Source organism: Schistocerca gregaria, chromosome X, assembly GCF_023897955.1.
Source record: "Schistocerca gregaria isolate iqSchGreg1 chromosome X, iqSchGreg1.2, whole genome shotgun sequence".
NCBI classification, from domain to species: Eukaryota; Metazoa; Arthropoda; class Insecta; order Orthoptera; family Acrididae; genus Schistocerca; species Schistocerca gregaria.
This window is the reverse complement of record NC_064931.1, coordinates 172648686-172720774: the sequence shown is the minus strand read 5'-3', so window position 1 is coordinate 172720774 and position 72089 is coordinate 172648686.

Genomic DNA, 72089 nt, shown 5'->3' with positions numbered 1-72089 from the left:
CGATGGGGGATGGGAGAGTGCTAGATGCGTGTGGCATAGATGCAGGTAGCAATAAGGAGACAGGAGCCCCCAGCATATGCCCTGAGCGCACCCAGGAACACCAGCCGAAAACTGGGCAGTGGTGGCCCAGCCACATAGAGAGATGGACCAAGAGGGACGAAGAGGGAGGCATCTCGACAAATGGAGAGGGACCCCAGAAAGCACGAGGGACGGCGGCCAGGAAGAGGGGACTATCCCATCCTCATCGTCAGGTATGTCGTGTATGGCCGGCCGCGGTGGTCTAGCGGTTAAGGTGCTCAGTCCGGAGCCGCGCGACTGCTACGGTCGCAGGTTCGAATCCTGCCTCGGGCATGGATGTGTGTGATGTCCTTAGGTTAGTTAGGTTTAATTAGTTCTAAGTTCTAGGGGACTGATGACCACAGATGTTAAGTCCCATAGTGCTCAGAGCCATTTGAACCATTTATGTCGTGTATGAAGTCGTGCAAAATGGTACAGAGAGGTTGGCTACACAGTGGTACTTCAGCTACCGTCGTAGCAGAAATGCTTAGCGAACAAATTAAGGGGGTCAGGACGTCAAACGGGCCAACTTGGAGCAGGAAAGGCATCACAGGACATTTTAATTTCCACTGTCTATACTTCTAAAAATAAATTCATAAAACTTTATCAGCATGACAAGGAAGGATTCAGAATTTATACTCACAGCAGTTGAAGTTCGAAAACATAACAAAATAATTTTTTTTACATGTTAAATTTCATAATTTTTTTCACTTACTAATGGTAGCATTGGTGATGCTGGCAAAGTTTTATGAATTTATTTGTAAAAGTATAGACAGTGGAAATTAAAATGTCCTGTAATGCCTCTCCTGCTCCAAGTCAGCCCGTTTGACGTCCTACCCCCCTTAACACAGTAAACGGAAGATTTACTTACCTTGTTTTTCTCCTAGCATACGAAGACTCTTTGCTAACACTGCAGCGTGAAATTGAGTCCAGCTCTCAACGTCAGCAAGGAAGAGAAGCTATGACCTAAAGCACGAACGATGGAGACAGAGGAGCGATTAGGCAGCATCTGCACCGCGCCACATAGTGAAGAATGAAATGATAATTAAACCAAGACCCTAAGCTGTCGACCGGCGTTGATATACATCAACGGGGACAGTTGAAAATGTGTACCCCGACCGGGACTCGAACCCGGGATCTCCTGCTTACATGGCAGACGCTCTGTCCATCTGAGTCACCGAGGGCACAGAGGATAGTGCGACTGCAGGGATTTATCCCTTGAAACCTCCTCGTAAGACCCACATTCTCAACTTAATCTCCACACACTACATTCGTATTGCCCCTGCCCATTATACTCATTACTCGCAGCAAAGAACAGATACCATCTTCATATAGTTAAGGCTAACCGGCCATTGACCTTCTTCTTCTGTGCTGGATGCATATGCATTACCCGAACTCTTACGGGTCTCGGTAAGATTGTCTGCCGCGAGTAATGAGTATAATGGGCAGAGGCACTACGAATGTAGTGTCTGAACATTAAGTTGGGAATGTGGGTCTCACGGGGAACGTGGAAGGGATTATATCCCTGCAATCGCACTATCCTCTGTGCCCTGGGTGGCTCAGGTGGATTGAGTGTCTGCCATGTAAGCAGGAGCTCCCGGGTTCGAATCCCGATCGGGGCACACATTTTCAACTGTCCCCGTTGATGTATATCAACGCCTGTCGACGGCTTAGCGTCTGGATTTAATTATCATTTCATTCTAAGAGAGCTGCATGGTCACCGATGGTATCTGTTCTTTCGGACATGTCCGAAAGAACAGATAGCATCTTTACGTAGCGAAGAGGCTCCAAGTGCGAGCCGGTCGGACTGCCGCCAGCTGTGCTGTATTACGGCGGTAGAGAGCGCTCGAGGTTCTGAGCCACTGGAGGCGTGGCTCAGCAGGCGTCCTCCATTGGGTCCGCCAATCTCACACGACCACTATCAGCGTCTGATGGAAACTTGCAATTCCGTTGCCAATTTTGAAGCCCGTGGCGTGATTTCAGTACAAGACACCACATAAGACTTGGGCCCACGGAGGTTAGGTCCGAGTCGTTAAATAAAGCTGACCAATAAAATCTTAGGTTCGCCATATGCACAATGTGGCAGCAGAGTAAAATAAGGAAGTGTCTGGAGCAAGTGTTGTCTTCACTCGAGCAGTTTTACTGCCTTTTTTGTTCGTGGCCTAGTGGCAAACGTCAGGCAATGTAGGTGAAACGTCGCGAGTTCGAGTCCACTCCTTCCTCGGTTTATTTATCTTCATTTCAGCTGTCTGCTAAAGTTATCAGTCTGATGGAGCTGCCATCAAAATTCGCTTCACTTTTTAATGTGCCAGCAATATCAAAAACTTGCGGAAACAATTACCTAAAACAGCCCATGCCGGCATCGAGATCAGAACAGTTTACGCCCGTGACTTTCGTCGTCCTACTACGGCCATCGGCAAGCTGCCACATGCCACAACAGTCTCACGCCAGGCGCGGCCTGCAGCCCGATCAGGTGACCGAGGTGCGGCGTTACGAGTGTACTTATCAACTACCATTTTCTTATTTGAAGTTCTACAATTTATCTTGAAGTGTGGGGTGACTGCTTTTGCGGAAAACATCTACATCTACATGGTTACTCTATAATTCGCACTTAAGTGCCTGGCAGAGGGTTCATCGAACCATTTTCATACTACTTCTCTACCATTCCACTCTCGAATGGCGCGCCTCGCGGGTTTAGCCGAGCGGTCTTAGGCGCAGCAGTCATGGTCTGGTGATGGTCATGGACTGGTCCCGGTGGAGGTTCGAGTCCTCTCTCGGGCATGGGTGTGTGTGTTTGTCCTTAGCATAATTTAGGATAAATAGTGTGTAAGCTTAGGGACTGATGACCTTAGCAGTTAAGTCCCATAAGATTTCACACACATTTGAAAGTTTTTCGAATGGCGCGTGGGAAAAAGGAACATCTAAATCATTTCGTTCGAGCTCTGATTTCTCTTATTTTATTATGATGATCATTTATCCCTACGTAGGTGGGTGTCAACAAAATATTTTCGCATTCGGGAGAGAAAGTTGGTAATAGAAATTTCGTAAACATATCTCGCCGCAAAGAAAACCGTCTCTGTTTCAGTGACTGCCACCCCAACTCGCGTATCATATCAGTGACACTCTCAGCCCTGTTGAGCGATAACACGAAACGATCTGCCCTTCTTTGCACTTTTTCGATGTCCTCCGTCAAGCCTATCTGGTAAGGATCCCACACCGAGGAGCAATATTCCAGCAGAGGACGGACAAGTGTAATGTAGGCTGTCTCTTTAGTAGGTTTGTCCCATTTTCTAAGTGTTCTGCCAAGAAAGCGCAATCTTTGTTTCGCCTTCCCCACAATATTATCAATGTGGCCTTTCCGATTTAAGTTTCTCGTAATTTTAATTCCTAGGTATTTAGTCGAATTGACAGCCGTTAGATTTGTACGATTTATCGTATACCCAAAATTTATCGGATTTCTTTTAGTACCTATGTGGATGACCTCGTACTTTTCTTTGTTTAGTGCCAATTGCCACTTTTCGCACCATACATAAATTCTTTCTAGATCATTTTGTAATTGGAATTAATCGTCTGATGATTTTAGTAGACAGTAAATTATAGCGTCATCTGCAAACGATCTAAGGCTCTGCTCAGATTATCACCTAGATCATTTATGTAAATCAGAAGCAGCAGAGGGCTTACGACACTACCTTGCGGAACTCCAGATATCACTTCTGTTCTACTCGATGATGTACCGTCTATCACTACGAACTGTGACCTTTCTGAGAGGAAATCATGAATCCAGTCACACAACTCAGAGGATTCTCCACATCACGCTATTTGATTAATAGTCGCTTGTGACGAACGGTATCAAAAGCCTTCTGGAAATCTAGGAATATGGAATCGATCTAATATTCCTTGTCAACAGCACTCATTACTTCATGGGAATAAAGAGCTAGCTGCGTTGCACAAGAACAATATTTTCTGAATCCGTGTTAGTTATGTATCAATAAGTAATTTTCTTCAAGGTTATTCATAATGTTCGAGTACTGTATGTGCTCCAAAATCCTTCTGAAAATTGAGGTCAGTGATATGAGTATGTAATTCAATGGGTTACTCCTATTTCCTTTCTTGAATATTAGTGTGACCTGTGCTATTTCCAGTCTTTAGGAACAGTCACTTCAGAAAAGGATTTTCTTGTTTAAAGAAAGATCGTTCTGGAATGAATGATTTTCCCACATACTGCAAGTCTGGATAGCTGACGTATGTCATGAGTTGTGACCATTTAAACTTCGCACAACATCTGCATTCAACAGATATGCTTCAGAAGTCGGGGATAGGAGTGTTCCATGCTCTAGGTGAAATCAACAGTAATAAAATGAGTGATTATTATTTAATTTTTGCTTGAGGTTCATCATTTCGCTCACTGAATTGAGCATTCCTATGCAGTATTGTTATGATGAGTTGCGCTGCCTTCATTTTAACTTCTTAAAAAGAAATTAGCGGTTGAACCGTAACAAAAGACCTGCACTCGAGCGAAGGGGCATTGCGAACAGGCCGTGCGGTTCTAGGCGCTACAGTCTGGAGCCGAGCGACCACTACGGTCGCAGGTTCGAATCCTTCCTCGGGCATGGATGTGTGTGATATCCTTAGGTTATTTAGGTTTAATTAGTTCTTAGGCGACTGCTGACCTCAGAAGTTAAGTCTCATAGTGCTCAGGGCAACATGAATCATTTTTTTCGAACCATTGTGAACATAATATTTTGCATCTGATGGATCAAAATGTGTGTTGTCCACTACAATCTACTTCCAATGGCTACATCCATCGCAACTGCTTCTTCTTGCCAAAAACTGATACACCTGCTTGTCACTGTGTAAGAGAAGTGACCGACAACAGTGCATCACATGCTGCTACCACACGATAATGCACTCTGTTGATTTCACAGACAAAACTATCCAGGAGTTTATTTGGGAAGCCAACCCTCACAGACTTACTTTATTTCTTCAAATGTTTACCTTTGCCGCTCCTTATCTAACAACCTTTAAGAAAGTTGCTTTTGTCCGCATCTCGTCGTCGTGCGGTAGCCTTCTCGCTTCCCACGCCCGGGTTCGATTCCCGACGAGGTCAGGGATTTTCTCTGCCTCGTGATGACTGGGTGTTGTGTGATGTCCTTTGGTTAGTTAGGTTTAAGTAGTTCTAAGTTCTAGGGGACTGATGACCATAGATGTTAAGTCCCATAGTGCTCCGAGCCATTTTTTGAAAGTTGCTTTTCAGACGAAAATACACTTCAAGCCTGGTTTGACGACGTCTCTGACTCGGAACCTAAGGTTTGTACAGGCTTGGGATCAGTAAACTAATTGAGCATTGCCAGCCTGTTTCTGATAATGTGAGAGAATATGTAGATTATGATTAATTTCTCTTTTATGGTTATTATTGTGTTCAATAAACATGTGTAAAATGGTATTATGCAACGTGCTTCGAAAGAGTCTGTGTTTATCTTCTATCCTGTATCACACTCAAGTAATACGGAAATGTGGTGTTTCATGATTCATGAAAACCAAACGTTATGTCGACAAAAGTGGGAAGAGGCATTTTCAGTTGTGCAGTATCGTAAGTCTTTCGTTCTTGCACTAGGAAATATTGCAGCTAGCGAGGCGACTTTTGCTGGAGAAGTTTTCTTAAGATTTAATTATCGTTTTTCGATGTGGCTGCTTGTAGCTGTGCAACAGAACGGCTAAAAGTCTGGACTTCAGCAAGACTGGGACCACGAGACATAGAAAGCTACTACTTTACTGGCGACCACGTTACATCACACGTTGTAAAGAGATGTGGCATTCCGTTCTCAGCTATTGGCCCATTTGTGGCTAGTACAAATAAATCTTAACTTGAATGACGAGATTAATGGCAATTTCTACGTGAACTGTCTTTCCTGGATTAAAAACCATACATATTGATAACCTTATGCCAACACCTTAAGTGAAAAATCACAAAGATTATTGAATGGAAATGAGACGTAAAGTCGAGTGAATTTAACAGGATAATTCTGTGCCCTCTAGAAACTAGGCCGTCGGTCACAGAGTTGCCAAACTTATTCTGAGCTGTTGCCAAGATTCAGTTATACCCGGCAAGGCGAAGTGGTAATGCGGCCGTGGCAGGATCTAACTTGGTTACGTGACTAGGTACAGCCACGCTCAGATTAAAATGGTACATGTTGTTACGTTCTAGTGCAGGCGTGGAAGGTGAGTGCGGAAAATGTCTTCGTGGGCAGGCCCAACACTTTCCGGATAAGGTGATTAAATTTGTTGACGATGAGAAAGAGATGAGATTAATCGTAACGACGGAGAAGGCGACGCAACCGGTAGACAGAATTTTAAAGTTGAGCAAGAAGATGGTCTGCAAATTACGGAAAGAGGCAGAACAGAGTGGGAATCAAATTTCTGTGCCGAAGAAGGAGATGCGAAGTGCTCACAACAAGTATTCCACTGGCGATATGGATAAATGTATCATCAGGCAGCTATTTCTGCGCAGCTTTTTCGCACAGAACTGAGCCTCAAGGCTGGTAAGGGATCGCTCAGAAAAATTGTTCTGTCTAAGGGATTTAGTTCAAAGCGGTACTAAAATAAACGTGTTGCTGTGTACGAACGAGAAAACGTATCAGCAAAAGGGAATACTACATTAGGTTTTTACTAAAGAACGAAACCGCAGAATCAAAGAGCCCTATAGTTTTTTCAGATGAAACATCGCTTCACACATATTATACGGCAAATAAATATTCGTAAAGTGACGTCGTGTTGCGGCACTTCTGCGTTTCCGCGAGGGCACTACACGATATTAGGCAGGTGTACCAGTTTCTTTGGCTCTTCTGTGTATATTAATTCCTATAAAACCCTCCACCCCTGCTCAAACCACATTCGGTGAGCGTGAGAGAAAAAAACCTTCCTCAACAAAAATTTTCAGCCTTAAAGCAAGCACACCACAGACAAGACAAGCTGGACGCTCAGAATCCCAATGCCCTCAATTGATTTCTGTGGGAAAGGGAGGAGATTGAATGGGCAAAACTGGAGTATTCAAAATAAACAACAAAATAAAAACAAATAAGGTAGGAACAACTTGAACTAAAGTTTTTGTCTGCAGCATATACACTACTGGCCATTAAAATTCCTACACCAACAAGATGACGTGCTACAGGCACGAAATTTAACCCATGGGAAGAAGATGCTATGATATGCGAATGATTAGCTTTTCAGTCCATTCACACAAGGTTGGCACCGGTGGCAACACCTACAGCATGCTGACATGAGGAAAGTTTCCAACCGATTTCTCATTCACAAACAGTAGTTGACTGCCGTTGCCCGGTGAAACGTTGTTGTGATGCCTCGTCTAAGGAGGCGAAATGCTTACCATCACGTTTCCGACTTTGATAAAGGTCGGATTGTAGCCTATCGCGATTGCGGTTTATCGTATCGCGACATTGTTGCTCGCGTTGGTCGAGATCCAATGACTGCTAGCAGAATATGGAATCGGTGGGTTCAGGAGGGTAATACGGAACGCCGTGCAAGATCCCAACGGCTTCGTATCACTAGCAGTCAAGATGACAGGCAGCTTTTCCGCATGACTGTAACGGATCGTGCAGCCACATCTCGATCCCTGAGTCAACAGACGGGGACGTTTGCAAGACAACAACCATCTGCACGAACAGTTCGACGACGTTTGCAGCAGCATGGACTATCAGCTCGAAGACCACGGCTGCGGTTACCCTTGACGCTGCATCACACACCGGAGCGCCTGCGATGGTGTACTCAACGACGAACCTGGGTGCGCGAATGGCAAAACGTCATTTTTTCGGATGAATCTAGGTTCTGTTTACAGCATCATGATGGTCGCATCCGTGTTTGGCGACATCACGGTGAACGCACATTGGAAGCGTGTATTCGTCATCGCCATACTGGGGCAACATCCGGCGTGGTGGTATAGGGTGCCATTGGTTACACGTCTCGGACACCTCTTGTTCGCACTGACGGCACTCTGAACAGTGGGTGTTACATTTCAGATGTGTTACGACCCGTGGCTCTACCCTTCATTTGATCCCTGTGAAACCCTACATTTCAGCAGGATAATGCACGACCACATGTTGCAGGTCCTGCACGGACCTTTCTGGACACAGAAGATGTTCGACTACTGCCCTGGCCAGCACATTCTCCAGATCTCTCACCAATTGCAAACGTCTAGTCAATGGTGTCCGAGCAACTGGCTCGTCACAATACGCCAGTCACTACTCTTGATGAACTGTGGTATCGCCTTGGTGCTGCATGGGCAGTTGTACCTGTACACGCCATCCAAGCTCTGTTTGACTCAATGCCCAGGCGTATCAAGGCCGTTATTACGGCCAGAGGTGGTTTTCTGGGTACTGATTTCTCAGGATCTCTGCACCCAAATTGCGTGAAAATGTAGTCACATGTCAGTTCTAGTATAAAATATTTGTCCAATGAATACCCGTTGATCATCTGCATTTCTTCTTGCTCTAGCAATTTTAAAAGCCAGTAGTGTAATATTTGCACCACGATACTTGAAGAACACCTCGCGTTTTTGGAACACGAATCGCACAACATCAAATGAGGTACAGTCGGAATAATTGACATAAGGCTAAAAGCCGAAGAGGCCTGTATACCCGGCCTGGCCGAAGTCTATGCTGCACCCAGAGCCTGCTCGTGCCCCGCTAGCGCAGTGGTGTCTGTTCACCACCGCCCCCCCCCCCCCCCTACTGCCCTATTCTGAGCAGTGAGCAGGTGTGCAAGAGAAATGGTTATATACCGAAGGTTACACGCCAGGATAATTGAAAAAGACCTGTTTGCAGCACAGTGCAACTACTTATATAAGGCGAATAGTGCATCTCATTTTTATAACGTATGTTTTTTTCCAACTTTTTATTTTTCTGCCAAAGCAATAACTTTTATTACTTGACTAACTAAATACATTACATAGTACTAATATGTTGAGTAGAACTATAAAAAGCTCTACAAACAAGCTTGTAACATAAAGTTGTGACGTTTTTAAACACTTCACTTTTAGACTGATGTTTTTCTACATTTTACTTTTAGAGTACACAGAATATCTGGAGCTATAGTTCGCGATAAAGTCAAACACGTGAAGTTACGCAGGCAAAAAATTTTGTTAAACCAAACAAAATGTCACACACGTGTTGAACCAAATTAAAAAGCAACTTTAGCAGCTCTTCTGCGCGGTCAAGGATATTGGTCGTGGGGTAACATTTTGTACATCTCTAGTAAACTCCTGGGTTAGACAAATGGATGACTGAGCTGGGTGCTGCCAGGTACATCTATCAGCTAAAGTTGGAAGTAATCAAGTACATTAGGAGCCAAAAGCGACAGCAGGCTGAAAAATAAATCGCAATTTATATTTAATCGTGCAATGTCTTGGTATCTCTCTGCGAACTCATAATGCACGTTTCGATTATTGAAATATAGTAATATCTGGTCCACAAATGACAGCCGTGAGTGGCAGGAAATGTTCTATGACACGAACTTGAAGCTGATTTTTAGATAACCTTTTTTACTTTCTCTTAAAGAGTCAGCCTTGCCCACCATAACTGTTACCAAATAATAGTCCTCTTGCGTTATGACACTTAATGAATTCAAATTATTGTTGTTGTCTGCCATAAAACATTTTGTTAGCACTAGAATAACTTAACCGTTAACTCATTTTTCCCTTAATTGTTACCTTCAGTCAATCCTGCATTCACTGATCTTTGTCAGAAGACAAGTGGATCACATCACCTTCTACATCTACATTTACATCTACATTCATACTCCGCAAACCACCTGAGGGTCTGTGGCGGAGGGTAATTTGAGTACCTCTATCGGTTCTACCTTCTATTCCAGTCTCGTATTGTTCTTCGAAAGAAAGACTGTCGGTATGCCTCTGTGTAATCTTTCTGATTTTATCCTCATGGTCTCTTCGCGAGATATACGTAGAAGCGACCAATATACTGCTTGACTCCTCGGTGAAGTTATGTTCTCGAAACTTCAACAAGAGCCCGTACCGAGCTACTGAGAGTCTCTCTTGCAGTGTCTTCCACTGGAGTTTATCTATCATCTCCGTAACGCTTTCGCGATTACTAAATGATTCTGTAACGAAGCGCGCTGCTCTCCGTTGGATCTTCTCTCTTTCCTCTATCAACGCTATCTGGTACGGATCCTACACCGGTGAGCAGTATTCAAGCAGTGAGAGAACAAGCGTACTGTAACCTACTTCCTTTGTTTTCCTTAGGATAATTCCAATGAATCTCAGTCTGGCATCTGCTTTACCGACGACTAATTTTATATGGTCATTCCATTTTAAATCACTCCTAATGCCTACTCCCAGTTATGGAATTAACTGCTTCCGGTTAATGACCTGCTGTATTGTAGCTAAATGATAAAGTATCTTTCTTTCTATGTATTTCCAGCACATTACACTTGTCTACATTGAGATTCAATTGCCATTTCCTGCACCATTCGTCAATTCGTTGCAGATCCTCCTGCATTTCACTAAAATTTTCCATTGTTACAACCTCTCGATATACTACAGCATCATCCGAAAAAACCCTCAGTGAACCTCCGATGTTATCCACAAGGTCATTTATATATATTGTGAATAGCAACGGTCCTATGACACTCCCCTACGGCACACCTGAAATCACTCTTAGCTTGGAAGACTTCTCTCCATTGAGAATGACATGCTGCGTTCTGTTATCTAGGAACTAGATGGCTGATGGCTGGTCTTGTAATGACGTTCCAATAAGTGTACCTCCAGCTCATAATAGTGCAACTGCATATTAAGCACTCTGCATGACCTTCAAAACCGATATGGAATGTAAGACAGTTCACATTTGGTAGGGAATGATGTGGCCTCTCCACTTAATCTTTTTTGGATAAACACATAAGCACCATAGTATTCCAAATGTAGACTGTACATCTACTTTAACACAAGCAGTGCTGTTAGCAAACTGCTTGGCATCTGACAAGTCGACTGCTCTGCTGGAGCGGCGCTTGGCTGCAGCTTACATTTTCCGTTTCCTTCTCACGCCTCAGCCCCACTCGCCGCTGCACTCGTAGCGCCAGGCAAGAGCACGGCCAGAGGGCTCGCGGGGCTCTGTGTGGCCAGGCCTGTTCTGTACTCAAGTCTCGGCACCTGCTGTTTCGGAATAATACGGACGTAAGTAAGCATATAGGTGGCCCAGCTCTGCTAATTCGCAACAAGAGGGAACACCTTATCACCAAGACCACGTCCGTTTCAGACAGAGTGATGTACGTGATTCGAGAACTAGAACAGTTCTATGAAGCTTTGACAGCACCAAAAATTTGGAAACGACAACGTTTTCCTTAATACTTAACGATTTTATTACCAAGGTAGGACTGAGCTCCACAGCAGATCATGCCTTCATTGAAAATATGACACATAAAGTGCGAAGTGCAGATGATAAATAATGAAGAATATTCTTAACAGATAATATTTATACGGCATGAACACGATGTAGAAGAAGGAAATGGAACTGGAGAGACCCTGACACGACAGTTGACAGTGAAATAGGCTACATCCTGATAGTGAACAGCCGAAACTGCTTAGTTGCGTTGGACACAAATTACTTCAAAACAGTCAGCGACCATCAGCTTGTACGAGCCAGGATCCATATTCGGACTTAACCCTAAATAACTAGTATGATGGGTAGGAAGATCTGACCAAAAATAAATGAGCTGACAGAGATAAGAAATTAGTTCACCCAATACATAGACAAGTAACTAACAGCAAAAAGCCGGCGGCTGTGCCCGAGCGGTTCTAGGCGCTTCAGTCCGGAACCACGGGGCTGCTACTGTCGCAGGTTCGAATCCTGCCCCGGGCATGGATGTATTGATGTCCTTAGGTTAGTTAGGTTTAAGTAGTTTTAAGTCTAGGGCACTGATGACCTCAGATGTTAAGCCCCATAGTGCTTGGAGCCATTTGAACCATTTTGAACAACAGAAACAATAAGAAAACTGGACCTGAACGAACTCTAACAGAAATTCCCAGCACTATTCAAACAGCAGTAAAGGAAGTCAGGGTATACCAAACACAAAAAAGTCCAAGATTCAGATCCAAAACAGAACAACTTACAGAGAAAAGGCGAAAGACTGACACAAACCCACCCAAATAACGAGATGTCAACAAAAACGCTAAGTGGAAAATCACACGAGATCAGTTCAAAAATGGCTCTGAGCACTATGGGACTGCACTTCCGAGGTCATCAGTCCCCTATAATTAAGAACTACTTAAACCTAACTAACCTAAGGACATCACACGCATCCATGCCCCAGGCAGGATTCGAACCTGCGACCGTAGCGGTCGAGTTGAAGGAGAGCTGACCTACGAACGCTACAGCAGTGACTCTGAAAGTGTATTGGTTCACTTGTATTACGAATTGTATATACTGAAGAACTTGCTTATGTTCGTCTGTTCTCATTTGCCTGTGACATCTCTATATCTCACAAAGTTAAGTACTGTAATCATTTCTTTTTGTAACAAACTCCATTAATATGATTTGCTTGAATTTTTGTCTAGCGATCCGAGAAAGCAGCTTACCTAGGTACCTTATATTAGATGAGTGGGCAGAACCGAACGAAAATAAAAGAGAAATGAATCACTGGACCGTGGTCCGCGAAAAGAGGCGTCAGACAAGGCTATACAATCTCACTAAATTACTCATACTAGCTCTGTAGAATGTATTAGTCTCCATCCTGGGGACAGAAAGCTATCAACATGGGAAACGTCTGACTCGCATTTTCTGTGCCGAAAATACTACCCTCCCTGTTGTTGCGATCTTCAGTCCTGAGACTGGTTTGATGCAGCTCTCCATGCTACTCTATCCTGTGCAAGCTTCTTCATCTCCCAGTAACTGCTGCACCCTACATCCTTCTAAATCTGCTTAGTGTATTCATCGCTTGGTCTCCCTCTACGATTTTTACCTCTCCACCTTGCCCTCCAGTACTAAATTGGTGATCCCTTGATGTCTCAGACCATGTCCTACCAATCGATCCCTTCTTCTAGTCACGTTGTGCCACAAGCTTCTCTTCTCTCCAATTCTATTCAATACCTTCTCATTAGTTATGTGATCTACCCATCTAATCTTCAGCATTCTTCTACCGCACCACATTTCGAAAGCTTCTATTCTCTTCTTGTAAAAACTATTTATCGTCCTTGTTTCACTTCCATACATGGCTACACTCCATACAAATACTTTCAGACGCAACTTCCTGACATTTAAATCTATACTAGATGTTAACAAGTTTTTCTTCTTCAGAAACGCTTTCCTTGCCATTGCGTCTACATTTTATATCCTCTCTACTTCGACCATCATCCGTTATTTTGCTCCCCTGGTCTAGCGGTTCTAGGCGCTCTGTCCGGAACCGCGCGACTGCTACGGTCGCAGGTTCGAATCCTGCCTCGGGCATGGATGTGTGTGATGTCCTTAGGTTACTTAGGTTTAAGTAGTTCTAAGTTATAGGGGACTGATGACCAAAGAAGTTAAGTCCCATAGTGCTCAGAGCCATTTAAACCATTTTTTTTTTTGCTCCCCAAATAGCAAAACTCCTTCACCACTTTAAGTGTCTCATTTCCTAATCTAATTCCCTCAGCATAACTCGACTTAACTCGACTACATTCCATTATCCTCGTTTTGGTTTTGTTGATGTTCACCTTATACCCTCCTTTCAAGACACTGTCCATTCCGTTCAACTGCTCTTCCAAGCTGCCTCTGACAGAATTACAATGTCATCGGCGAACCTCAGAGTTTTCATTTCTTCTCCATTCCATTTCTTTCACCCTCCTTCGCAGTGGTCAATAATTATCCAAGAAAATTGAAACATGTTTCCGAAGCTGTAGACATCAACATTAACGTTGAAAAGATCGAAATTATGAGTCCTGTCAGTATCACGGTATCGATCAAGACCCCTACTGTAAAAGTAATAAAATAATACATTTATGTGAGGCATAAACTCCAACTTGGAAAAGATAATAAGACAGCAGAGATCTCCTCTTAAGTTGGCCTCACGTGGATGGCATTGAGGAAACTTGGTTACATTCTCCATCAACCGACGATGCCATACATCTAAAAATTAATGTTTATGACACATGCATTATGTTAGTATCAACATATTGGTACTAAAGTATGACACTTTTTTTGAAGCGAGTTTTTTTGAAGCTGTAGAGTGGATAGCGGGACAAGTGGCGTTGGGCAGCACATGTGCACAGGAACAAATCCATATGGATCACAACACTGAGGCAATGGTTTTCATGAGGGCGAAACAGGTGTGTCGGATGTCGTCTGAGGAGATGGACAGACGACATCCGATGACATTCGGGAGCATACTGGATACAACAAAAGATCGACATTGATATCTTTGGTAGATGAGTATGTCCAGAAGTGAACATCTAGTGGCCGCTGAACAAGAAGAAGAAGAAGAATGTGAAGCCACAGGTGGAAAGATGCTTCTAGAATATGCAGAGACTATCAATGCACTGCTGATTCACGATGTCAGACTGTGACGGTACCTAATGTTTTTCCGCTGCTGAGTTGTTCTTCTAAACAGCGTTCCATATGAGCAAACCAGTTGCGTCTGTACATGTGGTTATTCGGACTTTAGGTACCTTGGCTATGCACTGCTCTGTTTAAAAAGAATAGTTCGATGTAGCCACTGGGTCGAGTCGTGCACCTCTGCTTTCGTGCCCCACTGGTCACTCACTGCAAGTAATAACCTGTAGCTGTGATCATGCAGTCAAATTGTGGGGCGGCGAAGAAGTTGTCGAATGGGTTGTTTGAATGTTCATTTCACGTAACAGACTATTGCCGATGCAACATATGTGGGACGGCGAAGAAGTCGTTGTTTAATGTTGAATGAAAGTTGAACATTGCCACCTTAAATCACGCGGGCCTGGCAACTAATTTGGTGGCCAGTCAGAAAGCGAAGGGAAACTTACTGACCTTAGTTCCCAGTCTGCACGGCCACATTCCTGTTAGCAGAGCACCTAAACGAAAAATATCCATAGTTCTTCACGGGATTAGGGCTGCTTCAATAAAATTTAAAGTTCCAAACAAGATTTTATTATCTTAAAGGCTCACACAAATTACTCGAAACTTCTGAAAATGCTAAAGACATTAAATATTGTTAATTCAGCCAATCGTTTAATAGTTCAGAGGCGACTTCTACAGCAAGTTCCTCCCGAATAGTTCATTACTCTAACTAACGGTGCTCTATTAATAGTTCGCAATAATGTTAAAAAAAAAAAGATTAATGCTCGCCTTAAAAGTGGAGTTAGTCACCACTTGCCACGCGGAATTATACTTCACACGGACGGCACAATAACAGTTTGTTACCGAAGTCTAAACGATCCAGGACGGTGTACAGTCCTCGCGATTTTCAATGTCCGTTTACATTGCTAAGTACGCGCATGTCACAGCCCGCTATGACGTCACCCGAGGCGAGGCGCGATCGGACGTTAAGCTCGCGTGGACTAGGCGTTGGTCTAATGCGGAGTGAGCTTACTACTGCCTCTGCCGCTCTTTTTATATAGCTCCGGCGCGTACCGCCAAGAGAGCATCTGTTCTTTCCGTTCATATGCAGATGCCTGCGGCCTCCAAATGACCGCTATCTCAGGCACATAATCTTAAATATCACATTTAATAATAGCTTTACAAACTTCTCAATTTTTGTATGCATACATCTGAGCAGTACAGAAGCACGTAGAAAATCTCAGCCCGCTAAAATTAAAACTTTACTCTCTAGAATTTTTACAATGGAACTAACGGTAGATTGTTACCTCTGAACCATAGCTTTATCAAGACTTGTATCAGCTGTTAATTATGCTACAAGACTAAAACTTGGTGTAGCTTTGTTAATTGTCCTATCTGATCATTGGTCTTAAAGAATTTGTTTTATCATTAAAATTTAAAGTACTTAATCTATAATGCTTATGTACATTTTACTCACAAAAGTAGTTTTTACTAAATTACTAAAAAACTAGAAGAGGTAACTGATTGTGGTATTTCCATTATTATTATTAGGGTGAACTGAAGCATCCTACCAATTTTCAATATTGTAGCTCTATTATTTCGCGCCTCTGATTTTTCCGAAAAACGCGGATTCTGGAGTCAATTTTAGTTTTATGGTTTTGGAAACCAGCACCACTCATTAATGACTTCTTACTGCACCTTCTCACCAAATTTCGGCTTCCTAGCGTCATTATTTAGCGCCTCCTATTTTTCTTTCAAAACGTGAATTTTACGTAAACTACTAATTTTATAACATTAAGATTTGTTACCTGAAACATTATTACATAGAACTATACTTTAACAAAGTTTTACACACAAATCTTAATTTTTACTTTTATGTTAAATGTGGTGCAATACTATATGCAGGCGCGTTACGATGACGTGACGCTACTAGCAGTGAACTAGGGTAAGTCCCGTGCACTCGCTCGCCTCTGTATCTTATACATGATACAGCGCTTGCTTTGCTTCATCACCCCCTTTTTAATTTTCGTGAAAATCTATTTTTGAACAAAATTAAATTTCTAAAAGAACAAACAAGCGATGGATTACTTTAGTATACCTCTTTCAACTTAAGTTGCTTCTTCTTAGGAAATTCCTTATTACTACATACACAAAATAACCATACTCATATACACATAGAAAACCTAGTACAGAAGACATTCACAAATTATTTACATACATTTACATGGAAATATAAATTTTTCAATGGTTACAAAATAGTTATTTTTTTTTCTTTAAAATCAGTCTCTTCCTGAAAAAGAAAATACACACGACTTTTATCACTGCAACGCACTCACATTTTTCTTTTACTATAATACTCGGCACTGTGGTGGGTGTCCTATTGTAACACTCATTTAATTTCACTGATTGACAAAATTGTGGGAGGAAATTGTATTCACTGTGGTTTGCGTCTCTACTTCCAATCTCCCTACCGCTTGTTGTCAGTCATTCATGCAGCCTGCATGTCCCTGAGAAACAGACAATACAGTCTAAGTTTCTGTTTTCAACTTATATCTAAGGTAGGACAAAGTACATTTTATAGTTTATATTCTGGCACTATTTTACTAATTGTGAAGTTGTCAGAAAGACATTTAACACTAAGTCATATCTGATACAATAGCTCCTACTTTCTTCTTTCATAAATAATCTTTTAGGTTCCTAAATAGTGAAAATTCTTTTAGCAAATTAATATATTAAGATCTTGCTTCAACTTAGAAAATTGAGTAACCTTTTAGTTTTAATGTACTCTGGCTTAATTATCGTATGGATTAGTTCATCAAAGAAGTCATTTGCTGACCAGCACTTTGCTTTATTGTATGAATTACTAAAGAAATTAGTTATTTTCAGTATACCTATTCCAAATTTCTGCATTTTCCAATATTTGTGTGTTTCTGTTGTCTGTTTAACTATTTATTTGCCTCAAGCAAGATTTAGCGTTTTTCACCATTTCACGAGACGTGAGGGAATTATTCTTTAATCCTACATCATTTACTTCAATTTACTTACTTCACTTCTTCACCTTATTCATTTTCTCCCTTTTCTTCCAGATTCAAAATACTTCATTTCTCCACTTCTTTCTCCCTTTTCCTTTTGTCAGCCTATTGACGTCCTGTTTCTATATATTTGGTGCGATCCTCACACCACTTCCACACATCTCCATTTATTTAATTCTAAAACGCCATTGCTTGCCTCTATGAGCATTACCTTCTTACGCTGTTTTCCTTCAGACAACCTTATTTCTAGCAACATACTACCTTCTGCATAATCTCATGGATTATTCATATTCATACCGTACTTCGTATACTGCAAAGTGTCTCTCTTAGTTGTAGTTTCTAACCCTTTATAATTACATAAAATATTTTAATTTATTTATTTTAGCCATGTTTGCCTCTTATTGGTACTCAGACTTTTGTTTTGCCATTCACTAGGTAGATCCTTACTAAGAATACTTAAAACCTAATAGCATATATACAACATGAAGACATATGTGACTCTTACCTGTTATGATAGACCAGAAGAAGGGAATGAAACTTGAAAAGGAAATAAAGTTTCACCCAGCTGGGACTGCACGGTACGCCAAACCGTGTATCCGCCAAAGAGTGGCAGACTCCCTACAGTAATTAATTACTGTTAATTTTAAATTCCTTTAGATCCACAATATTTCTTAGACCTAGTTCTCTCTTACTCTTTGGATATTCCAAACGATAGGCATTTGCATGAGGTTTACTTACTATTCTAAATGGTCCATGATATACATGCATAAACTTTTTAGTTTCTGCAGAAATTTTCTTTGATTTTTCTTTTGTTTTGACCAGCACTAGCTCACCTCTGTATCTTTGTTCGTCAGCAATTTGCTTTGTTGATTGTACCTTTTCCTCTATTTCCTTTAGGATGTGTCTCTCTTCAACCTTAGCACTTTCCTCATTCTCACTGAAAACCAAATTTTCCTGCAAGTATCCTTTATTCTTTATTACTCTAATAGGCAGTTCCCAAGTTTCATTACTACCGCCTATATGACTTCCTATAAAAGACTCTCTTATCACTTTAGAGTCAGGTAAAGTTAAAATTAAGTTGTTCTGATCAAAATTGATCTTTCCCTGGTACTTTGATAAGAAATCAGTACCAATCAACATATCAACACTTAAGCCTAGCACAATCAAACAAGGATGATCTATTACTACGTCATTTATACCAATGGGTATCAAAGCTTCGTGTTGAACTGGTCTAGAGACTTTTCCAGTAGCACCTATAATCTTTAAGCCACTTACTTTCATAACTGTTAACTTCTCTTTATTGGGTATGGTGTCAAAAAATGTTTGTGATAAAGCACTTGCTTCACTGCCACTGTCAAGCAGACAACGCACAGTGACTCCTGATATGTTTACTTTGATAACAGGGTGAGTTATTTTACATTGAACAGGTTGCTCACACACCTCGTCTAATAAATCTCGTTCTATGTTCTTCCAGCTAAAGTAATTCTGATCAGTTGCAATTACATTTACATTTACATCCTGGGGCTCATCATGCTCTATAATCTTAGCTGCTTTCTCTAATCTGTCCACTAACTTTAAATCGAAGCATCTGACGACTTTTTCTACTTTTGTTTGCTGCACATCAGCCAAACTATCCTCTACCTCTGAGCAACTGCGTCCCTGCGCAATATTGCTGTTCATAAGAATGTCGTCACCTTCAACCATTTGTGGCACGTTTACACAGCTACTAGATTCTTTCACCTCGTTACTATTTCTACCCCCTTCATTCATCATTTCCTCCTCTCTAAAGTTTTGCAGTACTGATTCTACTTCTGCTACTTCTACTTCAGCTTTTAGATTGCCATTTTCATCGAAGATGTAAGCTTTTACTTCATCATTATTCCCATCAGACTCAAACCCATTATCTATTTCTTCCCCATTATCTACCTTGAGTTCCTGTTCTTCCTTGACCCATTTTTCTAGTGTATCCAAAATACTATCCACTATTTTGTGAGAGTGGCTTAACACATCACTGGTATTATCTGTATTTATTTCGTCATCCGTGTTGTCTGTCTGTGTATGTTGGCTGATTGTCTGTGTTTCCGTTACTGGCTGTGTTACTGTTACCGCCTGGTGAGCGCCAGTTTCCTCATAGACGGGATTTAGTTTCCCACACGCGGCCTGTTGTGTTCATCTGTGACACCACTAGATATAGTAGCATCATGACTCCCTTCTTGTCTTAATGGCATAGTATTTACTTCTCCACTTTCGTCATAGTAGTTGTTACGAAAGCGTGGTGAGTATCTACCCCCTCTTCCTCTGCCACGGCTTTGGTTTCGATAGTTTGTTTTGGTGTGCCTAACTTCCATATTTCTAACGTTCACGTTTCCATTATTTTGTACGTGATTGTTAGAAGATTTGTTATTCTGCTGCACCTGCTCCTCAGCAGCAGCTACTCTTTCCACTCTTTCCAGATATTCAATAAATTTGTCTATATTATCTCTAGGGGCGGGAATGATCCTCTTCTGCCAGTACCACGGCAGCTTACCTTCTAAACCCATAATGATCATATCTGGCTTCATCTTTTCTGTCAAATGTGACAGTCTTGAAACCCACTTCCTAGCGAAATCCTTTACTGATTCACTCCCTGGGAAAAACTTCTTACCACTCCAGAATTCCCTTAACACATCATTTTGTTTGTTATGTGACCAGTATTCGTTGAGAAATGCAGACTTAAATTCAGATAAAGTTTTACATTTGATCATTACATCCGCTGACCATCGCAAAGCATCACCTGACAAATGACTTCTTATAAATGAAATTTTTTCTCTTTCTGACCAAGTGTTGGGGAGAACATCCTCAAAGTCATTCCAAAATTCAAGAGGGTGAATGTACTTATCAGGATCAAAGCGCAAAAACTGTCGACACCCTATAAAAGCGACGTCAACTGAAGTCACATGCTGTACAGTAGAATGACTAGAACTAACAGAGGTTACTCTATTTTCTAGGTTAGCAATGTTAGTATTTAATTCCTCTACTTGTGACTCTACTGCTTCTATCCTGGCAGAACATCTTTGTTCCACTGCACCACGAATTTCGGTACAGGTTTCTTTTACTTTCTCAATGTTTTTCTGACAAGTATCTACTTTAATTTGTACCTCTTTAACTTTGTCAGAGCAAAGTTTGGACTCGTTGCTCAATCTTTCGGACAACCTCACTTCCAAAAGTTCATCTGCCTCTTGATAATTTTTTTGAATTTGATCTATTTCACATTTGAAAGTACTATGCATTTTAGTTAACTGTTGCCCTACTTTTACTTGAATGTCATGATGAATAGCATCTATCTTATAATTCAAACTATTCCATTTTGATTGCAGTTCTTCTTTTAGTTCTTTATTACTAACCTCAATTTTATTCTCCAACTTTTTATTACTATTTTCAATTTTAGCCTCAATTTTATTTTGGTTTGATTCGAGTTTGGCAAACAGTATTTGCATCCAATCCGGAGCTTCTACCTTGATACTTTGTATCTCTTGACTTGACTGAGCTGGAGATATATTGAGCTCAGTTTCACTACCTGACAAAGTTAGCAACTCTACCGGCTCCCTTTTGACTTCTATTTCACTTATTGATTGCATCCCTGCACTCTCATTTAAATTAAAGTCATAATTTACTGGTGACAAATTACGTTCTAGTTCAATATTTGAGGGATTAATGGAACCATCCTCATTAAACTCAATTCCTGATCCTGAGGATTCTTGGTCAGAGACCGGTTCCCTTCTGAAATGTACACTACTTTCCATATCTTTTAGTTTGTTAGCAGCAGTTAATAAATATTTTAAAAGTCTTTGACTTAACTTAAATGCTTGATTTCGACGAATGATGTCGTCGCGGTGTACCAGCAATCGTGATGCGACGCGTCGCGACGTATTGAAGGCAGCAGCAGCAACTGTAGCGTCGAGTACCGCCACAGGAATCGCCTACTGCAATAGCTCCAGGGGGGGGGCAGCAAGGCACCGTTGACCGCTCGGCGCAGCCGGCAGCTGTCTCGCAGATCAGCGCAGCTCCGCGATGACGCACCGTCTTCCTTTAGTCTCAGCGCCGTCGGCAGCCGCGATCCAGCATCGTCGCCTTCCTCACCATCGTCACTAACCAACGTACAGCGGTAGACACTTATTGTTTATACACTACACCCGCCTTTACTGGTAACACTGTTCCCACACTAGTTCAATTCAGTGTCCTGTTATTGCCTACCGAGTTCGTTAATTTATACCAATCGCTTTCACACATCGAGCACTTTTATTTGCTTTTAATTCAGTTTTCCCGGCCGATGCACCATATGTGGGGCGGCGAAGAAGTTGTCGAATGGGTTGTTTGAATGTTCATTTCACGTAACAGACTATTGCCGATGCAACATATGTGGGACGGCGAAGAAGTCGTTGTTTAATGTTGAATGAAAGTTGAACATTGCCACCTTAAATCACGCGGGCCTGGCAACTAATTTGGTGGCCAGTCAGAAAGCGAAGGGAAACTTACTGACCTTAGTTCCCAGTCTGCACGGCCACATTCCTGTTAGCAGAGCACCTAAACGAAAAATATCCATAGTTCTTCACGGGATTAGGGCTGCTTCAATAAAATTTAAAGTTCCAAACAAGATTTTATTATCTTAAAGGCTCACACAAATTACTCGAAACTTCTGAAAATGCTAAAGACATTAAATATTGTTAATTCAGCCAATCGTTTAATAGTTCAGAGGCGACTTCTACAGCAAGTTCCTCCCGAATAGTTCATTACTCTAACTAACGGTGCTCTATTAATAGTTCGCAATAATGTTAAAAAAAAAAGATTAATGCTCGCCTTAAAAGTGGAGTTAGTCACCACTTGCCACGCGGAATTATACTTCACACGGACGGCACAATAACAGTTTGTTACCGAAGTCTAAACGATCCAGGACGGTGTACAGTCCTCGCGATTTTCAATGTCCGTTTACATTGCTAAGTACGCGCATGTCACAGCCCGCTATGACGTCACCCGAGGCGAGGCGCGATCGGACGTTAAGCTCGCGTGGACTAGGCGTTGGTCTAATGCGGAGTGAGCTTACTACTGCCTCTGCCGCTCTTTTTATATAGCTCCGGCGCGTACCGCCAAGAGAGCATCTGTTCTTTCCGTTCATATGCAGATGCCTGCGGCCTCCAAATGACCGCTATCTCAGGCACATAATCTTAAATATCACATTTAATAATAGCTTTACAAACTTCTCAATTTTTGTATGCATACATCTGAGCAGTACAGAAGCACGTAGAAAATCTCAGCCCGCTAAAATTAAAACTTTACTCTCTAGAATTTTTACAATGGAACTAACGGTAGATTGTTACCTCTGAACCATAGCTTTATCAAGACTTGTATCAGCTGTTAATTATGCTACAAGACTAAAACTTGGTGTAGCTTTGTTAATTGTCCTATCTGATCATTGGTCTTAAAGAATTTGTTTTATCATTAAAATTTAAAGTACTTAATCTATAATGCTTATGTACATTTTACTCACAAAAGTAGTTTTTACTAAATTACTAAAAAACTAGAAGAGGTAACTGATTGTGGTATTTCCATTATTATTATTAAGGTGAACTGAAGCATCCTACCAATTTTCAATATTGTAGCTCTATTATTTCGCGCCTCTGATTTTTCCGAAAAACGCGGATTCTGGAGTCAATTTTAGTTTTATGGTTTTGGAAACCAGCACCACTCATTAATGACTTCTTACTGCACCTTCTCACCAAATTTTGGCTTCCTAGCGTCATTATTTAGCGCCTCCTATTTTTCTTTCAAAACGTGAATTTTACGTAAACTACTAATTTTATAACATTAAGATTTGTTACCTGAAACATTATTACATAGAACTATACTTTAACAAAGTTTTACACACAAATCTTAATTTTTACTTTTATGTTAAATGTGGTGCAATACTATATGCAGGCGCGTTACGATGACGTGACGCTACTAGCAGTGAACTAGGGTAAGTCCCGTGCACTCGCTCGCCTCTGTATCTTATACATGATACAGCGCTTGCTTTGCTTCAAAATGATCTATGTTCTGGTTAGAATTGCGAGTTAATAAATTCCCAGAAATACAAAATGACAGTTACAGGGATATTTTAGTAACAAGATTTATACTGTAACGTCTGTAACTGACATAAACGACAGAGAATTATGTTGAATAATATTTATTCAAGAAAAGACATCTTAAATAAATGGGAAATTTAAAATACAGACAGGAAATACCATTATCAAGTGCAGTAAAATTATATTGAGAGCCTTTCCAGAATGGTAGCAAAATCCCCAGACTAAACTGTAATCAAAGATACACGAAAACCAAGTTCATTTCGTAATCATAATACACGAGATATTCACCATCTCAAAGCAGTTCAGAGTTCAACATGTTGAATTACAAATTACCATACGCACTACAAAGAATAAAAATTCATACTCTGCCTGTCCTCATTTCCATAATACAAGAGAAAATAATTTGAGTCCTACTCCGAGGCACATTCAGACCTCTCGAAGTATGAAGCCCCTTCAGAAGTTAAAGCACAATAGCTGCTGTTCACAGCCCAGAATCAAACACCTCTACGACTGAATATCACTTGTTACCAAAGGCAGGTCTACCTTCTTCCATAATTCGCATAAAAGTGCTCAGAATCTTTCCCTTGAGCTCTTCAGTCGAAATAGTCCCACTTGACTGCACGCCGTACCCACTAAAAATACATCGTTCTTAAGTTATACATACACCATTTGACTCATACTGACCGCTTCCCAGACTAAAATAATATATTACAGTAATATTTAAACATAGAATTTTTATTAAAATTTGGTCACACTCAGACTTTTCACAGTAAATATAAATAAATATTTGCCTATAAATAAACAGCCCTGTATTCTTTTGCAAGTGTGCTCATGATAAATGACAACAGATTGTCTTTAAATTTTGTTTGAACTGTTATGTAGGCCTGCTTGTCAGAAGCGTCTTTCGGCACTCTTTTACAATGGTAATGTCGGCTAATACATGTGATTGACCACTTCTTAAATTACCATGAACTTATATTATCGACTGCAATTAATATTTAAATAATGTGACTGACAAAATAGTAAATCGTTCATTAAATAAATACACAAGTATGACGAAATGTGAATATTCGTGCTGTATTCATTTGCTGTGTAATTTTGGAGGATACAATGCTCTGACAAGGGTTTGCACAACGAAAACACATAACAAATTTAATAAATCAAGAAATAAAATAGATAATAGATATGTAGCTTTCATAGAAGATAGCCACTGAGACCTGGGGCCTCTAGATTTCAGCCGTACAACAAATTGATCTTATCTCACACCACCTCCAGGTGGCCTAATCGCTCGCCTTCGTATACATAACGTTATAAAACTACCACTAATTTATTTTAACAGTGCCACTGTTAGCCGGATTGTAGCCCAGACTTATTTTTGCTGTGAACGAGTTACTCGACAATAAGTGAACAGAATCGAAACTTCTGCACTCCCCGCGTAAAATAGACCCGTTACATCCCAGTTAACCGAAGCAAAATGCTCTATACTTGCATCTTTCTGCCAGCAACTTAATTTCTTTCAGAGAAGACTGCCATCTTGTTCTGGAGGCGATTAAAAAAAGTTACAGTCTACCAGAGGATTGTACACGCCCACTTCCTCCTCCCAGCCAGACCCGCGCTGTGAATATCTCACAGTTATGAAGCTTGACGTAGATTTACATTTACTTAACAGCTTCTCATTGTGATGTTTTCTGTCTGGGTATTCTGCTTTTACTATGAAAATGAATATTTAGGGTAAATATGAATTTTCTATGAGGCAAACATCTGATTTTTCCTTTTTTCTAGCTACCCCATTAAAAATAGTGAAAATACGCAACAGAAAATCGTCTATGAACTAATATATAATAATGCAGCAATAGTTACTCAAGCTTGAAAAATTTTTCTTTGGCTCCCTCGGACGCCACTGCGCAAGTGTTTTGGTCCATCATTTGAATTTGTTCGTGCCCATATGTTCTGCACAATGTCACTTTAGTCAAGCTATCTACTTCAGAACGACATAGCACCCTTTCTTCTGCTTACCTCATTGTTCGTGATGCTGCCTCTCAGAATCACTCCCATTATTGTTTTCTCTATTGGCCTTTACTGCCCTTTGACAGACGTGGAGACGACATGCGCTGTTTGTTGTAAGTGTCATAGTTTTGTACCCATATGTTTTTGCTGGCATGATGCACAAACCTTAATTTTTAGACTTGTAGGCATCGTTGCTTTACAGAGAATGTAACTAAGTTTCCCGAATGCCATCCAGGTGAGGCTAATTTCTCAGGAGATCTCTGATGTCTGATTAACTTTTCCAAGTTGGCTTTTATGCCGTACATAAATATATTTCTTTATTACTTCTTCAGTAGGATTATCGATCGAAACCGTGATACTGAAAGGGCACATCACTTCGGTTCTGTTGATCGTAAATTTTGAGGCCTAAAGCTTGGGAAGATTCTTTGAGTTCTCGGATAATTGTTGACAGTTCGTTTGTGTCATTTTTAAAGAGGATGATATCTTCTGTAAAGAAAATGTGATCCAGACACATCCCATGTTGATAGCTTTCTGTTCCCAGGATGAAGACTTTAATACATTCTCCAGAACCAATACGAGTAATTTAGGTGAGAATGTGTCTCCTTGTCTCAGGCCTCTTCTCACGGGAACCTTTCCAGTGAGTCAATCTTCCTTTATTTTCACATGTAGAGTGGTATTTTCGTAAATGCAGCGAACTGATTTCGTATATCTGTAGTCAAAGCAGGTTCTTTTCATCGTCCTCAATAAATCCCCGGTTTCGACCGTTACGAACGCCTCCTGGAAGTCTACGAAGGCTATCTGACTTGGGACATTATACTGCATCCATTTCTCTAACAGTGTCGGTACAGCTGAAACCTTTTCCGAATCTCACCTGTTCGACTGTGTGGTAATAGAGAAATTTCTGATTTTGAAGGTTCGTAACGATTTTTGTTAGCAGCTTGTAAAATACAGTATTCTCGGTATTCGTGTTGTCACCTTTTTTGAAGAGAAGAAGACTGCATTTTTCCATGAATCTTGAATCTTCCATTCTTCGAAATATTTATTCAATAGAATTAGTAGTGCTTCTTCATTTTTCCTCCGATTTTATTCATCTCACTCGTGATATAATCTTCTCCTGGCGTGTTACAATTTTTGTGTTCTTTCAGAGCGCTTTCCATCTCATTTCTATCGACTCGATAAACCTAGTTGCACAAATGGCAATAAAGCACAGTGACATGTACTTTTGGTATTCAGACCCTCGGCAGTCGTGTCTTTGAGATGCAAATTGTAGTACCCTAGAAGACCACGCAAGACACATAGGCCTTTACTCTTTCTGCTGGTATAATAACCGAATTTGGGCAACAATACCGAATGTATTTAGCATCTCTGTAGCGACGAATTACTTCCTGAGTAACACATAATTATTCTGTTAACTGCGCTTGATTTTGTAATTCTTTGCCATTGAATAACTTTTGTTATTTTCACTTAAGATATTGATATAAGGATATCAATTTACGATATTAGTCCATGGACTGGCTTTCACGTGGACGTTGCTGTTAATCTCGCCTTTTACGTTACTATTTATCTGTAGTAGCCATAGCTGGGCCAGTAAGTGAAAGACGAATACAGCACCTTCAGTGCAGTGCACTTTCAGTGCAGTCTCAATGGGTTTGGCTTGAAAAAGAACCAGTCGCTTCGACACTACTCCCTAAATATATGTAATGCAACTATCATAGACGTGTAATAAACTCTTCTTTTGAAATCACAGGGTTTCTGGTCCTACATGGACAAAATCCTGAAACTGTATAAAAGAGAAATTAATAATAAAGAATGTATTCTCTTACTTATCAGAAAGAGTTTGACAATGATCAACTAGTTTACGGGTTCGACATTTGTAGAAACCATCGGGTTCTGAGTTAAAGAGGTCTTCAAACTATGTATGAAATGCATTTTCGTCCGGAAAACAATTTTCTTGACCGTTGTTCGGTAAGGAGTTGGAAAGCTAAATATTTGAAGTCATAAGAATAAGTGGGTGGAGGGACTACTTGCCAGAAAAACTCCTGGATAGTTTTGTTTGTGAAATCAGCAGTGTGCGTTAGGTTCAAATGGCTCAAATGGCTCTGAGCACTATGGGACTCAAGTGCTGAGGTCATAAGTCCCCTAAAACTTAGAACTACTTAAACCTAACTAACCTAAGGACAACACACACATCCATGCCCGAGGCAGGATTCGAACCTGCGACCGTAGGGGTAACGTGGTTCCAGACTGCAGCGCCAGAACCGCTCGGCCACCAGAGGCCGAGAGTGCGTTAGGTGTGGTAGCGGCATGTGATGTAGTTTTGTCCGTCGTTTTCGTTGTACTGCGGCTATAAAGTGTCTCAGTTCTCGCCCACAAATAGCAGTTTCAATGAACACACCAATGATGAAAAGTTGGTAATGTACAACCAACATTTTGAGCCGTCACCTGCAAAATATTATGCTCACACTGTATATGTCTTTTCCGTTGCCAGGAGGACGTTCCTATATTAGTTATTTTGTTCATATTCCCAGTTTTTGAATGACCCTATTGTATGTTGATACCCTGATAACTAAAATAAAATGATGCACAGTATTTAAACAATGTTGTTAAGGCGACCGCTCCGATAAATGGAAAATCCGAGTTCAAGTTCCAATCTGACACAAATTTTCATATGTCTCAAGCAGCTGGCGCCAATCTAAATTCTTAAAACACAAATCCATTCGTAGACGTATATGTGTAATATTTGTGACCTACGCATACGTGGGCGAAGCCGCAGGTAAAACGCCAGTAGTGAATAAAGGCGAAATTTCGACTTCGTTGTTGTTCATTAAACTGTGGACAATCTAACTAATTTCTGTAGCCCAACTTTAGAGGTCCATCTGTCCACTTTTTCAGATATGTTTCATGACTTTTTTCTGTCTTAAGTTTTATATTTTAAATACGAGCACTAGATAGTAGCGCTTGATTCGCTAGAGCTATTGGTTCTAATGTCAATTTACTGAATATTTTCTTAATAAAATTTGGATAGTCATCATCATACTAAAACTGATACGCAGCAAAAAATCAATCACTGTGAAATAAGTTTTGCGGTAAAGCTGCATTTCGTAATAACTTAGGTACTAATGAATCTCTGTTCATAAGCGACCTGTCTAGTGATAGAGACTCACAGCTGTGAATTAGTATCTCAACACTTATCATGTTTGTATAAAAGAGCTATAAAACCGTAGTGCCAGGCTTTATATTCAAACATGCCATAAAACACTAAATAGTAATTACTAACATTTCTACGTCGGTAAGCTGTTGAATCATGTGGTTTATCTAAAACACGGGGCGTACAATATATCAGATAGTATTAGCTACAGAATTTGTATGCCACCATGTGTTTGAGTAAATAAAATAGTCCCTTGTATGCGTATAGACAGTTTGAAGTGGCAGATAGTTTAACATTCAATTATTTATATCTTCAATACATATTGTTTACCAAATGTGACCCATGTTCTTTCGGCGATAAGGGTCGAAACAAAACGACTGACATAAATATGAGTATGGAAACAGATACTACTTGAGACATGAAATGTTGTCACATGATAGCCATATGTGTGGTGAAACCACAGTAGATCTCAACATGGTTAGCCGGCCGTGGTGGCCGAGCGGTTCTAGGCGCTTCAGTCCGGAACCGCGCTGCTGCTACGGTCGTAGGTTCGAATCCTGCCTCGGGCATGGATGTGTGTGATGTACTTAGATTAGTTAGGTTTAAGTGGTTATAAGTTCTAGGGGACTGATGACCTCAGATGTTAAGTCCCATAGTTCTCAGAGCCATTTGAACCATTTCAACATGCTTGGCACTCATTCTTACACATTTCTCAGGCCACCTCGCTCCTTCTCAAAGAATCATAAACTCATTAGAATAAACCTATCGGCCACATGCACGAGACACACTTTCCTGTAGTGTTTGCGAGTTCAAATGCTACCACAACCAGGAACTTAAGGGATTAAGGACAACTGAACAGCGAAACCGTGCTATCTCATCGACCAATACAAAGGTCGTTAAATGTTTGTGTTAGGTTCTGTCGTACGAAGCGTAAAAACTGCGGTAGTACCCTGTCATATATAAACCAAAGACATTGTTTTACTGCGAGTGTAACGTTCTCCAAGCGAGGGGGTAACTAGTTGAGCAGAAATTAGTGACCAGCGGTTCCTATACAAGGTGTGATTCAGAAGTTTCAAGACTGATTCATTTCTGAGTAGGGGAGCACGCGCGGACCGGTTCAGCCAGGTGGGGGAAGTAGTCGGGGGGGGGGGGGGGGGGGGGGGGGGTCTCAGGGAACAAACTGAGGCTGCCGTAGCTGACTCTGGAACCTTGGAGAGTGCGCATCACTTGCAGCATGAGTGCGTGTCATTGACGTTGGTCGAAAAGTGGGAAGGGCGAAAATGTAGCAGCGTTATGCAATTACGTTTTGCGTGTGACTGTCGAAAACCATCACGGAGACTCTCGGTATGATTCAAGATGCCTTTAAGGAAGAAGCCATTTCCCGTGCAATGAGTTTAATGTGGCACAAACGTTTCAAAGGTGGCCGCGGGAATGTTGAAGACGACGACTGCTCTGGGAGGCCATGACCAGGCCGAACAAATCAAAATGAGGAAAAAGTGAGGGAACGTTTAAACAATGACCGTCGTCTTAGTCCTAGATTAATTGCTGATAAACTGGGCCTCAGTCAGAGTACCGTGTGGAGGATTGTGATGGAGGATTTAATGATGCGAAAAGTGTGTGCCAAACTGGTGCCAAATGTTTTGTCGGCAGATCAGAAGAAATGGCGCTTGACTATTTGCCAGGAAACGCTCCAACGGTTGAATGTTCATCCGAACCTTCTGGTGAAAGTGGTTACTGGTGATGAGACCTGGGTCTACAAGTCCGATCCTGAGTCGAAGTGTCAATACTCAGAAAAGAAAGCTCGCAGGAGCAAGTCACAGGTGACTTTTACGCTCGAGTGCTCCACCGCTCGATGGATCGAGTTCTCCGCATCCGCCCGGTGATCAAGGGAGAATGGATTCTCCACCACGACAAGGCGCCCGTTCACACGTCGCCAAAGTTTTGTTCAAGCTGAACGTGACAACACTGCCGTAGCCACCCTTGGCTCCAATTAACTTTTTCCTCTTCCCCCTAATCAAGTCAGACCTAAAAGGGCAACAATTCGACTCCATTGATGCCATCCAGCAGGCTTCGACGAGAGCGCTTGACAGCATGACGCCCGAGGCCTTCCAAAAGGGCTACGAACAGTGGAAGGCGCGTTGGCACCGCTGTGTTGATGCTGAAAGATCATATATTGAAGAATTTTAGTCCGCTGTACTTGAATGTCCAATAAATTTCTAGTTCTGAGTTAAGTCTTGAAACTTTTGAATCACACCCTGCATATTCATCCGGTAAAGTTTATGGCCCTATGAATATGTCTTCCAAGGTTTCTTCCCACGGTTTGATACAAGGTGAACCTGTTTATCGCTCGACGATTTCCATCTGAGCACCAGTGGCTGTTGTGCTAGTTTGTCGTCCCACCCTACAATGAGGTGAAAAAAGTTCATGGATACCTCCCAGCCGGCCGCGGTGGTCTTGCGGTTCTAGGCGCTCAGCCCGGAACTGCGCGACTGCTGCGGTCGCAGGTTCGAATCCTGCCTCGGGCATGGATGTGTGTTATGTCCTTAGGTTAGTTAGGTTTAAGTAGTTCTAAGTTCTACGGGAGTGATGACCTTAGAAGTTAAGTCCCATAGTGCTCAGAGCCATTTTTGATACCTCCCAGTATCGTGTCTGATCTCCTTCCGCATGACGTATTGCAGCAACTCGACGTGACGTGAACTCAACAAGCCGCTGGAAGTCCCCTCCAGAAATATTGAACCATACTGCCTCCATAGCCGTCCATAATTGCGAAAGTGTTGCCTGTGCAGGATTTTGTGCACGACCTGAGCTCTTCGTTATGTCCCATAAATGTCGATTAGGTTCATTTCAGGGAATTTGGGTGGCCAAAGAATGTTCTTCAAACCAGTTGCGAACAGTTGTGTTCGAGTGACATGACATCGTTGTTTGGGAACATGAAGTCCATGAATGGCTGCAAATAGTCTCCAAGTAGCCGAATGTAGTAGTAGTAGTAGTAGTAGTAGTTTTATTCATCCGTAGATCTCTTTTTACAAGGATATAGGACATGTCAAAGTATTTACAAGCTTAGATCAATTTACAATAAGCTAATTCGTATACACATATATTTACAGACTTCTAGTTAGACACAATCATTAGATTTTACTCCTGGTATACAATAATTTATTTACAAATAACTCATTAAATAATGTAATGCCACACTATTCACTCATATTTCACTATCAGTCACTGCACACACTATACACACATTGTTTCATAACACTTCACTCACTACATACACACACACACACACACACACACACACACACACACACACACACACACACAGGTGATCCTTGGGCCATTTTCTGTACTGCAAGTTCCCATTTGCTATCCTGAAAAACTGAGTCAGCATCCCTTCATAATGAGTGAGATGTTGAGCTCAGAAAGAGGAAGAGGTGTTAGTATTGTGCTATGCATAGCTTGAGGGGAGAGTGTCTCTAGAAAGGAAAAAAGAAGAAAAATAATAAAGTGAAGGTGTTATGTGGAATATTGGATGTTTTATAATCATCATTATTATTATTATTTGTTTGTATTTTTGAAATTTCTTTAATCTCTTTTGGTAATTTATTGTACAGTTTTATTCCTTGGTAGAAAATGCTGTTTTGAGTTTTATGTTTATTTTTTCTTGGTAAATGTAAGTTGAGTCTATCTCTTGTTGCATGGTCATGGACAGAGCTGTTTGTGCAGTAATTGCCAATGTTACTTTTGATGTGTACAACTGACTGGTAAATGTGTTCACATGGAGCAGTTAAAATTCCCAGTGTTTTGAACAGATCTTTACAATGAGCTCGACTACTATTTCTGGTTATTATTCTTATGGCTCTTTTCTGGAGTTTGAAAATTGTGTTCATATTTTGTGGATTTGTTCCCCAAAAAAGAATGCCATAGCTAAGAATTGAGTGTACATATGAATAATATGTAACTAAAAGACACTGCATGTTACACACAGTAACCATTTCAAAACAGTGATCAGTTGTATTGGACCAGAGGACCAAGTACATTCCATGTAAACACAGCCCACACCATCATGGAGCCACGACCAGTTTGCACAAGCGCCTTGTTGACATTCTGGGTCCATGTCTTCGTGAGATCATCGCCACGCTCGAACCCTAACATCAACTCTTACCAACTGTAATTGCGACTCATCTGACCAGGCCACGGTTCCCCAGGCGTCTAGGATATGACCGTCACCAACTCAGCAGAGGCGCTGCCGGCGATGTGCGGTTAGCAAAGGTATTCCTGTCGGTCGTCTGCTGCCATAGCCCATTACAGCAAAATTTCGCAGCTATGTCCTAACGGATATGTTCGTCCTCCGTCCCACATTGTTTTATGTGGTTATTCCCCGCAGCATTGCTTGTCTTTTAACATTGACAACTATACGCAAACGCCGCTGGTCACGGTCGTAAAGTGAAGGCCGTTGGCAACTACGATGGCTCCTTTTAAAGAGTTAATTCATGAAATGTGGTATCGTCGGCACACTCTTGACACTGTGGATCTCGAAATATTGAATTCGGTAACGATTTCCGAAATGGAATGTCCATGTGTCTATCTCCAACTGCCATTCTGCGTTCAACGTCTGTTAATTCCAGTCGTGCGGCCATAATCATGTCGGAAACATTTTCACATGAATTACCTAAGTACAAATGACACCTCCGCCGATGCACAGCCCTTTTATACCTTGTATAGTCGATATTACCGCCATCTGTAAATGTACACATCGTTATCCCATGGCTTTTGTCGCCTCAGTGGATGTGAATCCACTCTCATCCGTAAATAAAATCCGAAGTGGAAACTATGGACCTTCGTCACTTTGTCTTAGAATCTACTGACAGAACTGTAATCTGGCCTGAAAGCTTGGGTAAAATATTTGGTAGGCCCATAAGTCTTGGCCTTTTTTGACGTTTAGGTTTCCAGTAAAATAAATGAACAACAAATCAATAATGTATTCTCCGTTGTTGTTTGCTAATTCTTTCCAACGTTGGACAATACCTCGACGTTAGAAATAATTTGGTTTCCAATCATCAAGCCAAGCCTTCATATCCACATCAGTACTGACCAAAACGCCAGGGATCCAAGGAGATGGAAATCCGAAGGTGTCAAGTCGGGAGAATAAGGAGAATGTAGCAGCACGTCCCAGTCAAGGGGTTGAATGTCTTCCTTAGCAATGTGAGGGCGTTGTCGTATTGCAGAAGAACGCTATGTCGCCGTTCAGGTTGTCTTTTCTGGATAGCGTTATTGAGTTGTTGCATTTATTGCACGTAAAGTTCGAATTCACTCTTTGGTTCACATCAAGCAATTTATAGTGGATCGTGCATGTCACTGAGGTCGAGACTGTCGTCTTTGAATCGCTTTAAATAATTTTAAGCCGTCCTAAGAAGCATTAGTTCTTCACCATACACTTCACAAATATATCGAGGAGCTTCTGTGGCTTTGGCACCTCGATTAAACACAAAAATCGGAAGATGTCGAAAATGCTCTGCTGAGTCGATTTAACACTCCACTTTAATGATCTGAAAAAAAGAAAATACATCAGCATAAAAAACTGAACATACTGTTTTATAGAGAACATAATTCTTTAGCGAATAACATAAAACACATTCCCAAACATTTTATTTTTCTCACAAAATATTCACTTAAAGAAAAAGTCAGGACTTACGGCCCAAATCAATAATTGCTCGTGCACAATTGACCACGATAGGACGTGATTTATCTCTTCAACAACTCCGCTTCGCCAGTGTAGTGTATATCAACCCTCTGATAACAAATGCGAATCGTCGTGCAGTGGACTTCACAAGATAATGTAATCGTAGTGGGCCATGCCGATTCACAAGCGCTTAATCGCTGACCACCAATCATTATTCACTCTGCGTCCAAGCGGACGCATCTCCCTCGGTAACGCTTCAAATGTGGTTAGTAGATTCAAAGCAATCGGGATGTACGAAGCACTCTTGTGTCCGTTTAGTGTCCCACAAACCATTCTGGCAGAATTATGTAGCGATGTACTGATTCTTTGCACGCAGTAGGTCGTTGCGAACAGCCGTATGCTCATAACCGAGCAGTAGATTATTATATCGTTCCCCAGTGACAGATAATGGCAGACGTATGAAGTGTGCTATTTCGTCGAGTGTAAACAGTGCTCATATGAGAATACCTGCATCACCAGGCTGATAGTTGCCCTGTTGGCAAATGGTATCGTCGCCTCGTATCCTGTTACCAGAGTGTACCACTAACTCACCTTCACCCATGCTTCGAACAGTTATTAATAAAGGTGTTCCTACGCCCTCGTTAATCCAGTTTACTTTGATGCTCTGTGATGATAGGTTCACGTCTGACGCGGTGGCTCTTTTACTTCATAAAGATTCTCAATGGTGCGACTACTCGTGGGTTGAAGTTGCCTGTAGTCCAAAAACAGGTTTCTCTCAGGTGTTGACGGCTTTCCCTGAATCGAGGTACACATAATACGCGGTCGACACGGTGGCACTTGGTAAGCACAAGTGTGAGCACCATCTACAAATGGGGTGTAATCCTGGACTCGCATTCGGGAGGATGACGGTTCAAACCCACGTCAGGCCATTCTGATTTAGATTTTCAGTGATTTCCCTAAATCACTTCAGGTAAATGCCGGGATGATTCCTTTGAAAGGGCACGGCCAACATCCTTCTACGTCCTTCCCTAATCCGATGGGTCCGATGACCTCGCTGTTTGGTCCCCCTACCCAAATCAACCAATCAACCATGCGTAATCGAACCTATGTCGTGAGTGCATGTGTCACGCCGGCAGCTAGTATTAAATCTTACAAGTTGCTATTCCATCCATTGTGGCCACATGGGGCTTTCCCTCTAACATTGCGACAATCGCTAGTTGAACTACATATGAATACTTATTTAGATGTAAATAAAAATACAAAATACACTGCCTGGCAGAAAAAATGAAACACACAGCAGGAGAGGAGTAAGAGAAATTATACTTCATGGGTTGAGAAGGTACGTGTTGCTAATTCAGTGAATAGAAAATGGTGTCAAATTTACAAATATCTTGGCAGTATGATCCCACTTATCAGTGGGCCCCCCCTGGTTTGTATGTATGCGTCGATTCGTTTGAGTACAGTGTCATAAAGCTGTTCTATCCACTTCTCAGGCCAGTTGGCCCACAACTGCTTTAAATGGTCCTTGATAGCATGCATATTTATTTATTTATTCTTCACAATTACAGCCCGTTATCTGGAAAGCCAAAATAGGCCATACAAATTACATTTTAATTAATAATATATGTTTGTATTAACTATTTATTTCCGATATTTAACTTTTTAATTTCGACAACTACTGCTACTATTAGGAAACTACTATAAATTCCTCACCCAGTTACCCTACTACTACTACTACTACTACTACTGCTATAATCACTACAGTATCTGTCCTGTGTTTGTCGATTTATTTTGGTGCATTTAACCTGCTGCCTACTGCCTTGCTGCAGTAGTAATGACTCTCCCCGTCAGATCACCGAAGTTAAGGGCTGCCGGGCTTGGCTGGCACCTGGATGGATCACGGTCAGGGTCTGCCAAGCACTGTTGGCAAGTGTGGTGCAATCAGGTCTTGTGAGGCTAATGGTGTGCTACTGGTCTAAGAAGTAGCGGCCGGGAGAGCGCTATCTTGACCACGTGTCCCTCCATATCCTCATCCAGTGACGCCTATTATTGAGGATGACACGGCGGTCGGTCGGTACCGTTGAGCCTTCTGAGGCCTGTTAGGATGGAGAGGTCATTTAACGTGTAGATGGTTGTTTCCGTTACTGGATCCGCCCTCATACTACCCCTGTCAACCGAGCGAGGTGGCGCAGTGGTTAGCACACTGGCCTCGCATTCGGGAGGACGACGGTTCAATGCCATCTCCAGCCTTCCTGATTTAGGTTTTCCATAATTTCCCTAAATCGTTTCAGGCAAATGCCGGGATGGTTCCTTTGAGAGGGCACGGCCGATTTCCTTCCAATCCTTCCCTAACCCGAGCTTGCGCTCCGTCTCTAATGACCTCGTTGTTGGCGGGACGTTAAGCACTAACCACCACCACCACCACTACCCCTGTCTACAGCCATTGTCTGTTGGATTTCTTGCAAGTCGGGCAGCACATCCGCAGCATTCCCACTATAACGAGCAATTCCACCAATCACTGTCACGTCTTTAAGTCCCCACTCCCATAATCACTTGCGCTAACGCAATGTAAATTCTTGAGAAACTGTGTGATTCAGTGGTCGCTGACCTCGGTAGGTCTTCTCTCGATCTGCAGAGCATGTTGTCTGGTTGGGATGTCAGCAAGCTTCTGGTACCGCGCGCCGCGGAATTTGAATCCCCGCTAGACGTCATGGACGTCGAAGACCCATAGAGGCCTCTGCACCATCGCGCAGTAAGCTGTGGCGGCGCGCGCCTCCTGGCCCGCATTTAGAGTGAGAGCTCCACAGTGGAACACGTGGTTGCAGCGGCCAATAGCGGCGTCCCCGATCGAGTACTTACGAGGCTGCCTGTCGCTCAGCCTATCCCACCTGGCAGTTTTATTGTTCGCTCCAAGTGGGTTTTAAGTGTGTTGTTCCGAAGTGTTTTTACTACTGTGGCCTACTTTTAACCTGTGCCTGCGCATTCAGTGTCTTCTCTGTGTTTTTTAGAATCGCCAATTGTGTTTTTTAACTTTCTGGTGACTTTTTTTAACTGTCCCCCATGAACGTCTCCATGCCACTGTATATTTTACCTCCATTTTCTCCCCTTACTTTGTTTTATGTTCCCCTTTTTTATCTCCTTATGTATGTATCATTTTATTCTTGTTTTAGTTGTAGTGTCACTCGGCTGAAGAGCGGCGGATTGTGCCGCTGACAACCCTCCCCTGCCCATATGGGGCAGGGGAATAAAATCACAATTTAAAAAAAAAAGAGAAAGCTCAGCCTGCCAGTCTAACTTCGCGTACGTCTCTGGACATATCGCCTCGTATTAGACGGGGTATTTATTTTCGTGTTTTCTTTACGAGTGGACTCTGTTGGCCGTTGTTGTTGTTGTCTTAAGGTCTGCTGGTCGTTTCCGTCCTCTCCCATTGTGCTGTTGTTCGCGGGCCGCTCCGTGGGTCCTGCAGCCTTTCTGTCACTTCAACCCCGCGATTGTTCCGGTCGCCGTTACAACATTGCCGACTTGTGGCTGAATGCCTCTTGAAGTCTTTCTCGGCCCTCCTTTACTGCGGTTGCAGTTTCGTCCAAGGTGAGCCAGGTCGACTCGCTCTTCACTGTTACTTTGGGATCCAACATCCTTAATGCCTAACAATCATTACCCGCCGCATCTTCATAGAGAGCACAGTTGCACAACGTGTGTTCTGCTGTGTCCACGCTGCGGCAGGCGCTGCTATCATTCATGTGTCTTTTGATTTTGCATAGACACGTAGCATACGGAGCATGGCTAGTCAGACAATGTATCAATCCATTTGACGGATTAAGAAATCTCATTTTTAGTCCCTCTGTGACGATAGGGAAAAATTCATATGTTCTCCTGCCTTTGCCTCGAGTGTCCCATTCATTTTGCAACAGTTGTAATATACGATTCTTTATTAACTTTTTCTTATTGGCCTCCGTTCCAAGCATCTTTAAACTTCTATTTGATTGCCTGTCTTTAACCAGTAAAAGGCTCCCCTTTTTCTAATTTCCGAGTGTAGTGGGCACATTCCTAGAATTACTAGCAGCACGTTATTCCGGGTAGTGCAACAGACGCCCGTTAATTTTAGCAGCGCTCCTTGTTGAACTCATCTTACTAATGAGGCTGGTTTCACTAGCTGCAATCTATGAACCATAACGCTCCCACCTTATCCTACGATTGATGCTAATGTAGATTTGTGGTATGCTCTGATTGTTTTCGAGGGAAGCAGAAATAGCCTATTTGCAATTGTTATAATTTTATTCATCACGTTTGTACCTTTTCTGCCTGCTTCCTAGATATGATGTGCAAAGATACGACGTTCGTCCAGAAATACTCATAAATACTCATAGATATCTCGTTGCTGCGCATCTCCTGATCGTTACATCGTTTCATTTTATTATAGGCTCCCTTTCAGCAGGAGGTACGTCGTTCTATGAGGTACTAGTGACAATTTAACACTTCGGCAACAGCCCTCAGGTTCGTGGAGCGCCACATTACATTTGTCTTCTTTTATTCTTCCAGATTCATCACTTACTACCAATAGCACGTCATCTGCAAAGGCTACTAGTCCACTTACGTCACCACTGTCAAGTAATTTCTGTAGCATGGGCTCCAGTGCTACATCACAAAACTCTGGACCATCCACTGATGCCTGTGGACAGCCTTTTGTCATTGTCTGCTTTATTTTGTTTCTTGGACATATTAAAGAAGCATGTCGCCCGTGGCAAAAATCTCTCATGCAGTTGCACAGTGATTCTAGACACTCCAGCGTCGTGAGGCGACCAAAGAAAGACGGCCAAAAAATTGTTCAAATGGCTCTGAGCACTATGGGACTTAACATCTATGGTCAACAGTCCCCTAGAATTTAGAACTACGTAAACCTAACTAACCTAAGGACAGCACACAACACACAGTCATCACGGAAAGACGGGCACCATAGGTTATCAAAAGCGTCAACAATATCGATGTTCATCGCTGCAGCATGCATAGAGTGAGTATCTGCCGCTAGCGAAATCGCCTTATTAATTTCATCTTCAGTTGCCTTTTATAAACCCTTACCGGAGAGGGTTCATCCCAAAGTAGGTGTGAATGGTCTAGTAATCTCTCGGCTCGGTTAGCTGTGCGATCTAACGCACTGTTTTCTGACCGGGAAGGTGTGCCAGTCCCCGGTACGAATCCGCCTGGCGGATTAGTGTCGAGATCTGGTGTGCTGGTCAGTCTGTGGATGGCTTTTAAGGCGGTTTTCCATCTGCTCGGAAAATGCGGGCTTGTTCCCCTTATTCCGCCTCAGCTACACTACGTCGGCTATTCCAGCGCAAACATTTGGGGTTACACTTGTCTGGTGTGAGGCGTTCCCGGGGGGGGTGGGGGGGGGGGGTCCACTGGGGTTCGGTGTGGGGAGGCGGTGGGGTGAGTGGACTGCTGTAAGCTGTTGTGGGGTTTTGGACCACGGGGGCCTCCGGCAGGGACGAAACCTCTCCGTCGTTTCTAGGTCCCCAGTTCAATACAATACAATGCTATGTCTTGCCTAATAATTTTTCATATGTATTCTCGAGAAAGTTCAAAAGACAAATTGGTCTTTAGGATTTGGGTATCATCGAATCCTGGTGTTGCACTTTACTAATTATTACTTCAGCATTCTTCCACAGTGCAGGGATCCTTTCTTGCAAGAGAAACTTGTTGCACAGTTCGTGTATGTAACTAGCTAATTGGTCACATAGGCCATGTATTACTTCGACAGGGATCCCATCTGGTCCAGGAGATTTTCTTTTTCAGTCTTAAAATTATTTGCCTAATTTATTCTTCTGTCAAGGGTTGCACAAGTATTCCCCCATCAATTTTCGTAACATATGCTGATCTTCTGTCTCTCCTTCTCCGTCGTTAGAAAGTAGTGTTTCCATTAGCAGGCCAGCTGACTGACCCTAACTTTCTGTTACCGTTCCGTTATTCCTTTTTAGTGTGAAAAAGGCTTCCAGCGTTTCTTTTTTGTTTACCATAACCCTTCCTTAAAACGACGTTTAACATACCTGTATATGTAACATTCCGAGATTTTCTTCTTCAGTCATGCTGCTCTTGTGTAGCTTCCTGGCTCTTCTTGTTTCACATTCTAGTTTCTCCAGCACGTCGGTCTACATATACCACACATAGGACACTAGTGCGATCTCTTGTTGAGTCCTGTTCGAGTGTTTGGGATCCGCACCAGGTCCGATTGAAGGAAGACATCGAAACAGTTCAGAGGTGGAATGCTACATTTGTTACCGGTAGGTGCGAACAACATACAAGTATCACATAGATGGTTGGGGAACTCAAATGAGAATCACTGGAGGGAAGGCGACGTTCTTTTCGAGGAACGGTATTGAGAAAATTTAGAGAACCGGCATTTGAGACCGACTGGAGAACACTTCTACTGACACCAGTGTACATTTACCATGAAGGTAAGATTAGAGAGATTCGGGCTCATACGGAGGCATACAGACAGTCGTTTTTGCCGCGCGGAGTGGCCTCGCGGTTTGAGGCGCCATGTCACGGACTGCGCAGCCCCTCCCGCCGGAGGTTCGAGTCCTCCATCGGGCATGGGTGTGTGTGTTGTTTTTAGCGTAAGTTAGTTTAATTTGGTTTAAGTACGAGTAGTGTGTGAGTCTAGGGACCGATGACCTCAGCAGTTTGGTCCCTTAGGAATCCACATATCTCAAAAAATCGTTTTTCCCTCGCTCTGTTTGCGTCTGGAACAAGAAAGGAAGTGACTAGCAGTGGTACAGGGTACCATCCGTCACACACCATGCGCTGACTTGCGGAATACGTATGTAGATGTTGATGCTCATGCATATGCAAAGTACTCCTTTAGAATTACTCCTCTTGACAGGTATCGATGCCTCCATTGCTTTATGTACAGTCAGTATCAGTTCTTGCGTTTTGATATCCACATTATCACCCAGCGGTGTCCACCCCGGTAACTGAGTCGTCAGTGGGACAGAATGTCAATCCTAAGGGCTGGGTTCGATTACCGGCTGGGTCGGAGATTTTCTCCGCTCAGGGACTGGGTGTTCTGTTGTCCTCATCATCATCATTTCAACTCCCTCGACGCGCAAGGCGCCGAAGTGTCGTCAAATCCAAAGACCTGCACCCGGCGAACGGTCTACCCGATCGGAGGCCCTAGTCACACGACATTTACATTTTTTATTACCCAGCGGTGGACTTCCCTGACACTGAAATACCCTTCTTTGTTCTTCCCAGTTAGCGACCTTGCTGCTGTATTTCGGCCTTATTTTCTTTGGCGTCCTGTATTTTCTTTCGTAATCTTAAGCTCCCACACATCACTATTAGAATTCTCTGTTTTTGCACAAATTTTGAAGATATACCCTCCTGGAAATTGAAATAAGAACACCGTGAATTCATTGTCCCAGGAAGGAGAAACTTTATTGACACATTCCTGGGGTCAGATACATCACATGATCACACTAACAGAACCACAGGCACATAGACACAGGCAACACAGCATGCACAATGTCGGCACTAGTACAGTGTATATACACCTTTCGCACCAATGCAGGCTGCTATTCTCCCATGGAGACGATCGTAGAGATGCTGGATGTAGTCCTGTGGAACGGCTTGCCGTGCCATTTCCACCTGGCGCCTCAGTTGGACCAGCGTTCTTGCTGAACATGCAGACCGCGTGAGACGACGCTTCATCCAGTCCCAAACATGCTCAATGGGGGACTGATCCGGAGATCTTGCTGGCCAGGGTAGTTGACTTACACCTTCTAGAGCACGTTGGGTGGCACGGGATACATGCGGACGTGCATTGTCCTGTTGGAACAGTTCCCTTGCCGGTCTAGGAATGGTAGAACGATGGGTTCGATGACGGTTTGGATGTACCGTGCACTATTCAATGTCCCCTCGACGATCACCAGAGGTGTACGGCCATTGTAGGAGATCGCTCCCCACACCATGATGCCGGGTGTTGGCCCTGTGTGCCTCGGTCGTATGCAGTCCTGATTGTGGGGCTCACCTGCACGGCGCCAAACACGCATACGACCATCATTGGCACCAAGGCAGAAGCGACTCTCATCGCTGAAGACGACACGTCTCCATTCGTCCCTCCATTCACGCCTGTCGCGACACCACTGGAGGCGGGCTGCACGATGTTGGGACTTGAGCGGAAGACGGCCTAACGGTGTGCGGGACCGTAGCCCAGCTTCATGGAGACGGTTGCGAATGGTCCTCGCCGATACCCCAGGAGCAACAGTGTCCCTAATTTGCTGGGAAGTGGCGGTGCGGTCCCCTACGGCACTGCGTAGGATCCTACGGTCTCGGCGTGCATCCGTGCGTCGCTGCGGTCCGGTCCCAGGTCGACGGGCACGTGCACCTTCCGCCGACCACTGGCGACAACATCGATGTACTGTGGAGACCTCACCTCCCACGTGTTGAGCAATTCGGCGGTACGTCCACCCGGCCTCCCGCATGCCCACTATACGCCCTCGCTCAAAGTCCGTCAACTGCACATACGGTTCACGTCCACGCTGTCGCGGCATGCTACCAGTGTTAAAGACTGCGATGGAGCTCCGTATGCCACGGCAAACTGGCTGACACTGACGGCGGCGGTGCACAAATGCTGCGCAGCCAGCGCCATTCGACGGCCAACACCGCGGTTCCTGGTGTGTCCGCTGTGCGGTGTGTGTGATCATTACTTGTACAGCCCTCTCGCAGTGTCCGGAGCAAGTATGGTGGGTCTGACACACCGGTGTCAATGTGTTGTTTTTTCCATTTCCAGGAGTGTACAAATGAACAACTTTTTACCTATCTTCAATATCTCGTTCTTGTTGTCGATGGCTCAGAGTCTTGTTTAAGAGTACAATCTTGCTGTTGACAATTTTGATTTAACGTTGCGGGTTCTTGAAGACGAAATTATTGAAGAAGAGTTGACTGTTGCTATGAATATCTTTTAATTTCATCCCATTCTTCTAAATCAAACCGACTTTATAATTCCCACATTCAAACAACCTATAATTACATTGTTAGTGACAAACTTATGTATTCGTCTACTTCATCTGAAGCATATCCAACACTACGTACGTTCTGCGGTACTCACAATTTCCAGAGAGTTTACAAAGCAAAAGAGTTTACAAAATTTCTCGACAGGAGAAGAATCTTTAGTAAATTATATCATTATTCCATCAATAAATCCAGAAACAAATTTAATAATTAGCATTTGATTGTGCAATTAATAATATGAATTTAAGTAGGCTAGAACTTCCGTAATTTCAATAATTCTTAAAAGAAGAGTAATTTTAACTGTTAGTACGTATGGATTGTAACACATTAATTTCTTTTTTATACATTTCAGACTGAAATATAATACATCGTATACAAAATGATATGAATTTCTTCAGTGAAACAACTGACATTATTTTAACCTATGCAAGAGTCGATAGTATACATGGTATCGGTTATCTCTATTTAAAAAAATATAATGTTATAGGAGGATGATTCATTATACCTTGTAGTGAAGGTGTTGTGTATGATATTGTGATCATTTGATTGCATTTCACTCTCAACCTTCCAGCCTTTCACACGGCTCTCCGCTGTCGTATCTGCTAAATGTAGATTTTGCTATACGTATAATATCGTATACTTTGATATTTTTATCATTGTTATGAACTTGTTAAAGACCATTATTGCTACCATAGGACATTGCCCTTGAGGGACTACCTGAGCAGTTATTGGCATACTGGGAGCCTTTCCTGACTTAGCTTACGGTTCGTGGAGATACAATACATTTACTTGCCACTCTTCTAGCCTCATGCAGTGCGCTGACACTTCTCATGGCATTAAGCTATCCCACTCTTACCTCCAGTAGGGATGATATGTATACATTCTCGGCACAATCTCATGCTGTACGACCATGCATCATTAGAAAGTTCTTGTACAACGTATCTAAGGTGAATGATTCATTTCTTCTGGCAGAAATCTGTTTCAATAACTTCTCCAATTTTCCACTTCTGTTGGTTAATTCTTCACTTTGAGGTGAATTCTATCTACGAAATCAGATACAGGAAAAGTAATATATTCCCTTTCTGGATGAATATTCCGTACCAGATGTCTTAACGCTGTAGTTAAGTGTAGTTAAGTGTCGTCGGCTCTTCCAGCCTAGTGTGTTGCATAACGTTCTTTATGCTTTCACAAATCTGTCGCGGATCTGTTCCGGTCAGCGTATTTCCGCCGAAAACTTCTTTCCTCGGAGCACATGTAGTGAAAGTGTCATTCATCCAAGTTTGCGTTTTCTCGAAGAGACGTTAAGTGTAAACACGGCAGGCAAGTTTAAAGTAATATCGGCAGACCGAGTGAGGTGGGGCAGTGGTTAGCACACTAGACTCGCATTCGGGAGGACGACGGTTCAAACCCACGTCCGGGCATCTTCCTTTAGGTTTCCCGTAATTTCCCTAAATTGCTTCAGGCAAATGCTTCCTTCTCCATTCTTTCCTTGCCCGATGAGACCGATGACCTCACTGTTTCGTCCCCTCCCCAAATTCAACCATCCAACCATGGCTGGATGTCGTTCGCCGTCAGCGTGAAGGGATCGTCGCTCACCTGTTGGTGCAGAATAGGGATGGTAGTTGTCGCAGAAAGATCCCGTTTTCGTTTACGTCGTTTTTTTTCACGCCAGTTTACCCTGAGTGTTAAAACAGTGCAAAATAAACGATTTCTAAAATCACCAACTTTCGGTTTCTTTATTCCTGTTATTTCGTATAGTAAACGTAGAAATCGCACACATACTGAAAAATTTTGACTCAGTTTCAACATACATAGAATCAAAATATTAAAATAAACAAGCAAATAAAAGAAAACTTTGTCCATCGTTCAGCGCTTTTCTCAAAAAGTGATAAGTACAGGAAAACTACAAAAAATCACCAGTATTCTGCTACTGATTCCAATTTTTTAACCAGTGTTCAAAAATCATCTTGTAATTGGGATTCATACGAATAATCATTGCTAAAGGCTGAAAACTGAGGTTTAATAACTCCGTTTTTCGTGTTAATTTGTGCATTTTCGCCGGCCGCGGTGGTCTCGCGGCTCTAGGCGCGCAGTCCGGAACCGTGCGACTGCTACGGTCGCAGGTTCGAATCCTGCCTCGGACATGGATGTGTGTGATGTCCTTAGGTTTAAGTAGTTCTAAGTTCTAGGGGACTGATGACCACAGCAGTTGAGTCCCATAGTACTCAGAGCCATTTGAACCATTTTGTGCATTTTCAGTGGCTACAAGCAGATAAAGACATTACCTAGGTTAAAAAAAAATTGTTCAAATGGCTCTGAGAACTATGGGACTCAACTTCTGACGTCATCAGTCCTCTAGAACTTAGAACTACTTAAACCTAACTAACCTAAGAACATCACACACATCCATGCCCGAGGCAGGATTCGAACTTGCGATCGTAGCGGTCGCGCGGTTCCACACTGTAGCGCCTAGAAACGCTCGGCCACCTCGGCCGGTCATTATCGAGGCACAGGCAGCAGCTCAGCTACTTTATATTTTTATTTTATGTTAGAAGTGAACTATATTTTTTAAACTTATTACCGTTGCCATAATTTCCTTCCTCTTTTATTATTTCATTGAAATGGCAGAGAAATCTTTAATCTTTTAAAGCAATTGAAGCATCGTAATGCACTGCTACGCCACTTCTTAAAAATATTTCCAGACAAGGGTTGGTGTAATGCTGCAAAACAGGGTATGTCCAGCAACGATAACAGGAAACTAATGTATAGACCAGGTGGTGGCAAGTCTTGCGCACTGCACGTACCTAAGTCACGACACACGGCAACACGTACACTGTTGTCTCACCAATGCTGTACCAATCCTTATACCATGTGTTTCTTGTTCGTTTCTGTCGGCATTGTTATCAAAGCAGCACTGAAATATTTCAAACAAGTGCTAATTTTAGGAATAAAAATTGCCACTTTCTAAGAAAAAGATTTATTTAAAAACAAACACCTGTTATGACCTAGATCAAACAAATACCGAAAGATACGTGTTATTCGGAACTAAAATACCGGTGTCGGTTTTAATCGTTCGGTTTCTCCAATTTCTAGCGCAGAGTGCGCTACGTCAGCTGGAGACAGACACGAGGACCACAGCACTGCGTCAGGCGCTTTCTGCCCCCTGCTGCTGCCGCCGCCAGCTGCTCTGCATCCCGACCAGCCGCGCCTGGCGCGAGGCGAGCCACACCCTACACATGCCGCGCTGCTTCTGGCGACTCAGCGGAAAGAGACTTTTGTGTGCTGTAGCGTATTCGACATCAAACGGGCAAACAGATGTTTGTCATGATAGCTATGTGGAAAGCAACGGCGGCAACTGTCATGGCTAATTCAAATGATAAGGCCGAAGGGAAAACTGCAACAATTAAAAGAGCAGTGAGTATATAATAGCGGCATGAAAACTTCATGAGATTTGTTGAAAATGAATTTTTCGGGCAAGAGATGACACAGGGAAGAGTAAGTGAATTTAAAGTGTAATTAAAGAAGGATATATTTAAATGAGCGATCGAGCAGGCATCATTAATTGGCAGGTACGAACAACTGCGAAAAGAAACCGACATTTATAGAGAAAAATCATAAAAGACAAGGAAAACAGATCCAAGTACGACGCTGACAATACCACCTAGTAGAGATGCAACCAAAACAGCTCCTGCAGCTAAAAGAGCAGAAGTGAAAACATTACAACAGCATACCATGCTCATAAAGTCGAGAACAAATGAAAACGCAAAGATAGTGCTACAAAAACTAGTTATGTTAATAAACCCGACTAAAGAGAAAATTTGAATAAGAATGATTAAGTAAGCCAGTAATTTGAGTCACCCTGGAAACAGATACACAAACTGTTGTTGGCGACTTCCTGCATAATGGTCAGGAGAGGTGGGCTACAGACTGGTGCACCAGCCCAGCCGGCCGCTGTGGCCGAGCGGATTTGGGCCCTTCAGTCCGGAATCGCGCTGCTGCTACGGTCGCAGGTTCGTATCCTGCCTCGGGCATGGATGTGTGTGATGTCCTTAGGTTAGTTAGGTTTAAGTAGTTCTAAGTCTAGGGGACTGATGACCTCAGTTGTTAAGTACCATACTGCTTACATCCATTTGAACCATTTTTTGGTGCAGCAACTGTCGTTTTAGGAAAGCTGGAAAGGAGCAGAAATGATTAGCAAACAATTTAACACAATAAACAGGAGAGTTACGTAACTTCTATTTCTCTGAGCATGTGATGGCGCATTAGAAATAATGCAGAAGAAACAGTGTCCAGCTATTGCAACAGTAACAACAACGGTGACGGAGCCAAGACTAGGCGGCGTCTGCGTGGCGATATGGCTCCGAACGCGAGTGGATCGAGAGGCTGACGCCGGCCGTCCTACATATATCAATGAAAAGTTTAGTATCACCCCAGTTCCCAGAACTGACAGGCCCAGGCGAAGGGCAAAGCTTTGTATTGTGCAGCCATCAAGGGTACACGAGTGGGAGTGGGCCTTCGGCTCCGAAAGCCCTTATCGATGATGTTTCCTTGAATATTTCGAACGCTGACACTTGTTGATGGCCAGCATTCAAATCTGGTGCAATTTGTGGAAGGATTGCACTTCTGCCACGTTGAAAGATTCTCTTCAGTCGTTGGTGCCGTTCTTGCAGGATCTTTTTCCTGCCGCAGCGATGTCGGACATGTGATGTTTTGCCGGCTGGAGTGGCCGAGCGGTTCTAGGCGCTTCAGCCTGGAACTGCGGGACAGCTACTGTCGCAGGTTCGAATCCTGACTCGGGCATGGATGTGTGTGTCGTCTTTAGGTTAATTAGGTTTAAGTAGTTCTAAGTTCTAAGGGACTGATGACCTCAGATGTTAAGTTCCATAGTGCTCAGAGCCATTTGAACCATTTTTTGTGATGTTTTACTGCATTTCTGATATTCACGATACACTCGTGAACTGGTCATACGGGAAAATCCCCACTTCATCGCTACCTCGGAGATGCTGTGTCCCATCGCTCGTGCGCCGGCTCTAGCACCACGTTCAAACTCACTTAAATCTTGATAACCTGCCGTTGTAGCAACAGTAACCGACCTAACAACTGCGCCAGACACTTGTGTTTTATAGGCGTTGACATTGAATATTGTATCACAGATACAGTCCCGTTGACTGTTCAGAGACGTCAGTAAATCCGCCCAAAGATGTAAACGACAATGCATGAGCAGCCCCTATTAGACGGAGGGGGTCCCACAGCCGATCAGTTCCAGTCAATCCACGTGGAAGGAGGTGCACGGCTCGTGTAGTCTGTAGTTCAACCATGCCAAGTCGGTCAATACGGCGGTTCGATCGCGTCCGCATTGTTACTTTGTGCCAGGAAGGGCTCACAACAAGGCAAGTATCCAGGGGTCTCTGGGTGAACCAAAGGCAGCAAAGGGCGCTCGAAGTACAGAGTTGCTGGAGGTGTGACCCAGCGGGTGTGCCCCGTTGGGTCCATCGGATCCCACACGACCTCTATCACTGTTGGCTGGGAACTTACAAATGGCCCAAATGGCTCTGAGCACTATGGGACTTAACTTCTAAGGTCATCAGTCCCCTAGAACTTAGACCTACTTAAACCTAAGTAACCTAAGGACATCAGACACATCCATGCCTGAGGCTGGATTTGAACCTGCGACAGTAGGAGTCGCGCGGTTCCTGACTGAAGCGCCTAGAACTGCTCGGCCGCCGCGTCCTACGGGACCACACAGCTGAGGTCATCTGTCCCTAGACTTACACACTACTTAATCTACGAGCGGTGTTCGGAAAGTAAGGAACGATCGGTCGCGAAATGGAAACTACAGCGAAAATCAAAACTGTTTTCTTTGCACATTTAGCTACACCTTCCAGGTACTGCTCCACGTAGTCGCCGCTCCGACTTAGACATTTGTCGGAGCGTTATGCCAAATTTCCAACACCATCCTCATGGAAGGCAGCCGCCTTTGCTTTCCGATAATTCTCTACGCTGGTCTATAGCGCGTAGCCTGCGCCAAAGTGTCGTCTTCGTATCCAGCGTTTCATGTGAACAGAGATGATACTCAGGACGTGCCAATTAGGGCTGTGTTGTGGGTGATCGAACACTTCCCATCAAAAAGGCTGCAGGAGCGTCTTCATTGCCCCTGCAGAGTGCTGCTGATAATTGCCATGAAGAAGAATGTGCGTGGCAGTTGCGTTAGGTGGGCTACATTCAGTAAGGCGAAACCTTTCAGCGGGCTCTCCTACTTGGCGCGAAACGTTGTTGTTCGAGGCACCTTTACCCGCTCACAGTACGCTCACAACTGAAAAGAGCGTCTTGAAGCGATCGACGGACATACTAGGGACACTGCCCAAAACGTCTGTGAAAAGCCTCGTCGGATTTTCGCAGTGGTTTCCATTTCGCGACCGATCGTTCATTACTTTCCGAATAGCTCTCGTAACTTAAACTAACTTACGCTAAGGACAAAACAGACATTCTTGCCCGATGTAGGACTTGAACCTCCGATGGAAAGAGCCGCGCGAACCTTGGCAAGGCGCCACAGCCCGCGCTGCTACCCACTTGATACGTGATACCACACAAACGTGCACGAGAAAGATAATGAATACCAAAAAGGTGAAAGAGACATTGATTTGTGAACAGTCTAAGAAAAAGAGACATAAATGCAACGACACTTAGTGAAAAATATACATGCAAAGCCTTTAAGATGAACTGACCGAGGAAAGCTTCGAAAGCAGTTTCGCTGTACGATTCAGAACAGGACCAGAAAAGTGGTCCATCAAGTTATTAAATTGAGCTCTGGGTTTAGGACAGCTCTCATCAAGCGACAAAAACTATATCAAGGAATTAGTTCAGTTTCAGTGAAAGACTGTCTAGTAGGGAGGCGATGTGTTCAATGCCAAGACCTTGATATTTGGCAAAACATTGTGATAAACACGAAGTAATTTGTAGCCGTATCAAAGGAGACCGCAACAAAATCAGATAAGTGGCAGTGTGTACGTGCCATGTGAATAAAGGGGTAAAAAGTGGACAGGGAATAGAGATGAATGTCACACGTTTAAAACACTTCCAAAAAGGCAGATTTTGAAAAAGGATTATGGATAGGCGTCTCTTAACACTAGAAAGTGATGAGGACTCTAATGACACCATCTTTTAAGGAACATAAATCACCATCGAGGAGGAGAAGGAGGAGGAGGGATGACAAAAAAGCTATGAGCAGTAAGTAGCATAGAAAAGAGCGTGAGACACAGACCTAAATAGACCATCATGTACCTATGATATCCTGGATGTTGCCATCAGGACGGAGTTGACGTACGAATTGACTCTGAGAATGTTATATACACACGTCCTCTTGAATAAAAATCTGGAGATCTTGCTAGGCACGGGAGTATGTCAACGAGAAGTAGGCAGCTCATAGAAACAAGTGCCATGTGTGTATGAGCATTGTCTGTTGCAAAATAGCAGGACGAAGCAGGCTCATGAGAGGTGGCGCAGTGGTTAGCACACTAGACTCGTATTCAGGAGGAAAACGGTTCAAACCCACGTCCGGCCATCCTGATTTAGGTATTCCGTGATTTCCCTAAATCCTTCAGGCAAATGCCAGGATGGTTTCTTTGGAAGGGCATGGCCGATTTCCTTCTCCATATTTCCCTAATCCGATAGGACCGATGACCGCGCTGTCTGACGGCCGCAGTGGCCGACGGTTCTAGGCGCTTCAGTCTGGACTATGGGACTTAACTTCTGAGGTCATCAGTCCCCTAGAACTTAGAACTACTTAAACCTAACTAACCCAAGGACATCACACACATCCATGCCTGTGACAGGATTCGAACCAGCGACAGTAGGAGTCGCGCGGTTCCGGACCGTAGCGTCCAGCCGTTTGTGCTGTGGTGTTAACGGCAACATAGGCACGAGAAGATAATTTCTATTCCAGTACTGCTAGTCTCGGTTCGACTCAGAATGTAGCAGGGAGCCCATTACTTGTCCTCGGATGGCAGGCACACATGTGAATCCGTTACTACCTGCTTGGTGCACAGTACGCCGGTCCTCCGTTGTGGTGGCCGAACGTGTTCGAATGTAACCTTGACGACGATTATGACAGCCCTCAGGTTCCCACGCAGTCCAACATTGGGCTCCTGTCATATCCGAATCGCCTACAAATCTAAATATTACACGATTCTACCAGATGGACGGATAGAGACACACAATGTCCTCCTTCAAATTCGGTCAGCTGCTGATAATGCTGTCTGACACGTGTACGCGGCATTTCCGTATCCTTCACAGTGATCTCTCAACATCCGACGCTGTTTGCTTCTCTTATATACCCTACCAATCCTGGTGATAACACTAAACAAGAACAGGAGTAATGCGCTCTTGTGGCCCTTCCACGTGTCACAGAGAACTGTAACTCCAATGACTTACGTACCCGCTGATGGCGTGCACGTGTACGAAGTTACATTGACGCCCGACCATGTCTTCTGGGTGCTTCACTTTATCTGTCAGGCAGTGCATTAACAACTTTGATGTTTATGCTAAGAGTGGCTACTGGCAGGTGTAACAAAAATGTTGTTTTAACTACGTTTGATCTTGTGAATTCCGCATCATACATAAGCTAATAATAATAATAATAATAATATGGGACGGGATACAACCACACGAATTTTATAGATTAGTGACCAGAGTGCCTATGGAGGTGGTGCAATATAGTGTTTATCTTCTTGACAATGTGTATCGCGGAGGGCAGCCAAACATGTTATTATGGCAAAAGGGGGTGGTTACCTTCAAACCCATCAAATACCTTCGTTTGAAGGAGGTTGCAGTTTTTGCAGCTACAGGGTGGACCATTTGAATCCATAATAGAGAATAACTCGGGATAGAGACAGGATACAGCAAAACGTTTTAGATAAAAGTTGTAAGTGGTATAGAGGGTCACGCATTGCTACTCATGGCCGTGACTTTCAAGGTGATTCTCACGGTCATTTAGAGATTAAAATGATTTTTTTAAATGGGGACACTAATATTTGATTTAAGACTTTAAAGAGCGGCAAATTGTACTTGTCAAAAGATACATTATTCAAGGTAATGGTAAGGTTCAGTGATGGTCAAACAAGCAAATGTTTTTAGTCCTACTAGGGATTAACTCGGAATACAGGTGTGATACAGCAAAATACAGTACTAGATATAAATTGGAAGGGGCATAAGGGGTCGCGTATCGTTACCATCAATCATGATCTTGAAGATAATTATCGTAGTTCATTAGAAGGTTGAGTTTCGTTCCATGGAAACCCCTATTTGTGATGTCGGATTTGGAAAGAGCGAAGAGAGATCTGAACATTAAGGTTTAATTAACGTATTTATTTGCAAAAATAAATACGCCACCACGTATAAATACTATCTGGACATTTCAAGTTTTATGTTTGTTCTCAAATAATAAATAAAACGTAGACGATTGATTTACAAGCCAGTGAGTGAGTCCCTTCCAGTTTGTATCCCTCCTCTATTCCCAGTTAATCCCTACTAGAAAGAAATCATATTTGCTTAATTGACCTTCATTGAACCTTGTCATTACCTTTAATAATGTATCATTTTATACGTAAAATTTTTCGCTCTTCTCAAATCTTAAATCAAATGCTAGGAATACCATTTTAAAAAATCACTTTAACCACCAAATCACCTTGAAAATTACGTTGAAGGTCACAGCCATTACTAGCAATGCGTGACCCTCTCTACCACTTACACCTTTTGTCTAAAAAATTTTGCTGTATCTCCTCTCTGTTCCGAGTAATTCCCCGTTATGGGTTAAAATGGTCGACCCTGTATTTCGCAGCGTACAAAAGTGTGTGTTTACTAGCAATGGTAGACATCCTGGTTACAAGGATTTACGCCGAAACTGTGGCTATTGACGGTAATGACAGACAGGGACCGACAGAATGTGTCCCGAGGGACTGACGCACGAAGTTAATACTGATTCTTCCCGATTAATTTCTACATCCACTTCGAAGGAAACAGCATCGCATACACGCCTGGAGTAGTTGGAGTAGTACTCTAAATCTAAGATCCTATCCTACTCCTGCCTACACAGATGATCGGCTATCGAGGACGAACATAATACATAAACTGACCGAGGTGGAGTGATGTGTCGAATCATTTTTATCTCTATGTTCCTTTCATGTCTCAGAGAGTCTTACAGTAGGGCTGGACTGTGTGGCCTTTTTAATTCAGTTTAAATGAGTCTTTTATTTGAGATGAGGATATTTTGGTTCAGAAATCTGATGGAACACTACATTTTGCTGTTTGTAATTTTCTTAGCTACGGCCGCATTACTACCATGGTTGCCTTCTAACATGAGAATTCTCTGACCCACGGATTTAAAATTATGGATTCTCGGCATGATACACCCTCAGCAGTAACCACATAATTGAAATTAACCATAAAGTCTCTAAATACGGACACCAATTAATGCAGTAGGACAGCCTGGAACAAAATGCCAGATTTCAGTAACGGCAACCATGCACTTCTGTTGAACTTTGCTATCTGGGACACGAAAGCATGCCAATTGAAGTCTTCTATGAACATAGCCTTGAACAGTCAACGTCGAAGGTTATCAGAACTGTGAGAGATATCGTAGAGTTTCTATACATTATTAAGTGAAAGTTGAGTATTAGTCTGTTGTCCTCGTTACTGGATAAAGCACACTTTAGTCATTGAAGTAGCTAGATATAATTGCAAAATACAATATATTCACGTTCTAGTGGAATACACTGCGAATATGAAAGTTCATAGTGACAAGAGTGCTCATGGACATGTGTGATGCCTTGCTGCTAACGTCATTCGATTTACGTGACACGGTAACAAAAATACGTACGCAGAGCGGACACGGACGGGGGAGCAACCTAGCGAAGATATGGACTGCAAATGGGAAAATCCGTTGAGATAAGCGACTTTAACAAAGGACAGATTAATATTACGCAAAGCCTGTGGACGAGTATCTCGAAAACGGCGTAGCTGGTCGAATATTCGAGCGCTACTGTCGTGAGCATCTACGGAAAGAGGTAGGAGGACAGTGGTTTAACACTAGGCACTAAATAGTTGGACGTCCATGACTCTTCACAGAACGTGGTGTTCGGACGCTTGTCTGCTCTGCAGAGTAGGATAGATGATGATCTGTGGCGTCTCTGACAAAAGAGCGCAATGCTGGTGCACCCACAAGTGTTTGGGAGCACACCGTTCATCGTACATTGCTGACCACGGAGCTCTGCACCAGACGACCCCTACGTGTTTACATGCTGACCTAACATCGTCAGTTACGATTTCAGTGGGGACGGGACCATCGGGATCCGACCGTCGATCAACGGAACCGTGTCGGCTTTTGGGATGAATCACATTTTTGCTACACTGGGTCGGTAGCCGTCTACACAAACGCCGCTATTAAGGTGAAAGGCAGCTCGAAAGGTATAGCGCACCATGGACGCAGGGTGGTGGGAGCAGTGTTATGCTATGGAAGGCATTCTCCTGCGCTTGCATGGGACTTTCGAGTTACTTAAGAAGAGAAGGAAACGGCGTCTAAACAGTCGGAGTAACTTTCTTGAAAAATATTAAGTAAATATTGTGAAAACTAGGGAACGATATTCGAGCACCAATCACAAAAAAGAAGAAGTAAAATATTAGCAAGTTCATGACTGACTATAACCAAGAAAGCGCGATTAGGTGGAAATGCACTCACTTCAAAGTTCTTTTCTGTTCAGAGTTTAGCTCAAGATTAGCATATTAACTCTCAGGAAAAGTATTCTGTTTAGGAGAGTCACTACTAAATAACTCCGAAGTGAACGGATGATTGTGTAAGAACGGCACTAAATAATCGCATTACTGAAACTTCCTGGTGGATTAAACCTGTGTGCCCGACCGAGACTCGAACTCGGGACTTTTGCCTTTCGCGGGCAAGTGCTCTACCACCTGAGCTACCGAAGCACGAGTCACGCCCGGTACTCACAGCTTTACTTCTGCCAGTATCCGTCTCCTACCTTCCAAACTTTACAGAAGCTCTCCTGCGAACTAGCACTCCTGAAAGAGAGGATATTGCGGAGTCATGGCTTAGCCACAGCCTGGAGGATGTTTCCAGAATGAGATTTTCACTCTGCAGCGGAGTGTGCGCTGATATGAGACTTCCTGGCAGATTAAAACTGTGTGCCCGACCGTAGGAAGGTAGGAGACGGATACTGGCAGAAGTAGGGCTGTGAGTACCGCGCGTGAGTCGTGCTTCGGTAGCTCAGATGGTAGAGCACTTGCCCGCGAAATGCAAATGTCTCGAGTTCGAATGTCGGTCGGGCACACCGTTTTAATCTGCCAGGAAGTTTCATATCAGCGCACACTTCGCTGCAGAGTGAAAATCTAATTCGGAATCGCGTTACTGTTTTTCGAAATTATGAATAATCGAAATTCGAATTATTATTACCCGCATACGTGCACTCTATATCCATGTCTTTCTATTTATGACTTGCACCCTAACCGCAAAGGTGCTGTAATACCGGGTGATCAAAAAGTTAGTATAAATTTGAAAACTGAATAAATCACGGAATAATGTAGATAGAGAGGTACAAATTGACACACGAGCTTGGAATGACAAGGGGTTTTATTAGAACCAAAAAAATACAAAAGTTCAAAAAATGTCCGACAGATGGCGCTTCATCTGATCAGAATAGGAATAATGAGCATAACAAAGTATGACAAAGCAAAGATGATGTTATTTACAGGACATGCTCAATATGTCCACCATCATTCCTCAACAATAGCTGTAGTCGAGGAATAATGTTTTGAACAGCACTGTAAAGCATGTCCGCAGTTATGGTGAGGCATTGGCGTCGGATGTTGTCTTTCAGCATCCCTAGAGATGTCGGTCCATCACGATACACTTGCGACTTCAGGTAACCCCAAAGCCAATAATCGCACGGACTGAGGTCTGGGGCCTGGGAGGCCAAGCATAACGAAAGTGGAGGCTGAACACACGATCATCACCAAACGATGCGCGCAAGAGAACTTTCACGCGTCCAGCAATATGGGGTGGAGCGTACGTTGCAGCAGGTGTTTATCAGCCACGCTGGGAATGATGTGATTCTGCAACATACCGGCGTACCTCTCACCCGTCACGGTAGCAGTTACAAAGCCCGAATCACGCATTTACTCGAAGAAAAAAGGCCCGATAACGGTAGATGTGGTAAATCCGACCCATACGGTGAGTTTCTCGTCGTGCAATGGAGTTTCCACGACAGTTCTAGAATTTTCCATAGCCCAAAAATCTGCAGTTGTGGGCGCTGACAGACCCTCCGGGCGTGAAATGAGCTTCGTCGGTCAACAACACGTTACTCGACCAATCGTTATCTTCCGCCATCTTTTGAAACGCCCACAGCGCAAATGTCCTCCGTTTCACTAAATCTCCAGGTAACAGTTCATGATGCCGATGGATTTTGTACGGATAGCATTGGAGGGTACGCCAAAGTGCCAACCAAACAGTAGTGTATGGAATGCCGGTGCGACGTGCGACTGCACGAGTGCCGATTTCCCCGTACTTAGACGAACCCGCTACAGTCTCCATTTCGTCCTGAACTGTTTCAGCAGAATTACGCCTTGTGCTCGATCGGCCAATACGGGGTCTATCGTCTAAACACCCCGTGGCTTCGAAATTCGAAATCATTAGCGCCACAGCTGCATTTGTCACCGGACCTTTACCCGTTCGAATCCCCTTCCTATGGCGTTAGGATCGTAGCGCTGAACTAGCACATTCCCCATTCTGATAGATAATACAGATTCACTAAAAGCACCTTTTCAGGTAACGTCAACATGCTGCGACTGCTAGCGGATCTGATTCTCTCTTTTTTTTTCTTTATTGTAATTTTAAAACCTGTACAACAGGCAGGCTTTCAGCAGCGTTCTATGCTGCTCTTCAGCCAGAGGATACAAGATGAGAAAAAACAGAAAGATTACACATAGGTTACAGAACGGTGGGCAAGAAAACAGTTGACACAGAAAGGCAAACACGGAGCCGTTCACACTTGACGATAGTCCACACTTAAAACTGGTGACACTAGCACAAACACGGAAGACGGCGATGGCACAGGTGAACGATGGAGTGCGACGGTGAACACTGAACACTAAACACGACGGCACACACGAGACACTGATGACGATGATCTCCGGCGCGCGAAAGTTCACGTAGTGTGTGAGAGTCCGGGGACCTGCCAAGAGGAGAAGAAGGGGGGGGGGTGGTGGTGGAGAGGAGAAACAAAGACGCCAATGGCTGAGGATATGGGAGGAGGAGTAGAGGGACAGGGGAGGGGAAGCCCAGGGGAGGAGTGGGGAGAAAGGGATGAGGGAGGGAGGATGCCCAAAGGAACAGAGACAGGAAGAGGGAAGGAGGATCAAAGTTGGTAGGAGGGGTATATGGACGGAAGGAGGACATCATCAGGGAGGGGGAGCTGGCGGAAGCCACCTTGGGAGAGGGTAAGGAGGGTAGAGGGATGGAGACCGGGTGGGACGTGGGAATACAGGCGTGGCAGCGGGCGGGGGCGGGAGAGGTTGGACGAGACAAGCGGGTGAGGAGGATCGAGTTTGCGTGAGGTGTACTGGATCCGTAGCCTCTCAAGGAAAAGGAGGAGGTGGGGGAATGGAATGAGATCATACAGGATCCGCGTTGGGGAGGAGAGACGGATGCGATAGGCGAGGCGGAGAGCATGGCGTTCAAGGATTTGGAGGGATTTGTAAAAGGTAGCGGGGACAGAGATCCAGGCCGGATGGGCGTAACAAAGTATAGGGTGGATGAGGGATTTATAGGTGTGGGGTATGTTGGAGGGGTCTAGACCCCACGTACGACTGGAAAGGAGCTTGAGGAGATGGAGACGGGAGCGTGCCTTGGCTTGGATTGTCCGGAGATGTGGGGTCCAAGAGAGTCGACGGTCGAGGGTGAAGCCAAGGTACTTGAGGGTGGGGGTGAGGGCGACAGGACGGCCATAGACGGTGAGATAGAAATCAAGGAGGCGGAAGGAAGGGGTGGTTTTGCCTACAATGATCGCCTGGGTTTTGGAGGGATTGACCTTGAGCAACCACTGGTTGCACCAAGCAGTGAACCAGTCAAGATGGGATTGGAGAAGGTGTTGGGAGCGCTGCAGGGTGGGGGCAAGGGCAAGGAAGGCGGTGTCATCGGCAAACTGGAGAAGGTGGACGGGGGGTGACGGCGGCGGCATGTCCGCCATATACAAAAGGTACAGAAGGGGGGAGAGGACGGAGCCTTGGGGCACACCGGCGGAGGGAAAAAAGTTGTAGGAATCTTTGTTATGGATGGTGACGTAGGAAGGACGGCGGGAGAGAAAGGAGCCGATCAGACAGACGTAATTAATGGGAAGGGCGAAGGTTTGGAGCTTGAAGAGGAGACCGGAATGCCATACGCCTTCATAAGCACGTTTGAGGTCCAGGGAGAGGAAGATTGCAGAGTAACGGGAATTAAGCTGTTCAGAAAGGAGAGCAGTGAGATGAAGGAGAAGGTCATCGGAAGAGAAGGATGGCTGAAAGCCACACTGTGTGATGGGAAGGAGGCGGTGCTGGCGGAGATGCTGGTGGATGTGGCGGGTGAGGATAGAGTCCAGGACCTTGCTGAAGACCGAGGTAAGGCTGATGGGACGGTAGGAGGAGACGGCGGATGGCGGTTTAGCAGGTTTAAGGAACATCAGGATACGTGAGGTTTTCCACAGGTCGGGGTAGTAACCGGTGGACAAGACTACATTGTAGAGCCTGGCCAGGGTGGAGAGGAAAGAGACAGGAGCTTCACGAAGGTGAAGGTAGGTGACACGATCGTGACCGGGAAGAGGGAGTAATCGAACTGGGGATCGTCAGGGATGGAAAAGACATCAGAGAGGTAGGAGGCAATGGGTAGGCAGGGAATGGGTGATCATCATGGAGGAGAGAATAGTACGGGGAGGGTTTAGTTCCGGTAAGGCGACGGAAGGCTGACCAGGACTTGCACGAGTTGATAGGTAGGGTGGCATTCAAACGGGTGTATGTCTGTCGCCAGTCCCGGCGTTTCTTGGCCGCGAGCAAATTACGAATGTGTCGCTGGAGTTACCGGTGGCCTCGGAGTGTGTCCGGGTCACGCGTGTGGAGGAAGGCTCGGTAGAGACGACGGGATTCACGGAGGAGGAGGACGGCCTGTGTGGGTAAGGTAGGACGGTGTGGGTGGATGGCGACAGTAGGGATGTGGGCCTCCACGGCCTCAGACAAGGTCTGCTGGAGAAAGGAGGCGGCATGGGTGACATCGTCAGGGTGGCGGTAGGCGAAGGGGTGGCTATCGACCTGGGTGGATAGGGTATCCCGGTAGGCATTCCAGTTGGCACGGGAATAGTCATGGATATACTTTGGGGGAGGGTCATTACGAGGGTCGGGGCGGGGGCGACGACCGTCTGAAAGGGTGAGGAGGACAGGGAGATGGTCGCTACCAATAGGCTCCAGGACATCCACCGTTATGCGGCCAATTCTCTCTTTCATTACAGCTCCTTTTATACACGATTGTCATGCGCAGTCACTGACGTTTTGCTGTCCAACGCCATCTGTCGGACACTTTGTGAACTTTTTTTTTTGTTCTAATAAAACCCCATGTCATTCCAAGTATGTGTGTCAATTTTTGCCTCCCTATTTACATTATTCCGTGGTTTATTAAGTTTTCAAATTTATGCTGACTTTTTGATCACCCTGTAGTTTATAGGAAAAGGAACATCGAGAACGATGAAATTTTTAGCGAGCTATCAAAACGATGCAGTAGCTGGTGCTCAGAAAACATCACATTTAAGCAGGCATAATATTATAAATACGTGCTCGATAACAGAAATTGATTCTCGAAATGCGTCGCGTGCAAGAGAAAATAAGTCAATAAAAGACGTAACTCGCAACAGCTAAAAGTTTTTATTCGTTTTCTACTCCTTCATATTCTACACGTAAGGGAAGTTCGCACGTTCCTGGTGAGTGCGATGATGAGAAACGCAAGAAGAGGCTTTTGAGACAGTCGTGACTGCGGTGCGAGTGGCTGCCGCGGCGTTGTGTACAGCCACTTCAGCTGCGTACGTGGGAACGGCTCAATTAACAACAGTGTTTACACTGGCATCCTCGAGACGTTGCTGAAGGGCACGTCCCTTTGGAGCTCATCGTCAACAGTCAGCCAATTACATTCAGTCCACCTGATCACTTGGGCAAGGGTGAACGAAAGGGATCGGCAGCGATTCTACGCCTGCGATTAATATCGTCATTCGTTTGAGTGATTTAGCAAAGCCAAGGAAGTTTCAAAGATACGCAGCGAAATTGTGCGCAGTTCTACCAAATACGAGAGCAATGCGAAAAGTACAGGGCCTGGTACAGAAATGGCCTTTCATCCCGGTTATGGCTCTGAGCACTATGGTACTTAACTTCTGAGGTCATCAGTCCCCTAGAACTCAGAACTACTTAAACCTAACTAACCTAAGGACATCACACACATCCATACCCGAGGGAGGATTCGAACCTGCGACCGTAGCGGTCGCGCGGTTCCAGACTGTAGCGCCTAGAACCTCTCGACCACTCTGGCCGGCGGCGTTTCACCAATGAAATTTTGTATTTACACATACAGGATGAGACAGCTAAGTCATAACACACCTTGTATCTCCCCAACCGTAATAGACACAAAGATGCCGTTTGGACAGTGAATTGCAGGGACAGGGGCTACTTGATTACGTCACAATTCATGTTTGCGCTATTTTTTTTTATTACAGAGGTATGAGGCCATATTTGGTTTTTAAATGGAACCCCATGTTAAATTTTAGCGTAACATTATGAGCTTAAAAAGACGGTTTAAAATATGTGTATATCATAATATTTAGGCGAATAGTTTTTGAAACACAGATATGTTCCCGTATCGTATTCGTCCTTCGAAGCGGCGTTGTCCAGTGCGACCTTTTCTGTTGCGTAGAGTATATGGTAAACGTCGCGAGTCCATCCTTATATAAACACGCCCATTCAGCCGACAATAGTAATACATACTGCGATATTTTGCGCACAACTTAACCGATGATGTTGCACAAATATTATTTATTTATTTGACAACTGTGGTACCAAAATAGTAGACAACTAAGGGTATTAAAATACTAAAATATGTTAATACATTTTAAGTAACAGAAATACAAACGTAAATGAGGAGGCGCTTATTGGTCACAATTATTTCGCTATGTCAGACATGTCCGATAGAACAAACAGCAATCAGGTATATATATTTCTGAAGGAAGAGGGAGACTTTCACGACGTTTCTTTCAATGAAAATTCACAAATATTGTTTGAACTCTTATAGGAATCAGGATTTTCGAGCAGTAATTTTAGAGCACGATGTGTGCTGCATTGCACTGTGCAATTTGGATCGGTGAGGAAGCTGTCTGGATGGCAATCTGCCTTTAGCAGCCGAGCAGTGCGGACGTCCTGTGTTTCCTCCTGTGGAGCGCGCACTCTAGCTTTATTTACCTACTGCGGCAGTTACTTGCTCGCTGTATAGTAATCCAGAGCGATGGCGAACAGACTCCGTAAATCAACACTCCGTTTCACATTCTGCATTGACTATGCAAGACCAAAGGCACTCGAGGTAGAGTTCTTTCTTCGCGGTGAACGGCATAGTGAGCATCCACATATAAACACTGAACAGCACAGTGTGTGTTGAGGTCACCGATGACGTGATTTGCGGTAAAATCCATCGGAACACATGGCAGGGACTCCATTTCCACCACACTGATGGTAACGTTGGGCCTGTGACAGTTGACCATACAGTATAGGACATGCAAACAATTCGCATCTTCTGATTCTAACTGCCATTGAAACTCCTGGCAGCCGACGTCATGGACGCCTTCCATCCTTATGGCACCATTGTATTGTAGCCGAACAGTGGGCACAGTTTTGAACATATGCGGTCCCCAATGGCGTCTGCCAGATAACCGTAGACCTCCATTGTCATGTGCCATCCTACCTCCACATATGCAGCTGCAATGCAGTCATCAATTATGATAGCCGACCATGGGCTTGCTCAGTATTAACAAGGAAGGGCACGTTTAGTCAGAATGTCTCTAGTGTTGCGTTACACAACTGCTGGCCTCTGACATGATTCATGCACCATAAGCAACGTCCCTTCCAGTCTCATACATGACAGCTATCGTTGCCCCATAATTTCGCTGCACAACCTTCAAAGCAAGAAACAGCCATGTCAACATCATTGGCACCAGGGCATGCAGAAGTCAATCATCCCTCAGAAGGCCAATGCAGTTTACATTAACAATAGTACCAGTGTCAGCCGTGTGCTGAAAGAATGCAATTCACTTCCTTCTTCTGATATAGAAGGGCGATCATGAAAGTAGTGGTCACCCAAGCGCTGTAAACACAGACGTTGTATGCTCTCATGTTGGGATGACTCACCTTCCGATGACACCTCACTTTCAGGTCACATGGAAGACGACCACGAGTTAACAGAAGTCGAGGACACCAATGCTAGCCCGACTCCCACGAACGAGCAGCCACCTGCCATGGCAGCAAGTCAAACTGTTGCCGAACTGGAGAGTGCATCAATCGCTGTGACTCCATACTTCTACGTGGAGCGACGACTTCGAAATAGGCCCTGACCTGGTCAGCAGCAGCTCCTCTGGCGGCCACGGCCTAAACATACATAGGATGCATCTTTTTGGGCCAGCCGGAGTGACCGAGCGGTTCTAGGCGCTACAGTCTGGAAGCGCGCGACTGCTACGGTCGCAGGTTCGAATCCTGCCTTGGGCATAAATGTGTGTGATGTCCTTAAGTTACTTAGGTTTACGTAGTTCTGGGACTGATGACCTCAGAAGTTAAGTCCCATAGTGCTCAGAGCCATTTGGACCCTCTTTTTGGGCTGGACGAAACAGTCTATGACCTCCTTGTTTGCCCTCGATTATCTACCACATGACACCGGACCTCCTCTTACCGCGCCGCCAATCATACAGGACTGCAACGATCGATACCAACCACATCAGTTCGCCCCCGATATTATCTCTATTACGAAACAGGATATGGGCATCAGATGTTGACATTGCACTCCTACAGGGAGCACAACTGGTTGTTCTTCCTCACCTTGCCGGATGTATACTTGACACCTCTATCCCTTTGGCACAGGCATGGGTGCATACGTTCGCGAAGAAATCCCCATTACAGACCACACCCTTATCCCAACAGCACAAGGAATGGTCTTCACCACTATAGACAAGCGTATCATCAACAACTCTGCCCCTATAACTCCATCCACAGGCAGGAGAGTGTCACATTCTACTCTGAAGACATTTCCCCATTGTTTTTGGGGCTTTATACTAGTTGTACATTTGGAGGCAACTTCGACTGTGTCTAGCAACAGAAAAGTCAGGCACCTTGCTTTAATACCTCTCAAGGACTCCGCATGATCATCCGAGACTTCCGGTACAGCGACACATAGGAGGAGAAGTTTGGCAATGCCCGTGATCCTACATATCAAACAAGCCATTCGGCAAGTCGACTCGATAGGATTTACGTTTCACGGAATCTAGCAACTGATGTAAATAACGCTGAACTGTGGCAGCTGGCTTTCTCCGACCACAGTACATTCATCTACATGAGTCTCTTCAAATCGCAACTAGCGTGACGTAGTTGTACGCCCTCGAATATGTACATTATACATCTCCAGGTGATGGAATGTCAAAGATGCATAACAAAAACTTGGAAGGACGCTTACCCTTGCATAAAACGACTTTAGAATGATGATTAGGGTGTACCAAGCTCTTCTTACGGCAAACCGTGATTCGATACTAGAAGGAAATGGCAGCAATGCGCCGACATACAACTAACTACTATTACGCCATCCTCTGAGACTTAGACACCCAAGGACTCAACCCAAACATCTAGAGAGCAATAGTGGATTAAGGCGCGCATAGTAACGATGGCTCAATGTCGTCCACAGGATGTCCTCGTGAGAATGTGTCTACAGAACTCACTGGACCACGAGATACCTACCACGCATCATACTGCAACAGACGACTGACGAATACGACGACGACGATGACGACTCATAACCAAATTCGTCATGGCGCAGGCACAAACCTCCACCCGACAATCTGAAATAGTCATTGGTTTTGCCTATGTGATGGCAGTGTTCAGCTCTGGTCCTACATCACCTGCAACATTTCTGACAGAGAGAATACTCGGTTGATGGAACTGATCACCAGAGATGATGTCGAGGCTTCCATCACCAAGGATGCTATTAGCAAATCTCCCAGTAGGGATGGTTTACCTATAGATTTCTGTCGTACCTTTCAGATGTTAACGTCGCACTGATGGACCGTCATGTTCAAGAACTTTTCACGCTGGGCCATATTATCCCTCCCAACTTTGTCACGGGCATTATCATTCCTATTCATAATCCACGCCATGGTGCGGCGATCACTGACTACTGTCCGCTTACCCTCCTTAATGCAGACAAATATAATATTTGCCTGCATTTTGGCGGCGCGCCTTCATCTGTTTCTTACTAGCGAACTTTCACCGGAATAGACGACCTCAAGTGGCCAGGTTACTATGCAGACTTCCAGGCGTTGCCACAAAGTGATAGCAGTGGTCACGGTGTGCCAGCTCTGGGCAGCTGGAGTCGCAAGTGACTTTGATAGCACATACGACAAAGTACATCACAGTTTCCTATTCTCTGTGATGGCTCACAAGTGCTTCCCACCCCTCTCTTTAACGTCATGCGAGACATTTATGACAGCACTAGCTCCCACATACAAGACAATGGTCAACTGTCGCTTAACGAGTCTATTGTGATATGGCGATCTATCTGACAAGGCTGTCTGTTCTCGATCCTGCGATATCCATTCACTTTGTTACGCCTCCTTGGGAACCTAAAATCTATGATCATGGGAGTCAAGCTACGATAGCACACCTTCAGCATTCATGACATGTGATCGAGCGGCAGGAAGCACAATGAACGTACACTCCTGGAAATTGAAATAAGAACACCGTGAATTCATTGTCCCAGGAAGGGGAAACTTTATTGACACATTCTTGGGGTCAGATACATCACATGATCACACTGACAGAACCACAGGCACATAGACACAGGCAACACAGCATGCACAATGTCGGCACTAGTACAGTATATATCTACCTTTCGCAGCAATGCACGCTGCTATTCTCCCATGGAGACGATCATAGAGATGCAGGATGTAGTCCTGTGGAACGGCTTGCCATGCCATTTCCACCTGGCGCCTCAGTTGGACCAGCGTTCGCGCTGGACGTGCAGACCGCGTGAGACGACGCTTCATCTAGTCCCAAACATGCTCAATGGGGGACAGATCTGGAGATCTAGCTGGCCAGGGTAGTTGACTTACACCTTCTAGAGCACGTTGGGTGGCACGGGATACATGCGGACGTGCATTGTCCTGTTGGAACAGCAAGTTCCCTTGCCGGTCTAGGAATGGTAGAACGATGAGTTCGATGACGGTTTGGATGTACCGTGCACTATTCAGTGTCCCCTCGACGATCTCCAGAGGTGTACGGCCAGTGTAGGAGATCGCTCCCCACACCATGATGCCGGGTGTTGGCCCTGTGTGCCTCGGTCGTATGCAGTCCTGATTGTGGCGCTCACCTGCACGGCGCCAAACACGCATACGACCATCATTGGCACCAAGGCAGAAGCGACTTTCATCGCTGAAGACGACACGTCTCCATTCGTCCCTCCATTCACGCCTGTCGCGACACCACTGGAGGCGGGCTGCACGATGTTGGGGCGTGAGCGGAAGACGGCCTAACGGTGTGCGGAACCGGAGCCCAGCTTCATGGAGACGGTTGCGAATGGTCCTCGCCGATACCCCAGGAGCAACAGTGTCCCTAATTTGCTGGGAAGTGGCGGTGCGGTCCCCTACGGCACTGCGTAGGATCCTACGGTCTTGGCGTGCATCTGTGCGTCGCTGCGGTCCGGTCCCAGGTCGACGGGCACGTGCACCTTCCGCCGACCACTGGCGACAACATCGATGTACTGTGGAGACCTCACGCCCCACGTGTTGAGCAATTCGGCGGTACGTCCACCCGGCCTCCCGCATGCCCACTATACGCCCTCGCTCAAAGTCCGTCAACTGCACATACGGTTCACGTCCACGCTGTCGCGGCATGCTACCAGTGTTAAAGACTGCGATGGAGCTCCGTATGCCACGGCAAACTGGCTGACACTGACGGCGGCGGTGCACAAATGCTGCGCAGCTAGAGCCATTCGACGGCCAACACCGCGGTTCCTGGTGTGTCCGCTGTGCCGTGCGTGTGATCATTGCTTGTACAGCCCTCTCGCAGTGTCCGGAGCAAGTATGGTGGGTCTGACACACCGGTGTCAATGTGTTCTTTTTTCCATTTCCAGGAGTGTAAATAAATCTGCAATATTGCCAATAGGACGTAGCCTCCCCAGTGCTGAACTGACATCCTTCCCATGGGCACAGATAAGGAACCTGGGCATTGTCTTCACTTTCAATACATCCTGTATGGCAGTCACTGATCTCCAGTGCACATTTCAGAGTACTTGCGTTGTCTCGTGACATTTTCACTTACTGTGGCAGGCATGGAAGGCAAAGCAAACAGCCTGCGGCATTCACGCGCTGATAAGGAGGCAGCATGCTCGCTTGGCGTAGATGGTTTGCCGGGCGCTGTGTTGATACGGCAGTCACATCCGCTGTCTCAGAGTTGGCGGCTCGCAGCAGACAGTGGAGGCATCTTACATTGTTGCTGTCCTAGTAACGTGACGGCTGGCGCTTCATACTAGACAGATGAGCACTGACCTGTGGGTTGCACAGCTGCGTCATAGTTACAGTGTAGTCTCCAGGGCCGCATCAGTAGAACTCGTGGCCATGGCTAATACATGCCAGGCGCCACGCTAGCCCCTGCTGGGCCGTGGGTTTAAATGAAGCTGTCCGGTGATGATTGTGCGGAAGGGGCTGCGTTTCTGTGTCACACATAAAGGTCTAGAACACACGCCAGTGGCCGAGGTCTGGCTGTCATCGTACGGTAGTGGGCTGGACCACAGAAGCTTCCTGAAGGCTGGTCAGTGTACCAGGGCTGCTAGCATGAGTTTCTTAGAAGTAGATACCTTAGGGGTTGCGAAGCAACTCAAATCGCTTCATACGGGCAAGTCTTCAGGTACAGATTGTATACCGATTAGGTTCCTTTCAGATTACGCTGATACAATAGCTCCCTACGTAGCAATCATATACAACCGCTTGCTCACGGATAGATCTGTACCTACAGATTGGAAAACTGCGCAGGTCGCACCAGTGTTTAAGAAGGGTAGCAGGAGTAATCCATCGAACTACAGACCTATATCATTTACGTCGGTTTGCAGTAGGAATTGGAGCATATATTGTATTCAAACATTATGAATCACCTCGAAGGGAACGATATTGATACGTAATCAGCATAGTTTCAGAAAACATCGTTCTTGTGCAAAGCAGCTACCTCTTTATTCGCACGAAGTAATGGCCGCTATCGACAAGGGATCTCACATTGATTCCGTGTTTCTGGATTTCCGGAAAGCTTTTGACATCGTTCCTCACAAGCGGCTTCTAATCAAGCTGCGGGCCTATGGGGTATCGTCTCAGTTGTGTGACTGGATTCGTGATTCCCTGTCAGGAAGGTCACAGTTCGTAGTAATAGACGGCAAATCAGTGAGTAAAACTGATGTGAATCAGGTGTTCCCCAGGGAAGCGTCCTGGGACCTCTGCTGTTCCCGATCTATATAAATGACCTGGGTGACAATCTGAGCAGTTCTCTTAGGTTGTTTGCAGATGATGCTGTAATTTACCGTCTAGTAACGTCATCCGAAGACCAGTATCAGTTGCAAAGCGATTTAGAAAAGATTGCTGTATGGTGTGGCAGGTGACAGTTGACGCTAAATAACGAAAAGTGTGAGGTGATCCACATGAGTTCCAAAAGAAATCTGTTGGAATTCGATTACTCGATAAATAGTACAGTTCTCAAGGCTGTCAATTCAGCTAAGTACCTGGGTGTTAAAATTACTAACAACTTCAGTTGGAAAGACCAAATAGATAATATTGTGGGGAAGGCGAGCCAAAGGCTGCGTTTCATTGGCAGGACACTTAGATGATGCAACAAGTCCACTAAAGAGACAGCTTACACTACATTCGTTCGTCCTCTGTTAGAATATTGCTGCGCGGTGTGGGATCCTTACCAGGTGGGATTGACGGAGGACATCGAAAGGGTGCAAAAAAGGCCAGCTCGTTTTGTATTATCACTTAATAGGGGAGAGAGTGTGGCAGATATGATAAGCGAGTTTGGATGGAAGTCATTAAAGCAAAGATGTTTTTCGTCGCGGCGAGATCTATTTACCAAATTTCAGTCACCAACTTTCTTTTCCGAATACGAATCTATTTTGTTGAACCCAACCTACATATGTAGGAATAATCAAAATAAAATAAGAGAAATCAGAGCTCGAACAGAAAGGTTTAGGTGTTCGTTTTTCCCGCGCGCTGTTCGGGAGTGGAATGGTAAAGAGATAGTATGATTGTGGTTCGATGAACCCTCTGCCAAGCACTTAAATGTGAATTGCAGAGTAATCATGTAGATGTAGATGTAGATGTAAATGTAGATGTCTTCATCCTAGTTATAGCTGTGAGCTGTGGCTGTGTTCTAGACCGTACTCCCGAAACTGATACAAATGCAAATCTCAAATAGATTGTGTTGCCTGAATATATTACATATTCAGAATTTGTGAATGCCATTATAGTGATAAAGATAAGTTCGTCAGCGTTAGTGCTCCGTAATGGTATTACATTTATCTTAAGTAAAATAGCTAGCCATGGCTGGAAACCAATCATATGCAGAGTGATTTTTGCAATATTTGCTAGCACATCATGAGAAACAATGTATGTTCAAGTTTTGTAGGATCGTATCAATGATTTCTGATGTTCAGTCATGTTCTATTAATACCACTGCTGAAATATGTTGCGCGGTTTGCTGTCGGTTCTACTGTAGAAACTTTCTATATTTTTCATTTGTCAGACTGAGTGTGTTACATTTACATGGCTTATTATTGATTTCACTATCATCATAGTATTTTCTTATCAGGACAAGATAGATTTACTTGGGTGGACACCTTACAAACTTTCACATTATACACAAAACGCAAGAATAGTATAGTGTCAATTTCACCGTATATATCTATGATCACTGTCAAAAAAGCTAAAATTTAATGTTGTAGTACACAGAAGTAGGTCAATAGGCTATTTTTCTATGTTCAAAATACGGTTCGGACTGTTGTTATCTGAATGATCACAGCATCAAATTGCACTTTCGGTCAATATTTTCAGAAAATATCTGTTATTTTTATGTAATTAAAGGTAAAAAATGACTAAAATTTGATCACGAGGTGGAAAACGCTCTGTTACTGGCTGAAGGTCTGGTGGTGTCACAGGTAACGATTAAGACGAAGCTATACCCACGTGTTATAGGAGTGTTAGGTAAAGTTACTATTTTTTCCGTACTTTTTCCTCAAACAGTTTAGTTATGTAGTGATGGTAAGTGCATTTAGAACTTTAAAGCAACAGCGGACAGGAATTTTGTGAAGACTGACAGTCGACACATTCCTAAAGTTGGTGCATTTATAGTCTCTTCGTTCTTCAAAAACATATCAGGTTTTTATGTACCGACAACAAGAAACATGAAAACTGCATTGCGTGGCGACTGGGAGGGAAGTACTGTGACACAGCAATAAGTCGTAGAATTGTTATTAAGTGGCGTTTAAACTGAGGGAATCTGGAACTGGATTATTTGCTAGGACAATGGTGAAATGGTTATCCAATGCAACTTGTGAAAGCTTGCGCAGTAAAATGCAGTGAAAACTTTCACGTGCAGAAGATAATTCTGATTGTTAATTGCTGTGGTTGTTGAAAGAACTACTCTTTTAAAAATTTAGAAATTTTCTACCAGCACAATAACACTCGATTGGAAATTCAGAGCATCATCACGCTTGCCTTCAAGAGCTTTACACATAGCAGTTTTCCTGTTCTTCCAGGTTATTAATTTAAACTATCGGAAAATTATGTCTATAAAATATGCAGTTGACACAGCAGGAACTTGAAGTATGTGTTGTTCTATTGCAAAGCTAATGCTGGTGAAACACTATGATCTAAAAGTATTTAAGGAGGACCAACTTTAATTTTATTGTAAATCCTGGTCTTATTATATTTCCTCTTAGGAGTCAAGCAATGTTCAATTTCTTCCTTTGTCAATATCACACAGTTTTACAAATCTCAATGCAGATAATCGAAGTTGCAGATTATTATGTTCAACGACTAGTTATGGAGAATAATGGACTCGTAAATTGTTAAATGGTTTCTCACATTCTTCAAAATAAAGAGCTTCATCAAGCATGAAATACACGTTCTTAACACCATCCCTGTGATTATCTCAAATTTATCATGTGCAAATGAAGCTAATCAATGAAAGTGCATATTAAAATGTAATATGATATAGAATTTAAAGCTCTTACAAAAGTGTTTTACGAATAAAGTATGCTTGAGAAGACAGTAGCATTAAGCGAAGAGGGCAGGAAGGAAAAAGTAATAAAAAATTCTTGCTTCCAGTGTGGTCCATTCTTGCAACCATTACATTAGATGTACAACAAGCTATCCATTACGCTAAAAAAATAATAAAAAAAATTCGTTATCGCCTGGACTGTTTACTTACTTCAAAATGATCCTCATAGAAATAAACACACGTCGTGGTCACTATCTCACTTGGATATCCATAAGCGAGTTGCAGCCACATTTTACGCATATTATTCTGAGTCGAAACAACGCCTCGGGAGTAGACAACATTCCATTAGAACTACTGACGGCCTTGGGAGAGCCAGTCCTGACAAAACGCTACCCTCTGGTGAGCAAGATGTACGAGACAAGCGAAATACCCTCAGACCTCAAGAAGAATATAATAATTCCAATCCCAAAGAAAGCAGGTGTGACGGATGTGAAAATTACCCAATAAGTCACAGCTGCAAAATACTAACGCCAATTCTTTACAGACGAACAGAAAAACTGGTAGAAGTCGACCTCGGGGAAGATCAGTTTGGATTCCGTAGAAATGTTGGAACACGTGAGGCAATACTGACCTTACGACTTATCTAAGAAGAAAGATTAAGGAAGGGCAAACCTACGTTTCTAGCATTTGTAGACTTAGAGAAAGCTTTTGACAATGTTGACTGGAATGCTCTCTTTCAAATTCTAAAGGTGGCAGGGGTAAAATACAGGGAGCGAAAGGCTATTTACAATTTGTACAGAAACCAGATGGCAGTTATAAGAGTCGAGGGGAATGAAAGGGAAGCAATGGTTGGGAAGGGAGTGAGACAGGGTTGTAGTCTCTCCCCGATGTTATTCAATCTGTATATTGAGCAAGCAGGAAAGGAAACGAAAGAAAAATTCGGAGTAGGTCTTAAAATCCATG